Source organism: Diplotaxodon limnothrissa, linkage group LG11 (genome assembly GCF_057381915.1).
Source record: "Diplotaxodon limnothrissa isolate DT_005_m linkage group LG11, D_limnothrissa_male_GT1.1, whole genome shotgun sequence".
Lineage (NCBI taxonomy): Eukaryota > Metazoa > Chordata > Actinopteri > Cichliformes > Cichlidae > Diplotaxodon > Diplotaxodon limnothrissa.
Window position 1 is genome coordinate 39,707,416 of NC_140606.1, and position 61,529 is coordinate 39,768,944.

Genomic DNA, 61,529 nt, shown 5'->3' on the forward strand with positions numbered 1-61,529 from the left:
TTGTTGTTTGTTGGTTTGTTTTTGTTTGGTTAAATGTTAAAAACAAATAAAGACTTCAATGACAAAAAAAAAGAAGAAGATATTTCAGCTCGTTATCAGCAGAAAGTCTGAGACGGGTGATGACAGACAGGTGGGGACGGACAGATGGGGACACCTCCCAGTATGTTCACTGGTTCCCAGAGTAAGCAGCATCACACCTCTGTGATACTTAAACTTTTCACAGAAACAGAGAGTCAGCGTTTCAGTTTCAGCTTTATTTCTTTATTTTCTGTAAAACACGGTGAACCTCCAGCCGCTGCGCTTTAAAAACACCTCTGGGTTCAAAACGTTTTCATATGTACAACACTCAACGTTCCCTGGTTATGACAATAAAAATCTCAATAGAAACAAACTTTATTATTCAAATATGAAGCAACAGACGCAGAGCGCTCAGCTGTTCTCGTTTTGTTTTTTAACTCTGGAGTCTAAAAAAAACATGAAAAAAAACTATAAACATTAATGACAGAAATTAATATCAATAAAAAATATGAAAAATATGAAATATGGCCTTTAACTGATCCCTAATCCACACACAGGTCAGCAGCGCCCTCCACTGGCAGAGACTGGAACTGCAGGCTTACTCTGCACAGTTATTGCATAACAAGAAAACAGTCTCACACGCACGCACACGCGCGCACACACGCGCACACACACGCACACGCACACACACATGAATTCTGGGATTTCTTCCTCAGTTTTGAACTTTTTGACCTACTGAACGTCGTATGAAAGGAAAAAACAAACAAAACATTAAACAGGAAGTAAAACACGATTTTGTTCCAGGATCGCCGCACGAAGCTTCTCCGTCCGTTTGATCGAACGCGTTTTGGTTTTATTCTAACAGAAGAAGAAAAAAGAAACGCTGCTGCTGAACACGAAGGCGTCTCCGATTCCACCAAAGAAACTTTTAATAAAATATTTCATATTTTTATTTGTATTCATGGTGTGAACATGATCAAAGCTTCATCTATAAACACTAAAGTCACCTCTGAGCTTTTCTTTAAAAAAAAATTTCTGCCTCTGTGACGGCTGACATCCTTATATGGTCATCTGCTCCTCTGCAGGCTTCCAAAAGCTGACCAATCAGGCCTTAGCGTTTGGAGTGAGAGTGGAGGTCAGATTATGCAGAACTTTACAGCCTGGAACAGGAAGTGCTTTTCAAAATGAGTCATTTATTATTGTTAAATGAAAACTAGAAGAAGAAATATTTAAGATTTAACCCTGTGAAACGTGTCCGATTATATTTGTAATATTCTCTCAGATTCAAAAAGTAGAAAAAAGCATTTTAATAAAATTACGGCTTTAATCTCAGAAAATATTCGAGCTTTTTAATCTTTCTGTACCTGCGGTGGTCCTGACACAGGCGCCGCCGCGGCCCGAGGGCGCCGCCGCGCCTCCTCCAGGAGGAGGTGCAAAGATCACACGTCCAGACCCGAGTGCAGCACTTTGACTTCTTGGGATTTTCATGACGTGACCTGATTGGCTGACGCCTGTGATGACGCGAAGTGCGGTGCATTTTTATTGGCTGCTCTACGGCAGCCTGTCAGTGTGAACATATTGGTCAGATCAGGTGGCGATCAATGAGCTGATCAGGTATTGATCGACGGAGCGAAAGCTGACCTCTCGCCTCGGGTCACTGAGACTGAAGGACGAGGTCAATCGATCAATGACTGGAGCGGCTGCTGCTCGTGATGGCCGGGCTGAGGTGGGAGGAGCTTGTCTGCAGGTCCTCAGAGATCAGCTTCATTTCGTTTTTCCCGTCCTCGACTGTGACCTTTATCTTGTGAGCGACCTGCAGGGGGCAGCAGATACACCTGAACCTCCAGTCCCACTGCTCTTCCTCACCTTCGTCACCTCCCGACCTCCTGAAACCAGCAAGGCTGCTCTGAAGCTCCTCCCCCAACACGCTTGCTTTGGACTCAAGGTTTCCCAAAACCTTCCAGGCTGAAACAGGAAGGATTTTGATTGCGTTTTAATCGTTCGGGGTGGTTCCTACGGCAGCTGGTCAGGGCCATGATGGAATATCTTATCTTTAAATACAAAAAACATTTATCCTTTCAGGATTATAAATTCTTTTTTCTAATAAACCTCATCAGGCGGCTTTCATTAACGCGGCTCTAATAATCTATGTGTTTATTTTGGTTATGATGTCGAATTTTCAGATTAAAGCAGCAAACGAGGAAACATTTAAAAATAATTTTCCTCGTAAATGTACGACTTTTATATTTGTTTTTCGCTCCTCGTGAAACTTCCGTAAATTTAAATTCATTCAAACATTTTCAGAATAAAATAAAATCTGTTTAAAACAGAAAGAGAGATTTTGTAGTCGTGCAGCTTCCTGTCAGGCTCCGATTGATCACAATCACATGTGTTGATAACGCGCTCTTACATTTGTTTTAAGGCGGGGCTGGGACTCTGCTGGGACCTCGCCATCCTGGGCGAGCGCATCGAGCTTCGACCTTCAAGCGGTCAGGCAGACGTGCGGGCTGATCTCACAAAGGTGGCGGCGAGCTAAACGCTTTCTTCTTAAATATGATTTTTATATCTGAGTTATTTACAAAAATAAAAACTTTATACTTGAGTTCATAAAAACACACGAGGAGGAGGAAGGCTCGCACTCCTCTTTGAAAAGCATCACTTTGGGTTCAAAGGTCAGCTGACCATCTGCAGGCGGCGGGAATGTGGATGTAACAGACAGACGTAAGCTGGTCAAAGGCGCCGTCGATGCTCCGCCTTCAGATCAGCTGACACTCACACAGAGAAGCCAAAGAGCAAGCAGATCGTGTGATGACACGGGACGCGTCGACTCACAGCGCCGAAGCGGGACATGGTGGGTGTGTCCATTCTTCATGTACAGACGCCGTGCAGCCACGGCAGTTCTCCAGCTGAGGGGCGTGTTCTCCTGACGAGCCTCGGCGGGATAAAACTCGGCAATGCTCAGCTGCTGTAGGTCGACGCTCGTGTCCAGTCAGAGGCAACGTAAAGGTGGGCGGGTCGGAGCATGCTCACACGTCAAAATGAGTTCTGCATAAAAGAGCGGAGCAGCCCGAGCAGAAGCAGCACGCACGGTCAGGGGACAGAAGTCAGAGGACAAAGGTCAGGGGTCATGGCTAAGTTCCTGTTAAAGTAGCTGTCAGAGCAGAAAGTGGCTTCCACACCGCTCTCACGCCTCCGCTCCTGTGGCGTGACGCCATCATGACGGCCGGGTGTGGGCGGGGAGTGGTCAGAAAGCTGCAGCAGGTTTCTGACTTCAAGCAAGCGAGAGCGTTTTCAGTTTAAGTGCCATTGACAGTGAGGCTCCGCCTCCTTCAGTTTATCCCTCCCCCAACACAGATGTCAGCTCCTTCATCGATGAAGGCGCATTCTTCCAAAGCTCGCTCGACAGACCGGCTGTGGGGGAGCGACGGAAGGGTGGAGTCCTCTCCAGGTGCGGGCGCCGTTCCCGGAGCGTCGGCGGCGTCACTTGAGCCGGTCCGAGCGGAAGGAGTCCTCCACGGCCGGGTCGGCCAGCATCAGGTTGCCCTCCAGCATGTCCAGGGACAGCGGGTCCATCCGGAGCTGGTCATCCAGCGAGAAGGAGTCCATCTCAAAGCCGGGGACGTTGGACAGCGCGCTGGCGATCTCTTTGGACAGGCCCGTCGGAGAGTCGCCTGCAGACGGAGGGGGAGGGGTTTAGAGGCGTGCAGGAGAAACAAACAGAAAACACGACGCTTGGCTCGCGTCTCGCTGACCTGTGAGGATGATGTTGGGCACGTTATGTCGTCCGTCGCTCCCGCTGAAGTTCTGGTTCTGATTGTTGAGGAGCTGCTGGTCACTGAGGTCCTGCAGGTCTAGCGCCCCCTGGCTGTTGGAGGGGAACTGGTTCTTGTCTGCGCTGCAGCTCAGACCGCTGTGGTTCAGGGACAGCATGTCGGCCTGGGTCTCTGTGGCGAACTGCAACGGGAAGAGAAAGCTGAGGTCACGTGACTCGATAGAGACGCCGCGCAGAACTGAGATGGGCTGTCACGGCGCAGGAGGGTCATCCTCAAAATCATCAAAACCTGAAGAAGCATGAACTTTAACCTCTTTAACCAACCACGTTACAGAATACAGATGAAACTCTACCCTCCACCTGAGCTCCACAGCCAATCATCTGCCTCCATCTCCTTCTGTCCCACCCACCCTCTGCACCTCCTTCTCTTCTCCACCTTCATCCTCCACCCTCCCTCCTCCGCACATGCTCAGACGATCTCAGCCCCTCTTACAAACACCCTGCAGCTATACTGACAACCAATCAGCTCCTTCTATTCAAACATGTGACATCACTCCTTTACCTGCTGCTCAGATCTGCCGGTGAGCTGCAGGCTCAGGTAGGGGTCGTCCAGCAGAGAGCTGAGCAAAGCATCCTGGGAAAAAGACAACAGAAAGACAAAGTGATTAAATCCAGTTTCAGCCGAGGATGTAAAACACGCGCGCAGACACACACTTAAACTAATCTGTTTGGTGTCAGCCTCATGTTGGTCACATGACTCTCAGCGTCCTCACTAGCGTGCTGATGTTTACGCCTTCTGCCTCCTCCAGGACGGCCCGTGTCTGGCGTCTGTCCCGGGAACGCCACTATCTCTCAGCAGTAGGGCTGGGCGATATGGCCTAAAATCCATATCGCGGTATAATTTGAAGCACGTGTGGTAACGATATACATCACGATATATTCTTTTCTTCTGTATAACGTATTTTCCAAACTATAAGGACTTAAAATCCTTTAATTTTCTCAAAAATCGAGAGTGTTCCTTATGTATGAATTCTGGTTGTGCTTACTGACCTCGAACCGATTTTGGCTGTAAAAATCTGTTAAATAATGTTTTAGTGTAACTTTGGTAAGCAGCACTGCTTGATGGATGTCAGAGCATTACGGCTGCCGTAGGGAGGAGCTTCACGGAGTAATCTGGGTCCAAAACTCCGTCTGCTTCAGGTCCCAAAGTCAAACGAACACAGAGTTAAAAACGGTCTAAATTCTTTCATCTTTAATTAAATCATCAGCGTTGCTGCTTTAGCAGGTGTAACAATTAAGTTTAACATCCAGACATCCATTCGCTTCCGCTTATCCTTTTCAGGGTCGCAGGGGGCGCTGGAGCCTATCCCAGCTGTCATAGGGCGAAAGGCGGGGTACACCCTGGACAGGTCGCCAGTCTGTCACAGGGCCAACACACAGGGACAGACAACCATTCACACTCACTCGCACATTCACACCTAGTGGAAAACAGAATTTATTAAATTTAACGGAGTTAGAAGTTAACAGGAAGTTAGCTCGCTAGTTTCCACCTAAACATTTCATACCATGTTCTGACTGAGATTTTTGAAACTAATTCAAACGTACAGCTCTGCTGCCACTTCTAACATAAAGACAGAAAACTAAACAGCAGTGGCGTTTGCAGGGTTACTGAAGTTGGACTACCTGGTATATAATGTTGTGCTACGTGATTGCTAGCGACACAGCTATGTTAGCATAACATTAGCACAGTGAAGCTGGAGGATGAACGCTAACTTTTTTTCCACTCGATAAAAGTTAACGTGCGGGATTCTGGTGGTCAGGGACAAATGCAGTCGCATAGCAGGATGCTGTACACGGGCCAAACTTCAGTCAGGAGCAGTGTTGGGAAGGTTACTTTTAACATGTATTCCACTACAGATTACAGATTACATGCCCCAAAATGTATTCTGTAACATATTCCGTTACATTACTCAATGAGAGTAACGTATTCTGATTACTTTGGATTACTTAATATATTATCATGCTGTTTACAACTACATGAATGTGATTTATTACTATTACTGAAGGTCCGCGGCTCCGAACCATAGTAAAGGGACCTCTGGCTGATACGTCGGGTTCGTGTCGGGCTCGTAGCTGAAAACTAGCTTCACTTTGCTAGCGAGAGACAGAGAGAGGCGTCGAAAGGCTGCTGCAACAGAACTTTATTGTTTCAGAGGAAAACAGGAACACAGCGTACAGTCGAGTCTTAACAGCTTACTCACAGCTGGGCTCGTCAGGCTCTCTGTTTGGCTGCAGTGGTTATTATTATATTTACATGCTTCCAGCTCCCGTTTCTGCTCGGTGACAGCTCCTACTTTTCCTTTCTCTCCCTCCCTCGCTCACAGACACATCACGGGTACGGCAGTCCATTCTCCCTGCAGCACGGACTACACTGCCCATGATGCTTTCGACCAAAACAGGCGCAGCTTGATGACATCATCAACATGCACTATCGTGGTAGAGCGGTATAGTCAAAATCTCTATCGTTGGCCAAATTTATATCGTTTCTATTGTATATCGTTTATATCGCCCACCCCTACTCAGAAGACAAACTTTCAGAGCAGAAATCCTTCGCTGACGCTAAACTACGAGATACGCACTCAGAGCGCCGCTCCTGATTGGCTTATTTGCTTTATAGTAACCACACTCGTGCTGCAGTCACATCCCAGGAGTCACAGCCAGGCGCCTCCGGCATGTTTCACATCCTGGAGGCCGGAGCAGCAACACACTGAGCGAGGAATGGTCTCCTTCACACCCCTTGGCGTTACCTCAAACCAGGTGGAGGTGACTCCTCCCCCTATGACCTGCGCACAGATGAAATTTTGGTGCTTGTTTAACAGCCGTTGCCGTCGAAATACAGACGGAGCGTCCTCCTCCCGGCTGAGAGCCCGCTCCACAGGTCTCCCCAAGTAGAGCGTCATGGGCGTGATGATGGGCGTGGCCTCTAACTGCTCCTCAGAACCAGGAAGTGCAGTTGACCTCGTGAGGTCACAAACTGCTGCAAAAAAATGTCAAGATGGAAACACGTCTGCGTGCTCTGAAAGTGTTCACGGTAACACGTCTTTGATGAAGTCACTGCTGAAGAGTAACCAGCTGATCCAGGTGGGAGGACCTCACCTCTGACCCTGACACAGACGAGTCTCAGGAGTTTATCTGCCGCGTGAACAACGACGACATCATCACGTGGGACACGCCAGCATCCGCCACAAACACGCAGCAAAACCACAACAACTCCGAAATCCACGTCTCAAACAATCAGAACTGCTCGTGCATGGGCGCCGCGACCTGAGCGTCAGCAGAACGAAGCATTACGAAGCATTATGCTGCAGGGACAGCGGCCGGCTCCGCCTACTTTAAGGCGAGTGTATGTGTTTAACTTGAGCGTTGGCGGCAGAGGTCACTCACGTTGTAGATGTCGGTGGGGAGGCTGTGGCCGGCGTGCTGCTGGTGCTGATGGAGGCCGGCTCTCTGCTGCTCCGCTTCCTGTTTGGCGTGGCAGAGTGAGGACGAGGAGGAGGTCTGGACGCACTGCTCCGGCACGCCCTCGCTCTTCACAGGGGGCGCTGCGCTCATCTGCGGTCCCATCAGCCTCTGCTGCTGCGAGGAAACACGGTGGTGAGCGCCAGAGCTAACGGAGGGGAACTTTAGAATCAGGACTGAATTTGGGGACGTACCGCTCCGAAGTGCTGCTGCAGGTGCTGGTTCCGCATGTTCTGCAGGTGGAGCTGCTGCTGGCTGCTGGGCCGTGGCTGCTGGAGGCGGAGCGGCGGCTGGTGGTGGTGCTGAGGCAGCGTCGTTTGCTGCGCGCCGGGCTGGTGCTGGTGGGACTGGCTGAGCGGGTACGGAGGCAGCCGCTGATCCACAGGAAGCCTGCTGGTGTCCAACGGGACGCCCTGCAGAGGGAAGCGGGACGTTAACCCCGGGAAACTCTGTTAAACTGCATCACTTCCTGTTTGTATTGATTTTGAACAGGTGATCGCTTACCTGTGTGATGGAGGACAGGGTGGGTGAGATAGTCGGGGAGAATTGTTTGGAGTGATGCCGCCGTGAGTCGCCGCCCAGCGGCAGGATGAGCGGGGACAGCTGGACGCGGCGGCGCGGCGACGTGCTGAGCTGCGGCGGTGGCTGGCCCTGCCCACTCATCAGTGGCGAGTAGGAGGAGGAGCAGGAGCCAGAGCCGCCCACGCCGCTGCTGTAACCAGGGTTACCGCTGGACGCAGACTGGAGGGAGGAGTTACTGAGAGACGAGTGCAGCGATTGGCTGCTGAGGGAGGATGGCAGCGACGGCGAGGAGCTCAGGGACGACTGCAGCGAGGGGTTGCTGAGCGATGAGTGCAGGGAGGCGGAGCTAAGGGAGTTTGAGAAGGAGTGGCTGCTGAGTGATGACTGGATGTTGGGGTTGCTTAGTGATGACTGCAGGGAGGGGTTACCGAGCGTGCTCTGTAACGATGCCAGGAGTCCTGAAAGACACAAGAACAACAACAACAACGTTAACACCGAGCACTCAGCTGATCGCACCTCGCCATCTACCAGCTCCGTCCCAGGAGGTCGCAGCAGGTGTAAACATTACCTGCAGTTCCTGTCTGACCTCATTTACAATAAACACGCGTTCCCTCGTCCACCTGGTCCGCAGCCTGTCAGAGCACGGGACAACGATGCAGACGGTAACCTGAGGTCGAGCTCTCAGCCACTTCCTGCCTGAGGTTGCCTCACAGACGACTCAACATTTTCCGACGCCGCTTCCTCCCTCAACAAAAATCCTCCTCTCGGGTTAAATTTAGCGCTCGCCCACGGACTTCCTCTGCCGACTCTGACAGTAGAGCTCAAAAGAAGAGCCGCTCGCTGTCAGAAACGCCGCAGCAGGAAGAGTGGCCTCTGCTGCGGCGACTACACCCTCTGGTTCTCCACCCTAAACTCTCATCCTCCTACGGCAGCTTCAGTCTTCCTGATTCTCCCGGACCTTCGCACGTTTCAGCAGCTAACAGCACGACCTGTCCGACTCGCCGTCGCAGACATTACTCTGAAACACGGGACCACGGACTCACTTCCTGTACCGTGTGTGGTCCCGCCGAGTCACCGCTGTCCCAAACAGCCTCTCGAGAAACAAATGGAGACTCAGATCTTGAGGAAACAGCAGCTGTTCAGCAGAAGTTCCTGATAACTTAGTCTGATACTGGCCGACCGCGGCCGTCCTATTACACGTGGAAGCGAACAGGGGTGTGTCTAAAGGAGGGCGTGGGGTGTACGAGACCCTATCAAGGCTTTTGTAACATTTTTCACATTGAAAGTGAAACAATGTTAAATGTTGTTTATTTAAAAGCTTTTTTTCACAAATCAATACAAACGTACACGAGGCGCTGACCTGAGGGTCGTCAGGCTGGACGCTGATTTATTATTTATATTAATAAACATCTGCAGCATCATAACGTTGTTCTCAGCAGCACAAAAACTGTTTGAAAAATGTAATCCTAATATAGCGTGAATACAATCGGGGGTTTAGTTTATGTTGTGTGCAGTAAAACATTGCAGTTTTTAAAACCAACCTTTGTTCTGACAGACCTGTTATTATTGCCCATTAATAAGACAAAAGTATTTCTTATCCGATTACTTAATTAATCGATGGAATAGTCAATAGATTACTCGATTACTAAAATAATCGATAGCTGCAGCCCTTTTCTGCTCTCACCTGCACAGATTTCACACCTGTCAATCATTTCACTGCTAACACGACAGACTGCAGTTCAACACATCGCAAAACGTGTGCGGTTACAAAAAGACATTAAACACCTGTAGCCACGCACAAACTCACAGGTCACAGCTTCACTTACCTGGTGGGTGGTGGAAGCTGCCGTTTCCTCCTTGCGCGTTGGCGGCGTTGATCCCCAGCTGGGTGAGGGTGGAGGCCAGGTTTCCCGTGCTGCTGCCACCACTCAAAGAGGACGACCCTGGGAAACCCGGTTCGTCCTGGTCCAGTGGCGTGGGCAGTGGCGAGGGGAAGTGGAGGCTGGAGAGGTCAGGCAGCGAGCCGCCAGTGTTCAGCGCCGAGGGAACACCATGAGCCGGCGTGGACGGCTGCTCCGGGGAAGTGAAGATACTGACAGGAAACAGAACAAGGTCAGAGAGATTCACATCACAGCTCAAGTTCCTGAAGCTTTACCTGTCTCCAGGTAACGGTTAAACCAGGCCATTCTTAACAAATCAGGCTAAAGCATCACTCAGATTGACAGAGTGTGGCTAACAGGAGCGACAGACTAACAGAGATCGGCTATGGAGATGGGTTTTTGCTACCCCCCCCCACCCAAAAAACCCATCTCCATAGAGACTGTGTCAGCTCCCACACAGACAAAAAACAAACTAAAAACCAGCAACAAACAACTTAAACATAAACAATTACAAAGAAAGAACAATAAAGTATCCACATCTGAACCAAAGAGTAAAACAGTGAAATGTGGATTATTAAATATTAGGTCTCTCTCCTCCAAGTCTCTGTTAGTACATGACTTAATAATTGATCAACAAATTGATTTACTCTGCCTCACAGAAACCTGGTTGCAGCAGGATGATTATGTTAGTTTAAATGAATCAACTCCCCCGAGTCATTCTAACTACCAGAAACCTCGAAGCACAGGCCGGGGGGAGGTGTGGCAGCAAATTTTCACACCAGCCTATTAACTCATTCACTGCCAGCCATTGGCAGTGAATGAGTTAAACCCATTGACTCATTCACTGCCATTGACGGCTATAGACGTCAATGGCAGTGAATGAGTTAATCAACCAAAGACCCAGACAGACTTTTAATTCATTTGAAAGCCTGATGCTTCGCCTCGTCCACCCCAGCTGTGAAACTCAGAAACCAGTCTTACTTGTTATCATCTATCGTCCACCTGGGCCTTACACAGAGTTTCTGTCTGATTTCTCAGACTTCATATCTAATTTAGTTCTGAGCTCAGATAAAATAATTATTGTGGGTGATTTTAACATCCATGTAGATGCTAAGAATGACAGCCTCAACATGGCATTTAATCTGTTATTAGACTCAATTGGTTTCTCTCAAATGTAAAAGAACCCACCCACCACTTTAATCACACTCTAGATCTTGTTTTAACATATGACATAGAAACTGAACATTTAACAGTGTTTCCTGAAAACCCTCTGCTGTCTGATCATTTCCTGATAACATTTACTTTTACAATAATTGATTACACAGCAGTGGAGAGTAGACTTTATCACAGTAGATGTCTTTCTGAAAGCGCTGTAACTAAGTTTAAGAATATAATCCACCCACTGTTATCATCTTCAATGCCCTGTACCAACACAGAGCAGAGCAGCTATCTGAACGCTACCCCAACAGAGGTCGATCATCTTGTTAATAATTTCAGCTCCTCACTACGTACGACTCTGGATACTGTAGCTCCTGTGAAAACTAAGGTCTCTAATCAGAAGTACCTGACTCCGTGGTATAATTCTCAAACACGTAGCCTAAAGCAGATGACTCGTAATCTGGAGAGGAAATGGCGTGTCACAAATTTAGAAGATCATCATTTAGCCTGGAGAAATAGTTTGCTGCTTTATAAGAAAGCCCTCCGCAAAGCCAGAACATCTTACTATTCGTCACTGATTGAAGAAAATAAGAACAACCCCAGGTTTCTCTTCAGCTCTGTAGCCAGGCTGACAAACAGTCAGAGCTCTGTTGAGCCAACCATCCCTTTAACGTTAACTAGTAATGACTTCATGAACTTCTTCACAAATAAAATTTTTATCATTAGAGAAAAAATTACCAATAATCATCCCACAGATGCAATATTATCTACAGCTACTCTTAGTACCATTGATGTTAAGTTAGACTCTTTTTCTCCAACTGATCTTTCTGAGTTAACTTCAATAATTACTTCCTCCAAACCATCAACGTGTCTTTTAGACCCCATTCCTACAAAACTGCTCAAAGAAGTCCTGCCATTAATTAATTCTTCGATCTTAAATATGATCAACCTATCTCTAATGATCGGCTATGTACCACAGGCCTTCAAGCTGGCTGTAGTTAAACCTTTACTCAAAAAGCATCTCTAGACCCAGCAGTCTTAGCTAATTATAGGCCAATCTCCAACCTTCCTTTATATCAAAGAGTAGTTGTCAAACAGCTAACAGATCATCTGCAGAGGTTTATTTGAAGAGTTTCAGTCAGGTTTCAGAGCTCATCACAGCACAGAAACAGCTTTAGTGAAGGTTACAAATGATCTTCTTATGGCCTCTGACAGTGGACTCATCTCTGTGCTTGTCCTGCTAGACCTCAGTGCAGCGTTCGATACTGTCGACCATAATATCCTATTAGAGCGATTAGAACATGCTGTAGGTATTACAGGTACTGCACTGCAGTGGTTTGTATCATATCTATCTAATAGACTCCAGTTTGTGCATGTAAATGGAGAGTCCTCTTCACACACTGAGGTTAATTATGGAGTTCCACAGGGTTCAGTGCTAGGACCAATTCTGTTTACATACATTATGCATTTATTACTTCCAGGCTGGACGACTGTAATTCATTATTATCAGGAAGTCCTAAAAACTCCCTGAAAAGCCTTCAGCTAATCCAAAATGCTGCAGCAAGAGTCCTGACAGGGACTAGAAAGAGAGAGCAGATTTCTCCTGTTTTGGCTTCCTGTTAAATCCAGGATTCAAAATCCTGCTCCTCACATACAAGGTCTTAAATAATCAGGCCCCATCTTATCTTAATGACCTTGTAGGACCATATCACCCTATTAGAGCACTTCGCTCTCGCTCTGCAGGCCTACTTGTTGTTCCTAGAGTATTTAAAAGTAGAATGGGAGGCAGAGCCTTCAGTTTTCAGGCCCCTCTTCTGTGGAACCAGCTTCCAGTTTGGATTCAGGAGACAGACACTATCTCTACTTTCAAGATTAGGCTTCAAACTTTCCTTTTTGCTAAAGCATATAGTTAGGGCTGGACCAGGTGACCCTGAATCCTCCCTTAGTTATGCTGCAATAGATGTAGGCTGCCGGGGATTCCCATGATGCATTGAGTTTTTCCTTTCCAGTCACCTTTCTCACTCACTATGTGTTAACAGACCTCTCTGCATTGAATCATATCTGTTATTAACCTCTGTCTCTCTTCCACAGCATGTCTTTATCCTGTCTTCCTTCTCTCACCCCAACCAATCACAGCAGATGGCCCCGCCCCTCCCTGAGCCTGGTTCTGTCGGAGGTTTCTTCCTGTTAAAAGGGAGTTTTTCCTTCCCACTGTCGCCAAAGTGCTTGCTCATAGGGGGTCATGTGATTGTTGGGTTTTTCTCTGTATCTATAAAGCACCTTGAGGCGACTTTTGTTGTGATTTGGCGCCATATAAATAAAATTGAATTGAATTGAATTAACAGAAGCTTTTTGGGACTTACTTGATGCCGGGAACTTCGCAGGACTTCGGCCGGGATGACAACAACGGCAGCTGGGAAAGAAAAATCCAGAATAACAGAAATGACTCAGAAGCATCAAACACAAAATCACTCAGTAAACTTTAGAACAAGCTAAAAACACAAAACTTAAAATGTCAACATGTTTCTAAAACGGACCCTGCAGCAGCTGTGTCAGGATGATAATGAGATTTTGACTCATTTAACTTCCATAAACTAGTGAGAAATGTCCTTCGCATACTCTCAGGACATTTATGGAGATTGGAGGGAGAAATGAATATAAATGTGAATATTTAATGTAAGGGTGAAACAGGCAGATGGTGTTTCTGTGGGTTTTACCTTCTTGGTGTCCCAGGGTTTCATCAGCTTCCCCTCGTCCAACACGTTCTCCTCGATGGGAGGGACAGGATATGGAAACACTGAGGGACATAAAACACCGTGACTCACACATGGAGAGGAGGGCTGTGACGCTTTAATGTGAAAAGCTCAAGGAGGGAAAAGCTGGCGTCCTTCATGCATTTGTCATTGTTGTACAAACATACAGCACAAGATTATCCTGCTAGCTGCACTCTCCTTTGTAACTATGTTGCATCCTTCTCATGTTTGCCCTGTACAGTCTCTTATTAGTGTGAATGCTTGAAAAGCATTCACAGTATTGTTCTTCTAATCTTTATTAGTGTGAATGCTTGAAAAGCATTCACAGTATTGTTATTCTAATCTTTATTATTATTATTATATTTTATTTTTCCGTACGTTTTTTGAAAGCCTACTCCTTCAAAACCGTTCAACTTAGAAAAACCATTCAAACACCGTTAGATTCCTATTCTTTTGGACAACATTGCTTCTATTTTTCTCATTTTTAACATTTATATTTTTAATTTTATTCAACTTTTTTCAACAAAAATTTATAATGTATTTCAATGGGGAGACCCTTCAAATTCTCATTCAACTTCCTCCTCTTTAAACTGTATCTACTTCCACATACATTGACATAGAGCCACCATTCAAACTTTAAAACGAAGACAAGACATTCAACTATTCAACTTGTATTTATCTTTTCAAAAAAATTAATCTTAAAATGCTTTTCAAGCATTCACACTATTGTTATTCTAATCTTTATTATTATTATTATATTTTATTTTTCCGTACGTTTTTTGAAAGCCTACTCCTTCAAAACCGTTCAACTTAGAAAAACCATTCAAACACCGTTAGATTCCTATTCTTTTGGACAACATTGCTTCTATTTTTCTCATTTTTAACATTTATATTTTTAATTTTATTCAACTTTTTTCAACAAAAATTTATAATGTATTTCAATGGGGAGACCCTTCAAATTCTCATTCAACTTCCTCCTCTTTAAACTGTATCTACTTCCACATACATTGACATAGAGCCACCATTCAAACTTTAAAACGAAGACAAGACATTCAACTATTCAACTTGTATTTATCTTTTCAATATCTATTATACTTTTTCTTCAGTTCCAGTTTAAGTTTCATGATGTTTTTTCACCCGTTTCAGAGTTTATAATGGGTGTGTATGGGACGGAATGTTGGGGCTAGAGTGAGACAGCTCAACTGCTAGAGTGAGAGGAGCAAAAAAATTAATCTTAAAATCTTTTTTAAAACTGCTGCTGTGTCCGCAGCGTTTGCTCTACAGGTATGATTTTACCCTCAAAACGTAGCCATCGCTGTCCTCTTTCATCCAATGTGTTTACTATTGTACTAGGTGTTATGGTTCTTTCGTAAATGTCACCAATGCACAGCCTCCTCCCTCCAACTCTTCCATAGACTCTAATGTTAAAAGGGCTCAGAAGGTTCGTTTGAAAATCAGAACCGCATGGTGTCTTTCCACTGTCACCACGTCCATATAATAAACTCCACAGGCATGAAAACTGAGAATTCAGTAGACTAGAAGCTGCTGTCGCTCACGGTGAAAGAATTTCGTCAATACGACTTGTACTTTTCATATGGGAGCGATTTGTTTCGGCCTGACTTTTCTGTTCATTTTAAGCAGCAAAAGTGAGGCGCATGTCTGTGTACGTGTGTATGGAGCCATTGGGTGCAGTCACTATAGCAACCAGGCTCACACCTGCCTGCTTAACGAGCTCTGCCTGCCACTGTACCAAGATTCATCTTAAGCACTTCTCTTTCAACTGCTGCTGTGTCCACAGTGTTACAGCCATCATTTTACCCTCAAATTGTCGCCATTATTGTTCTCTTTCCAACACCGTGTCTTTCAAAGCTCAGGCATTTAAACTTTTTAAACTGTGTGGATCAAAGTGGAGGGATCACATTTTAGTCATTCAGTGATTCAAAGAATATGACCTTTTAATATTCATTCAGATGTTTTCTGACTCTAAATGTTCTTTTCTCATTTCTTAGGGTTTTCTAATTTACAATTAAAACATTTTCAGTTTTTTTCCAACTTCTTCTTCTGTGTAACGTTCAGCTTTTAGCAGTTCAGCACCTTTGTTTTCAGGTTAAATTCGTTTTGTTTTTTTTTTGTTTTTTTTTATCTCATTCAATATTTTTAACTCAAAATTCAGCAATTAATTCATTTCAGTGCATACATTCAGATTCAAGCATTCACACTGCAGTTTCTTCAGAAAATGCACTTTCTAGTTAGTGTGAATGCTTGAAAAGCATTCACAGTATTGTTCTTCTAATCTTTATTATTCCATTTTATTATTATCTATTCCGTACGTTTTTTGAAAGCCTACTCCTTCAAAACCGTTCAACTTAGAAAAACCATTCAAACACCATTAGATTCCTATTCTTTTGGACATGATTGCTTGTATTTTTCTCATTTTTAACATTTATATTTTTAATTTTATTCAACTTTATTCAACAAAAATTTCCCATGTATTTCAATGGGGAGACCCTTCAAATTCTCATTCAACTTACTCATTTTTAAACTCTTACTACTTCAACATACGTTCACATAGAGCCACCATTCAAACTTTAAAACGAAGACAAGACATTCAACTATTCAACTTGTATTTATCTTTTCAATATCTATTATACTTTTTCTTCAGTTCCAGTTTAAGTTTCATGATGTTTTTTCACCCGTTTCAGAGTTTATAATGGGTGTGTATGGGACGGAATGTTGGGGCTAGAGTGAGGCAGCTCAACTGCTAGAGTGAGAGGAGCAAAAAAAATAATCTTAAAATCTTTTTAAAAACTGCTGCTGTGTCCGCAGCGTTTGCTCTACAGGTATGATTTTACCCTCAAAACGTAGCCATGGCTGTCCTCTTTCATCCAATGTGTTTACTATTGTACTAGGTGTTATGGTTCTTTCATAAATGTCACCAATGCACAGCCTCCTCCCTCCAACTCTTCCATAGACTCTAATGTTAAAATGGCTCAGAAGGTTCGTTTGAAAATCAGAAGAGCATGGTGTCTTTCCACTGTCACCACGTCCATATAATAAGCTCCACAGGCATGAAAACTGAGAATTAGGTAGACTAGACATTGCTGTCGCTCACGGTGAAAGAATTTTGTCAATACGACTTTTACTTTTCATTTGGGAGCGATTTGTTTCGGCCTGACTTTTCTGTTCATTTTAAGCAGCAAAAGTGAGGTGCATGTCTGTGTCCGTGTGTATGGAGCCCTTGGGTGCGGTCACTATAGCAACCAGGCTCACACCTGCCTGCTTAACGAGCTCTCTCTGCCACTCTGCCAAGATTCATCTTAAACACTTCTCTTTCAACTGCTGCTGTGTCCACAGTGTTAAAGCCATCATTTTACCCTCAAAACGTCGCCATCGTTGTTCTTTTTCCAACATCTTGTCTTTCAAAGCTCAGAGATGTAAACTTTTTAAACTGTGTGGGTCCAAGTGGAGGGATCACATTTTAGTCATTCAGTGATTCAAAGAATATGACCTTTTAATATTCTTTCAGATGTTTTCTGACTCTAAATGTTCTTTTCTCATTTCTTAGGTTTTTCTAATTTACAATTAAAACATTTTCAGCTTTTTTCCAACTTCTTCTTCTGTGTAACCTTCAGCTTTTAGCAGTTCAGCACTGTTGTTTTCAGGTTAAATTCAGGTTGTTTTTTTTTTTTTTATCTCATTCAAAATTTTTAACTCAAAATTCAGCAATTAATTCATTTCAGTGCATACATTCAGATTCAAGCATTCACACTGCAGTTTCTTCAGAAAATGCACTTTCTAGTTATTAGTGTGAATGCTTGAAAAGCATTCACAGTATTGTTCTTCTAATCTTTATTATTCTATTTTATTATTATCTATTCCGTACGTTTTTTGAAAGCCTACTCCTTCAAAACCGTTCAACTTAGAAAAACCATTCAAACACCATTAGATTCCTATTCTTTTGGACATGATTGCTTGTATTTTTCTCATTTTTAACATTTATATTTTTAATTTTATTCAACTTTATTCAACAAAAATTTCCCATGTATTTCAATGGGGAGACCCTTCAAATTCTCATTCAACTTCCTCCTCTTTAAACTCTTACTACTTCCACATACATTGACATAGAGCCACCATTCAAACTTTAAAACGAAGACAAGACATTCAACTATTCAACTTGTATTTATCTTTTCAATATCTATTATACTTTTTCTTCAGTTCCAGTTTAAGTTTCATGATGTTTTTTCACCCGTTTCAGAGTTTATAATGGGTGTGTATGGGACGGAATGTTGGGGCTAGAGTGAGGCAGCTCAACTGCTAGAGTGAGAGGAGCAAAAAAATTAATCTTAAAATCTTTTTTAAAACTGCTGCTGTGTCCACAGCGTTTGCTCTACAGGTATGATTTTACCCTCAAAACGTAGCCATGGCTGTCCTCTTTCATCCAATGTGTTTACTATTGTCCTAGGTGTTACGGTTCTTTCATAAATGTCACCAATGCACAGCCTCCTCCCTCCAACTCTTCCATAGACTCTAATGTTAAAACGGCTCAGAAGGTTCGTTTGAAAATCAGAAGAGCATGGTGTTTTTACACTGTCACCACGTCCATATAATAAACTCCACAGGCATGAAAACTGAGAATTAGGTAGAGTGGACATTGCTGCCGCTCACGGTGAAAGAATTTCGTCAATACGACCTATACTTTTCATTTGGGAGCGATTTGTTTCGGCCTGACTTTTCTGTTCATTTTAAGCAGCAAAAGTGAGGCGCATGTCTGTGTACGTGTGTATGGAGCCATTGGGTGCGGTCACTATAGCAACCAGGCTCACACCTGCCTGCTTAACGAGCTCTCTCTCTCTCTCTCTCTCTCTCTCTGCCAAGATTTATCTTAAACACTTCTCTTTCAACTGCTGCTGTGTCCACAGTGTCACAGCCATCATTTTACCCTCAAAACGTCGCCATCGTTGTTCTTTTTCCAACATCTTGTCTTTCAAAGCTCAGAGATGTAAACTTTTTAAACTGTGTGGGTCCAAGTGGAGGGATCACATTTTAGTCATTCAGTGATTCAAAGAATATGACCTTTTAATATTCTTTCAGATGTTTTCTGACTCTAAATGTTCTTTTCTCATTTCTTAGGTTTTTCTAATTTACAATTAAAACATTTTCAGCTTTTTTCCAACTTCTTCTTCTGTGTAACCTTCAGCTTTTAGCAGTTCAGCACTTTTGTTTTCAGGTTAAATTCAGGTTGTTTTTTTGTTTTTTTATCTCATTCAAAATTTTTAACTCAAAATTCAGCAATTAATTCATTTCAGTCCATACATTCAGATTCAAGCATTCACACTGCAGTTTCTTCAGAAAATGCACTTTCTAGTTATATTTTATTATTATTATCTATTCCGTACGTTTTTTGAAAGCCTACTCCTTCAAAACCGTTCAACTTAGAAAAACCATTCAAACATCGTTAGATTCCTATTATTTTGGACATGATTGCTTCTATTTTTCTCATTTTTAACATTTATATTTTTAATTTTATTCAACTTTATTCAACAAAAATTTCCCATGTATTTCAATGGGGAGACCCTTCAAATTCTCATTCAACTTATTCATTTTTAAACTCTTACTACTTCCACATACATTGACATAGAGCCACCATTCAAACTTTAAAACGAAGACAAGACATTCAACTATTCAACTTGTATTTATCTTTTCAATATCTATTATACTTTTTCTTCAGTTCCAGTTTAAGTTTCATGATGTTTTTTCACCCGTTTCAGAGTTTATAATGGGTGTGTATGGGACGGAATGTTGGGGCTAGAGTGAGGCAGCTCAACTGCTAGAGTGAGAGGAGCAAAAAAATTAATCTTAAAATCTTTTTTAAAACTGCTGCTGTGTCCGCAGCGTTTGCTCTACAGGTATGATTTTACCCTCAAAACGTAGCCATCGCTGTCCTCTTTCATCCAATGTGTTTACTATTGTCCTAGGTGTTATGGTTCTTTCGTAAATGTCACCAATGCACAGCCTCCTCCCTCCAACTCTTCCATAGACTCTAATGTTAAAATGGCTCAGAAGGTTCGTTTGAAAATCAGAAGAGCATGGTGTCTTTACACTGTCACCACGTCCATATAATAAACTCCACAGGCATGAAAACTGAGAATTCAGTAGACTAGACATTGCTGTCACTCACGGTGAAAGAATTTTGTCAATACGACTTTTACTTTTCATTTGGGAACGATTTGTTTCGGCCTGACTTTTCTGTTCATTTTAAGCAGCAAAAGTGAGGTGCATGTCTGTGTGCGTGTGTATGGAGCCATTGGGTGCGGTCACTATAGCAACCAGGCTCACACCTGCCTGCTTAACGAGCTCTGCCTGCCACTGTACCAAGATTCATCTTAAGCACTTCTCTTTCAACTGCTGCTGTGTCCACAGTGTTTGCGCTACAGCCATCATTTTACCCTCAAAACGTCGCCATCGTTGTTCTCTTTCCAACATCTTGTCTTTCAAAGCTCAGAGATGTAAACTTTTTAAACTGTGTGGGTCCAAGTGGAGGGATCACATTTTAGTCATTCAGTGATTCAAAGAATATGACCTTTTAATATTCTTTCAGATGTTTTCTGACTCTAAATGTTCTTTTCTCATTTCTTAGGGTTTTCTAATTTACAATTAAAACATTTTCAGCTTTTTTCCAACTTCTTCTTCTGTGTAACCTTCAGCTTTTAGCAGTTCAGCACTGTTGTTTTCAGGTTAAATTCGGTTTTTTTTTTTAATCTCATTCAAGATTTTTAACTTAAATTCAGTAATTAATTCATTTCAGTGCATACATTCAGATTCAAGCATTCACACTGCAGTTTCTTCAGAAAATGCACTTTCTAGTTGGTCTTTACTTTTGTAAAGATGCTCATCTGCCCGACAACAAACAATATTCCTGTTCTATTGACATCCACAGTCATTCATCAGTGAGAGGAAGTTTGACCTTTGGACGTAGGATAAATGTGCGTTACTCACTTCTTCTGCCCTCTCCGTCGCTCTGACCTGCAGCATCACACACACACACACACACACACACACACACACACACACAGTGGTGATTACAAACATACTGAATCACTGAAACGTGTCCGCTCAGGTCGTCGCCGTTACAATCAAAGCTGGATTTAAATGTTTTCCTGTAATTATTAAAAAAGGATAATCCTGCTGAACAGTTTCACTTTAACTTTCCAACATGTTTGAAGCTTCGCGCCCTGAACACGGACCGTCTTCCAAGTCTCTGATAACACACACCTGTGCTGGCGTCTGTTCGGTTCGGTTTCACTCACCGCCGATTCTGGCGTTCTGGAGGGCGAGCGTGGGTCCGCCAGTGCTGAACGGGTCTCCGGAGGGCGGGTTCATCACACTGGTGTGGAGCGCTGAGTCGGAGTTCGTCCTGAAGGGCGAGAGACACCAACAGAGAGTTAAAGGGGGAGAGGAGCAAAGGCTTGGAGGAGGTGAAGGTTAGCGAGGGTGAAACAAAGAGATGAGACGCCAAAGAAACGCTCTTTCGAACTACGGAGAGACAAAAATGCCAAAATGAAAAGAAGCGACTCAAAAATAAATGAATTTGTCTTTAAAAACCAACAAAACATGAAAAAAATAAAACGCAGACATTTACTTTTCTGTTTTATCTGTTTATGTTTTCACTGATGCTCAGCTGTTAGTCATGTCAGAGTGTAAAAACATAGTAATAACAACAATGATTACTTTGGTCTTTTCTCCTGCACAGTGCTGATTAATCATTAACTAATAATCATTAGCATGTATCGCGACTCTCCTCGCGACCCGACGTTTGGATGTTTTCTTTCAGGTTTTAATATTCGTCCTGGACGAGCAGCTAAACTCCGACGCCGTCAGTTTTCTGTGTTTTACTGCTCACTCATCGACCTTTGACCTTTCACTCTGATTTGCTGCCTTGGAGTAAACACCTGACCTTCAGGATCATCTGCAGATCGAGTTCCAGATGTTTCCACGGGGGTGAAGGTCATGTGATCTCTCGTCTTCCTGCATTTGTGCTACTGTATGTAAATGAAGGCGGAGTCATTCTGATCCATTTACTTGGGCCTGATGTTTAACCGACACTCACAGGAAGTAAAAACGTCTAACAGGCAATAAGAGGAAATATTGGAGTGTTTAATGTGATTTTGGCACTTCTGGCTCCCCGCAGGAGGCTCGCTCTGACTGCAAACAGCTGCACAACATGACCTCTGACCTGTGACAGCAGCTGCTGCACCCGAGGTCAGAGGTTTTCACGAGCAGCAGCTCGGGCCGAGCGATGAAGGAAGGAAGAAAGCTTCAAAGTCTGAAGCATCGAAAAGATCTAATTCTTCTAAAAGTCCACTCTGAAGGTTACAGCTGCAGGAAGGAAGAAGAGGAGGAAGTGAAGGTAGGAGGAGGAAGAGGAGGACGAGGAGGGTTCACCTGTTGAGTGCAGTGGTGGGGAGACGAAACAACTGGCTTTTATCTCCGGGGAAGTTTCCAGACCAATTCCTTTATGATCGACAAAAACAAAGTTATTTTGGTCTGACGAGCAGGAAGCAGCGACGAAAAGTCAAAGGGTGACGAAGAGGAGCAGAGGGAGGAGGCTCAGAGACAAACAAGCCAAGCAGAGAGGGAGGCTCCGCGGCCTCGAGCTGCCGGGTCCTGCTGTACGGTGGCCCTGAGCTGCCAAACAAACCCGAGCGGTTGAATTCTGTTCATTTGTTTGTGACGGCAGGATGAAGGTCGAGCTTCTCCCACTTTTCATGTGTCGTGGTTTTCACTCCCTGTGGGGGCGTTCGCGTGGAGGATTTCAGGTCCCGCGGCTCCTTCAGTCCTCGTAACGCTCCGCCTGCGGCGGGGAGGGGTCAGCTCAGCTGGAGGCTTGCTGGACGCGATCTGAGCTGATGTTTCTGCACATCGTGACATTTAACCGCCCCGCCCCCTTCCTGCTTTGTTGTGGTTTTTTCTGAGTGCGTTATCGCCACCGTAGTTTGTGCTCAGACCCCCAACCTGACCACGCCACCGTGCTCCTACAAAGGAGGTGGAGCGAGCGCAGGCAGACCTGAAACCAGTCAGTGGCAGAAACCTGCGGGGGCGGAGCTTCATAGGACACCTGGAGTTCGGAAGCCGGCCTCCCTCTGAAGGAAATGCAGAAAGAAGGCAGGAAGCAGCGGAAGAAGCCAAGAAGAAAGAGCCAAAGATTCCAGAAGAAGAAGAAGAGCAGGAGGAACACAGGCTGGAATCGGCTCCTCTCGGTCAACGCGAGGACCACGGGACCCTCTGAAGCCTCAGAGTCACCTCGCAGTCACTGCAGCGGGGAGGCGAGTCTTCCTCGAGCGCTGCGGGAGCACGGGTTAAACGCCCGTCACAATCACAGAACATCTGTGTACAGATGTTATTCACGGGTCAGACTGCAGCAGAGTGTCTCCTTCACAGCCTGAGGCGGAGCTTCATCTCCTCCGGTTTCTGATCTCAGAGGAGCGTCGAGGTTTTACTGCAGCGACGCTGAGGCTTCAGGAGGGAACAGCAAGCAGGAGCGAAACCAAAGAAACAGACCTGCCGACAGACACACGGACACACACACAGCGGGGAGAGCAGGGGGCGGGGTTAACAGACAGCACCTTCTCCAGCTGGGGTCGGGTGGCGGCGACAGGTAGGCGGGGCTGTACGGGGAGCTGTCCATCTGAGGAAGCAGCAGGTTAAGGAAAGCACAGAGCTTCATCAGTTTCAGTATCAGGAGGAGCTAAACGAGCTTCAGATGGCGCCGACACCACGCTGACCTGTAGAAACTCACTTGTGTCGCTTCTCGGGGGCTAAATCAGCTCATCGGGTTTGAATGACCCCGCCCTGTTAGAACACGTTAACCCCGACAGCCCGATGTCGTTTTTTTCTTTAAACTTATTGTTAACTTTTTTCTGATTCATCATCGGGGTTTCTGCAGGACGCGAGCGGAAGAGGATGAACTCTGAACTCTCGCCCTCACAGGGAAGGGCTGCTTCACCACAACTTCTTACTCAAACCAAGGTCAAAGGTCGCACTTCTGTCAGATGGGAGGAGCTTCAAGTGTGGAGACGAGCGTGCCTGCACGACTTGTTTTTCTGAGCAGCTTTTTCACTGCTGCTGTGACACAAACTCAACGTGATCACTCGGAGTTTCTTAGATAAAAGTTCCTCGCAGTGGCTCTCAGCATCAGCCCCGCCCCCTCGCCCCATCGACGCAGAGGACGACTGAGAAAGAGCGCGACAAAAACGACCCGTCCAATAAAGCATCGACATCTGTGAGCTCGCCGCCCGACGCCTTTCCTGCACTTCCTGTCTCCTTCTGTTATCCTAAAAGCTGAAACACTGGCTTCATGACGCATCACTGCGACCACAGAGGAGAAGGAGTGCACCACCGCTGGATTTTACCGCCACGCCAAAATCTCTAAACGCTCACTGTCAGCTGACACGCCATCCTCTGTCACCACGAACACACACACACTGATTTATTCCACACTCCATCCTGGAGCTGCTGCTGCAGATTTTTGGTCATCCGCTGCTGAAAATAGTTCCCAGCAATCAAAGTGCAGCTGAGAGGTTTCACAGTCTTTACAGGAAGTAAACAGACAGACAGGAAGTCGGGAGCACAGGAACAATCTGGAATAAGACAGGGAGCCTCGCGTAAACTGAAGGATACTTTGCGATATGGTCGGACCGGCGAGACGAAGCGGCGGTCCCGCTGCACTCGCTCCACCAGCCCGTGATGCCGCGTCGCCCGACTGGACTCCAGAGTGGACGGGAAGGAGCCCTGAGGAGAGGGGGGGGGGGGGGGGGGGGAGACAGAGAGGGGAGGAATGAGAGGAGAGGACAGAGTCAGCATCATTTCCACACCTGTAAATACTGAGGAAACAGGAAGCCTCACACACTTCAAAATAAAAGCCCATAATAATGTGACCTGGTCAGGATTACTCTGCTCAGTATTTGTAATCTCAGATATTTACTCAGAGAATTCGTTCACTGACACATGTTGTGGTTATTGAAACAGCATTTTTGTCTGATCTTCAAGTATAATTCAAATAAACTGAACAAAGATGAGGCGGTGAGGTCAGCCTGTAGGGACCAACGGCTGTTTGTAAAGTGAAGCTCGTGTCCCGGGGCAACCGCGGTCCCAGAGTTCCCCGCACGACCCCAGGGGAGAACTGGAGAGCCCCGAGCAGACGAGACCTTCCTAGATCAGAGGATCAGCAGCTGCAGGAGGGCGTTAACAAGCCACACAACAGAGACCCCGTTGGATCAGGGGGTGGAGCTTCTGCAGGCTACCTGTGTGTGTTTGGGTCGCTCTGATGCAGACAGATCCTTTAATGTGGGATCAGCCATCTGCATCAGACCCACAGGAGGAAACTCAAACACCTGAGAGACGTTCTGTCCACGCTCAGCTCCACTGCAGCAGAGTAGGAGGAGCCACGAACAGCGCCATTACAGACCGAGTGTGATGGAAACACTGATGAGTCAGAGATGATGAGCGGGCTCGGCTTTCTAACTCCTGCTGCCCACATCTGATTGGAGCTCACAGCAGAGACCCGGTGCCTGATTGACTCCAGAATAAAGGAGAGAAAACACTGAGCCAATCGTCTTCCTCGTCACAAAAGAATCAGTAAACACTGACGCTGAAGGCAGAGCGCCGTTTCCTCACATTTCTTTTTTCAGGAAGGACAAAAAAGCATTAAAAATATACACGAGGAGAGTAAAGAGATACGATCAGGACCAAAGATTCAAACCAAAAGAGAAACTAAGCGGATGAGAGGCGATGACAGAGACCGTCTGTGGCTTTGATCACATCTGCCGCACGCAAACCACCGAAAGCATCAGACCGCCTTAAATGTTCTGCAGGAGCCCCACAGGGCTCCATCCTCAGCCCACCTTTATTTCCACCTTATTACTCCAATACTCAAACGTAGGCAGTAACGTTTACACAAAACAGGCGTCTTTATCACGTCAGCAGAGATCTAGCGATACTCTGACGCTCGCTGTCCTGCACCTACGACATAAGAAAAGAAACAGGAAGTGACATCAGGGTGAAAGTGCAGTAGCAGTCGATTACCTGGAAGTCCTGAGGGGTCCTGCCGATCTGGTTCACGTTTGGTAATGAGCCGCCATAGTACGGCCCCTGATTCCTGGCAAGGCGGAGCTTCTGGGCCTGGAGCTGTGAAAAAAAAACACCGTCACTCAGATCAAATACATGAGACGACCACAACCTCGGCGAGCCGCAACTCACCGACCGTGCTTCCCCATACAGACTCGTTACCTGAGCAGGTAACCAGGTGATCACTTCACCTGGTTACCTGCTCACTTCAGTGATGTCGTCAAAGGTTGCGTTTAATGCTTTGGTGCTGTGGTGACGCGAGGGCAGCAGGCGGAGGGGTGGATGTGGGAAGAAGAGCAGCGCTGATGGTGTTACAGATAAGAGTGAAAAAAAGCCCTGCTTTCTTCTCATCGTCTACACCACGTTCACCTCCGCCTGACTCCGCCTTCACCTCCGCACAAGTCGCTCAGCCTGCACAGAAAAACGCCGCTTCCTCGCACCGGTCTCCGCCACAGATTTGGGATTATTGATGACATCACTGTTTACGTCATAAAAGCATCCAAATACAAAGATGGTGGCCCCACTGAGGGCGCCATGGTTACCTTACACCCAAGTCTCTGAAGCAGAATTATGAAGAGAACAATCTTTGTAGACCTGCAAATACCAGTGCATAAATGAGAAGCAAGGGGGCGGAGCCAGAGCATGCTCAGGCTCAATCCTCTGCCATACGGAACTCGTTCAACCTTCTGACCACGCCCCTTCAGGCTCCAGGTCCAGCTCTGATTGGATGATCACCAAAGAGGAGCGCAGCGGCAACTTCCTGTTTAATCTTCGCTTTAAACAAACCCGAGGGACGGATCTGTCCGTCAGAGGAACAGATTTAAGTCATTCGCCATCTGCGCGGCTCAAATGCATCAAACCAACGACGAAGCCGCGCCGCGTTAACGTCTGAGCTCTCAGGTTCGCCCCGGCTCCAGGAACCGGGGACCAAGCTGGACGTCAGGTTAAAGCAGCGGAGCGCAGACGCCGTTTCTTCTTTACTTTCTTTATTTATTTATTTGTCACATGTAGTTATAGCTAGTACAACATACAGTGAAATGTTTTTCCTGGCTAAAAAATACTCCCCCCGACTGTGAGAAACATACTAGAAAAACTTTTACCTAAACTAAGAGACAGGAAAAACTATAAAAATATACATATTTACATAAGTACAAATGTATATCATATGATAAGATAAGAGAAGGTTCAGGAAAGAAGAAAGTAAAGTGCGAATTATGTACTATGTGTGAGATTGTCCAGCATATTATCCGGTTTGCGTTTTTGGTTGAGGAGTCTCACTGTTTGTGGGTAGAAACTCCTCCTGAACCTTTCTGTTCTTGTTTTCAGGCTACAGAGGCGTTTCCCTGACCTCAGCAGCCTGAACAGTTTATGGGCGGGATGGCTGGAGTCCCTAGTGATCCTGATGGCCCGGGATCTGCACCTTTCAGCGTAGATGTCCTGCAGTGCTGGTAAAGATGTTCCCATAGTGCGTTCAGCTGTGCGCACAACCCTCTGCAGGGCTTTCTGTTGCTGTACTGTGCAGTTCCCGTACCACACCGTGATGTTGTTGCACAAAATGCTCTCAATGACACCAGTGTAGAATCTCCTCTGTATATTCTTGGAGATCTTAAACCTCTTTAGACGCCTCAGGTGATAGAGGCGCTGTCTGCCTTTACTAATAAGGAATTCCGTATGTGTGCTCCAAGTGAGGTCCTCGTTGATGTGAACACCGAGGTATTTCCTTATCTGAAGTGAAGTGACGGCGCCAGTTTAACTGAAGAGCAGCTTAAGATGTGAGGAGACGGCGCAGAGTTCTGCTCTGACGGTTTCAGGTTGTGTCGGGTTCACGTCACGTCCACGTATTCCTGAAGCGTTCCTGGAAACGGTGAGGAGGAGGAGGAGGCAGACACAGCACCTCCTCCTCTTTAACATCAGCTCCTCCTCCATGACACGTAACATAACCACGCTCAACTTCGTCCACAAACGCCGTTTAATTCAGGCCGAGCGGCGCAAACGAGCGGCCATTACATCCACGCATCAGGCTGCAGTTTATGGTCACGCTCGCCAACACAGGGGTCAGAACAAAGAAACAGGTACACGCGTCTGCATCCCAGAATACTACGGACAATGTGCAGATGTACTGATCAACACATCTGTACAGCGATATAAACATCTGTAGACATAACTGCTGCCACCTTTTATTCGACCTCATCTGTATATAAGCTGCTCTGCACAGTAAAGTCAAATGAAGTCAGAACAGCGGCTCAAACGCTCCATTATCCACATGAAAGATCCAACTTGTGCTAAAAAGCTTATGCCTAATATGATGGCCTCAGGTTTTATTTTGAAAGTTTCTAGCCCGGCCCTTTCCTGTCTGCTGAGTGTAGCGGGTCGCGGTTGGGCTCTGGAGGGTCCCACAGACCAGAGCCAGGACCGCGAGCGGCACAACGTCGAGGAGGAGGAGGCCTCTGCAGAGGAAGCTGATGATGTCATTCCAAAGACCTGCACAGAAACCACCAGCAGCTCGGAGCGCTCGCACGGCGCCATCAGCGCCTGCTGTGACGCCACGAGGCTGTCATCTGTTCCCCACTTCTAAACTTACTCGTCACAACAAACAATTTCCTTTTTTGTCCGTGAAGTTTGGGGAATTCAGAGACATCAGCCACGAACCACACATCTGCCCGCCGCTGCCATCATCTCCATCGTGAGAAGAGGCAGGCCTCTGAAAATAAACTCAGACTTCCTGTGCCGAGCACAGAGCTCAGCTGGAAGAACACAAACTGGACTGAAAAGCTTTCCCTCCATAATAAGATGACCTCCCTCACAAAGACATCGCCCAGCTCTAGCTCCACCCACAGTGTCTCCTCAGGCTGTGAAGGACCTCCTCGCTGCCCGAGACGTCGTCTCTGCCGAGGCTGATGAGGATCACAACCCGTGTCCATCGCTTCAGGCTGCAGGCGCCGTACACGCTGCGGTATACATCAGCGCAGAGACGGCGTGACCAGCGTGAGCTCGTCTGTCTGCCTCTCAGTCAGGACAAAACGTCAGGAGGCCACGCCCACAAAAACGACCTTTAGCAACACCCAAACAAAAGCCCCTGTTCGTGCGACTATTTTCTCGTCATGCTGTCACAGGATGAGAGTTTCATGTTCAGAAATGCAACTTTTTAATGAACTAAAGCCGATTTCCTGTAATTCTGAACCCAAAATTTGGAAAACCGCTAATGTTATAATTAAAGATGGCTCCCCGTCGCTAATGAGGCAGTGTAATCACAGCAAACCGTTAGCTCAGAAATATTCCATCCATGTGTTTGTGGACGCCTGAGCTAACTCCAACATGGACCCGTTTTATTTTGTAAGAATCCTCCTCTATGCCGACAACGCCGTCCTGTGTCCACGTGACGCTCCACCTGCAGTGCGAGGACGTCCCACTCAGACTGCTGATAAGGTTTATGATCTGAAAAACCCACGGGGGTGGGGGTGGGGGGTTTATCCTTACTTCTTCATCTGCACTGCCACAGATCTACATTCATTTGAAGAGTACATCCTGCTCTAATTTTAACGCTTGAAAGCCGACATCCTTCCTGTGAGAGCGTGACGGTGATTTACTGCACATGCGATCACCTCCTCGCAGCCCTGAGTCAGTGACCCGTACACGTTTCCTTACAAACTGACTCATCGCTGAATTCTTTGGGAGTCGTTTGGTTACAGCTTCAAATGGCTGATTTTCAACAAGCCCTGAGTTTGGCCATTTTTCCTACTTCAGATATGGAAGACTTTGCAGAAACAGAGTCATATGGACGGCGATCAAAAAGCAGAGGGGCATGCACCAGTTTATTGTATTTCCAGACTTGCTTTCGGCACAATTTACAGTGCACGCTACTCTGTTTTTTGTCAGACTTGAAATAGCCGAAATACCTTCACACTACAGAACTTCTATGGCTCTTCCGTTCGACAATCTCTCCGGCGTTGGAACCATCATCTGTTTTCTCTTCGGTCACGCTCGGTTGATTTTTCTAGTCGGCACACTCATTTCCTCCATTACCCGCTGGCTGCTTCCCAAACAAACACACGTGTGGCTTGGCACTTGTGCTGCACGTAACAAGTCACGAGACGTGACGCTGCGGCTGTGATTGGTTCGGCTCTGCGCTACTTAATTTGGATTGGCTGACCTTTTTTTTTTTTTTTTTTTTTTTTTTTAAGAGGACAAGAGCGGCGAGGTCTATCGCGATAGCTTAATTTCTCTATCGAGTAAAAGTTATATCGCGATACATATCGTTATCGTTCTATCGCCCAGCTCTATGTTCAGGGTTGGATTATTCTGCATTCATTCATGTCACAGGCAGAAAAACGATTCACAGCACCAGTCTCACTGAAACCCGTCCATCCTTACAGAGGAGCTCAAGAGGAGCAACTAGCTGCTGCCCACTGATTGACTCAGCAGCAGGTGTGAGCACCTGTGTAAAAGCAGAAGTGTTGCAGCACTCAGGTGTGCTAACAGGATGCCACAATCTTCCCAGGAGTGAACATCCCAACACATTCATCCTGAAAAACCCACAGATCTCAGACTCCACAGGCCTCATTTAGAAGGTTAAAGGTCACGACAGCCAGCTGAGGTTTGTAAAGCCGCAGCAGACTTCAGCAACAGACGAGAGTAAAGTGCACAGCAGCAAACTGCTCGCTGTGAGCGCCGTGGAGGAGGGATGACGATCCGAGTGGACCGTGAACTCCCCGTACATCAGAGTATTCCAGAGTCAGAGTGAGGCCATGTGTCCCGCAGCTGAAGCTCGGACCAATCGGCAGGACGCTGAAGCGAGCGCAGACGGAGTTCTGCGGGGCACTGCGAGGCTGACAGCGACGTTCACGTAACATAGTAAACAAGACAAGTTAGCCGCGTTAGCTTCGAGCGCTAACGATGTATCGGAAATGAAGAGCAGTGCGTCCCGGAGAGACAAACACCCAACAAAACCCACACACTGCGTCCCCACGAGGTGATTGCCGCTAAAACAGCGCCAAATCTCAGCAAAGCGCCGCGCAGAGACACCGCACAGCGCTTATCCGGAGCCCGACGAGCCCGGACAAGGCCTCGCTTCCTCCGGCAGCTCTCCTCCTGCCGCCGCCTCTCACTCACCCTGGTCGAAGTGATGTCCATCATGACCTCCTGGAAGGCGGCCGTCTCCTCGGCCTGCCGCTGGGTGTGCAGTGCTATCTTCTCGCTGAACTTTCGCGGGTTGGACGCCCCGGAGCCGGCGCCCGAGGCGGGCCCGGGTCCACAGCCGCCTGAGCCCGTCGCAGACATCTTCACCGAGCGGACGGGACGAGCTGACGTAGTGGAACGATTTCAGAGAGGGGCGGGGTGAAGAGGAATCACTCCCCCGCTTTTTCTGAGCACCAAAACCAGCAGCGAGTCTCGCAGCGGGACCAACCGAAACCCGGCCGAAAACACCCCGCCGGGGAACCGTGTTCACAGCCGCCGGAAGACCGGGACCGGGTTCACAGCCAGGAGCTGACGAGGCAGCAGCTCTGTTGTTGGTTTTTCTTTTAATTATTTTTTCAATCCTGAACAAACAAGAAAGCATGTTCAGTCTTTTTGTGTTCATCTTGCTAAGAATTAAAGATATTTACAAAATCAAAATTAATGTATTAGATTTAAATAATCGAACCTATTTCTGTCGACTTAAACAATTCAAAGTTGTATTAAAAAAGTGTGTGTGTGTGGGGGGGAGGTCACGTGGACAGAGTTCAGCGTTTCTTCGTGGGGAGTGTAACCTCTGGCTCACAGACCAGCTAAGATGGCTCGGCTGAGGTGTGTTGGCGCCCCCTGCCGGCAGAGTTCAGCCGCTGCAGGCTGCTCCTCCATTTCCCTCCAGCTGCAGAGATTAGAGATCAAAGGTCAAGGTGGGGATCCTATTCTTCCTCACTGTGTGAGTATAAAGTTAATCCGAGTCTGTGGAAGACAGAGTGCAGAAGAAGAAACCTTCAGACCACCTGTAGTTCAGTCGCGTCTCCTCGTTTTTGAGTCTTCACTGTGATTTAGGGTCAAAGTTCTTGACCCTGACATCTCTTCATTTGGTCCATTACTTTTATTTTCTTTTTATCGTCAGCAGCGGGTTTCTTGTTTTATTTCTGATGTAACGATGAGGTCAGCCGATCACTTTGGCCTTTTCATTGTTTGCCAATAAAGTTTTGTTGTAAACACGCTCTGTGATTGCTGCTCTCACCTGTGCTCGTCCAGCACCTTCAGGCGCGTCCTGAGCTGTATCCCGAGTCAGGGTCTACAGCCTTAAAGGCCGCATTTTAAGGCCGATTACGTCACAGCGGCGCGACGAAGGCTGTCCCAATTCAAAGGCTGATCCAAATGCAGCCCTCAAATGCGTCCTTCATTTTGAAGACATTTGGACATTTTCTCACCCATTAAAGGAATATTTCATATATCAGTCTACTCTTCATTCTATCAGACACGGTTATCACAGCTCGTACATTTGCTTTTTACACATATATGTAAGCATTGAGACAAATGTAATAATGCCAACATACTGAAGGAACAATATTTGTCTCTTATATGTAATACATCTGTATACACACTGTCAAAGGTACTCGAGTGTCTTTGAGTGAAGATTTAAGGTGATAGGACATATAAATAGCTGCAACTTGAATCTTTACTGAAGCTCAGTGTTTGACAGAGTTCACTCACATGTGCTGCACCAGTGTACCTGCACATGTGATGTGACAATAGAAGTGATTTGATTTGAGAGTTCAAACTCACTGCTGTAATAACTAATAATGATTAGTATAATAACTATAATATTGGCCATCTCATATTTACACTGACTTTAGTCTCATGAACAACATCAGCTAATTGTTATTTACTAGCTAATCTTAAAATGACTGTTTAGCACAGAAATGAAGCCCAACAATCATGTTTACAGTCCCGTGGTCTCAGCCTCAGATACTTAAATCACACAAAGCTCGTGTAGAAACAAACAAACGAACAAAACATGTTCCTTCATTTCTGCCAAACACGCGTTTCCAGCTATTATGGTTAATTGGAGGTGAGCTTCCCTCCCTCCAAGACATCTACAGGAAGCGCTGCCTGAGGAAAGCGGGGAGGATCATCAAGGACTCCAGTCACCCCAGCCATAAACTGTTCAGACTGCTTCCATCAGGAAGGAGGTTCTGCAGCATCCGGTCCCGTACCAGCAGACTGAGAGACAGCTTCTTCCATCAGGCCATCAGACTGCTGAACACGTCATAGACACCTCAGCTTCACTACTGGAACTTTAACATTATGCACTCCACACTGTACAGTAACGCCACTGTTTTGCACATATTCAACTCTGTATATTTTTATATTTTTTATTTATTGTTTACTCTATTTAATTTGTAAAATATGTGTACACACACACACACACACACACACACGTAGAAAAATATTTAGTATACACATCCAGAAATGCATACACTATTATATATTGTACATATATTTATTAGTTTCAGATGTAGCCATTCTTGTATTTTGCTTGTTTACATTATTGTATTTTGCACAACTCTGTTGCGTGTGAGGCTCGCACACAAGAATTTCACTCACATGTGCTGTACCAATGTACCTGCACATGTGATGTGACAATAAAAGTGATCTGATTTGATTTGATTTGCTAGGCAACCCGGGCAGCGCGGCGGAGGCTAGACCACCCATTTCACAAGCCTCGCACTTCTGGCCTCAGCGGTCTTTGAGTACGCGGCCCTTGAGGACCGTTGAGGCTGCAGACCCTGAACTGGGACACAGCCCTGAAATTCAGCTCCTGTCACGTTTGCGGTGATTGTTCAGCTGCGATCGCTCTGCTGCTGTCCTCTCAGGTGCACTGATGAGGTCACACAGGTGTCGCTGTGTTGCTGAACTGTTGTGGCTCATCAGTGAAACTGTGACATGAACGAGGTGATCTCTCACACACACACACACACCGTGTCGGGGCTGCGGTGGGAGAGCTGAAAGCTGCTTGCAGACCGACCGCAGGCGGCTCGGACTGAAGTGAAAGAGGAACGCTCAGCGGCGCTCCGACTGCTTCTTCACCTGAACAAGGACACGCCTCACATCCTGACATCAGCGAGGTCATCGCTGAAGAGCAGCTGCCAAGGAAATGGCCTGTAACCATGGCAACCACAGGTTACTAGGGAAAAATGGGGCGTCTGTCAGCGACCCAGAAACCTGCAGCGACAGCAGAGTTGACATTTCCCCCAGGCGTCACCGTTCAGTCTGCAGGCCCGTGCCACGTGGTCGTCGTCATGGTGATTTATTTTTCGCCGCGATCCGAGGCCACATGGTACAAACTTGTTTCCAGGGCAGCTCTGATTTAGCTTTACAAACAGAAAACGCTTGTTTCCTGTTCCACGGGAACACAGACTGTATGTAAAAGATGGACTAGCACAGTCACTGGCGCCATGTTGGTTTTCCGCCTGCAGTTTGCATAAAAACACTTTTTTGTTTCTCAGATAAAATGAGAATAAAACCGTTTTCCGTCGGCTCAAGCACCCGACGTGTTTGGATACGATGGACGGTCGGCGGCTAAAGCTGAGGACAAAAATCCGTCACGACGCGTCATCGCTGCTCAGACTGTTGTCACGCGTACCGAGGCGGTCATGTGACTGTCGAGCTGTCAGACTTCGTCCTGGATCAGTGCTGCCGATCCACAGATCAGTAATCAGTTTATCTTTGCCGAGTAATCAGATTACAGGAGCTGAGAAAGCGTCACGCAGCAGAGATTTGACCTCACGTCTCTGAAAATACTTGAGTCTTAATGTAATCGAGTACTTTTACTTCAGTACAGATGCGCTTTATGTTTCTGCGTTTCTGCTTCCTGTCGTTTCGGCTCAGTGCTGCGTCCGTCTGACCCGTGGCTGTGCGGCTGCAGGACGCCGTCTCATGAAATAAACATTCAAACACGCGTGTTTATTTTCTGCATGATTTTATACAAACTTGATTACAGTAAATTTACATGTTTAAAAATACTTTTATTACAAAAAACAAGTGTTTGAATCCTGCTGTCAGTTAAAATAGAGCTCTCCACGAAAACATGCTCTCCTCCGGCTCCGACGCCTCCAAACATTCCAGTCAGATTTCTGAAGGTTTTCCTTGTTTAGCAACGCGTTCGTTCTAAAAGCTGAAATCTCGCGCAGCTCTGGGGCGCAGCTCTGGGGCGCTCCTCTGGGACGCTCCTCTGGGACGCTCCTCTGAGGCGAGCACATTGGAGGTTTGTGGTTGGTCGATCACTTCAGGCCTTCCTTGGGACTTTGTTCACGAGGAGGTCGGAGTATCGGTCATGTGATCAGGGTCTTTGCTCCGTCGGTCGTTTCTTCGATGTAACTAAACAGCCAAAGCGTCTCCACCTGGAACCTCCAATAAAAGCTGCCAAACAGGAAGTTCGAACAGCTCGACGACCTGCCGTTACGCCTCTATTAGCCATCAAATATGGCTGCTCTCCCGCTGCACCCTGAACTCTGAGATAGCGCTGCAGCAGGCCAGCCTGCTTCCCATGATGCACTTCTTCCCTCCCTGGGTGTTCGATCGCCTGCTGCGGCTCCTTAGCTTCATCCCGCCTCCCTGAGCCTGCCAGAGGTTTCCTCCTGTTAAAAGGGAGTTTTCGCTCCCCGCTGTCACCAGGTGCGGCTCATGAGGGGGTTTGATTGGTGGGTTTCTGTCAAACCCTGCAGGCGGTCAGAGGAGACCTCGAAGGAGGGCACGAAACTTTAACGGATCAGGTTTGCGGGGTTGTTCTGCTCCTCCCCCTGGCGCTCTCGCGCCGTCTCTCTTTGGCTTAAGTCTTCGTCTCTCGTTAACGTCACAAAAATTAAACACGTGTTCCTAATGAAGCTCTGAACCATGCGACGTCTCTGAAGTCGCACACGGAGCTCGCCCTCTCGCCGTCTGCCTCTACAGTTTGATGAACAGCACGGCGGTCACCATGGCAAAGCCCACCAGCAGCATGGCCACCTTGGTGATGCGGTTCCTGCCGGCGGCGAGCTCGTGCGGTAGGATCTCCATGAAGGTGATGTAGATGAAGGTTCCCGCCGCCAGCCCCTCCAGCGTGCAGCGGGCCAGCTGGTGCCCCGGCGATGTCTTGGTCTCGGTGAGGCCGACGCCCAGGCCGACGCCCAGCGGCGACATGACGGCGAACAGCAGCAGGCAGCCGACCACCACGGAGCGACGCAGCCGGGCCTGACACAGCTTCACGGTTAGGCTGAAGGAGATGATGCTCTTGTGGATCATCAGGGCGAGGCAGATCTCCAGCACCTCCTGCCCCTCCTCCAGCAGCCCCACCGCCAGCCCCTCGAACACCGAGTGCAGCGACAGCGAGAAGACCAGGATGAAGGCGCGCAGGGCGGACTGAGAACCAAAGTCCACGTGGAAGTGACCGTCCGAGTCCGCTGAGCCCCGGCGGCGGTGATCGTTGGATTGAATGCTGGAGTCCACCAGCAGAGAGCGCCGTTCCTCCGGGGACGGCGACGTCTGGTCCTTGAAGGCCAGGATGATTTGCTCCAGGACCAGGACCAGGAAGAAGCCCATAGCCACGATGAACTCGGGCAGGGGGAACTGCAGCTGAGGGAGGAAGAGGAGGAGGAGAAGAAGAGTCAGCTTGAGATACCTACATCTGGATTTATCTCCAGGGTCCAAAACTAAGACCTAAATGTTCACAGATCTGAATGTCCGAATAAATCATCGAAAAAACGTCAATATTTAATAAAACGTTAAGAGTAGAAACTCCAGAACGTTCTCATCGCCATGGACACGATCAATAACACATGACATACATGATCAGAGATGCAGCTTCAACCGGATTACATTTAAATCTCCAAATATGATTTTTATATGCCAGATTTATTTATGACATTAAACCATAAGAATTCATTAAAATGTCCAAATTTGTAGAGGTTTTTTTAAATCCTCCAAGTTTAAATAAATACATAAAAATAAAACTACAAATATGTCCCAAAAATGTGAATATTCTAAAAACAAAAAACCAACATCGTCAATAAAATGTCAAAAAAACTCAAATTTGTTACGTTTGTCCTCAAAATTAAAAGCATCTGTCGGACTTTATTAGCTCCAAACATTCAGAAAACAAATGTTAATGTTGAATAATTAAGACAGCAGAGGAGTGACGGACGGCTCAGCGTCTGTGTCTCTTCCTCTCTGAGTTTGAACGTTTTCACTTCCCTCTCGCTCAGTTTCCTGTGAGCGCTGTGGCGAACTCTGAGGACAGGAAATAAACCAGCTGCTGCTTCAAAATAAAAGCATTTCAACGCTGACAAACTGAATTTCCAGCAACGAGCTCTACGGAGGCCCGACATGACCAAATCTATAAATAAACTTCATTCAACAATTGTGAGAAATAATATTAAATATTTATTATTTATTTAAAAGTACTTATTTTTGTGCTTATTGCAGATTTCCTTTTTTTCCAGAGGGTTTTCCTGCAGACGTGCTAATGGATGTTTGTGGTGCGACACGCGTGCAGTAAACTGTTTGTGGTGGGGAAACAAAAACACTCGCCAACATCTGCGTGGCCGCTGACTGCAGGCTCGGTGCAGCCGGCCTGAACAGCTGGAGTGTCGGAGGTTGTGCTTTACAAACACCAACATTGTCTGTTCGAGTGCAGCGAGTCAAACAGTCACTTCCTGCCACAGACAGGCCTCGCTCTAACATCAGCTCATTGTTGCAGCATTGAAGCTTTTACTCAGAGTTATCGATCCTGTCACGAGTTAGCTAACAACCAACCACATGACGTCACAGTCGTGCGGACATAAGATGGCGCTAAACAGGATTTTGAAACTTTGACTTTAAGCTGTTTTTTATTAAATCCAGAGTTACATCACTGTCTGAGAGCAGGATCGGTGGGCTCAGCCAGCTCAGACGTTAAAGCATCTCTGAGCGTGACGGTGAGGCTTTACCTGCGGTTTCTCTTCAGGCCTCTTTAACGTGTGCTCAGGTGAGCGTGTGCGCTCTCCTACCTTAATCCCGGCGCTGCTGAAGGCCTCGTTGATGCTCTGCAGGTAGTCGGGCAGCAGGTCCAGCAGGCAGGTGGCGAAGAACACGCCTCCAGCAAAACAGCTGATCAAGCTCAGCAGCAGGCGCCTTAAATCTGCAACACGGACAGCACAGGTCAATCACACGGATCAATCGCACGGATCAATCACACGGATCAATCACACGGGTCAATCACACAGGTCAATCACACGGATCAATCACACAGATCAATCGCACGGATCAATCGCACAGGTCAATCACACGGATCAATCACACAGATCAATCACACAGGTCAATCGCACGGATCAATCGCACGGATCAATCACACAGATCAATCACACAGGTCAATCGCACGGATCAATCGCACGGATCAATCACACAGGTCAATCGCACGGATCAATCGCATGGATCAATCACACAGATCAATCGCACGGATCAATCGCACAGGTCAATCACACGGATCAATCACACAGATCAATCACACAGGTCAATCGCACGGATCAATCGCACGGATCAATCACACAGGTCAATCGCACGGATCAATCGCACGGATCAATCACACAGATCAATCACACAGGTCAATCGCACGGATCAATCGCACGGATCAATCGCACGGATCAATCACACAGGTCAATCGCACGGATCAATCGCACGGATCAATCACACGGATCAATCACACGGATCAATCACACGGATCAATCACACTGCTGCAGAGCCAGAGGTTGAAACTGAAAGCAAACAGAAAGTCAGACTCCTGAAAGGCGTCGTGTAACAGCCCTGCAGAGCAGCGCTCATGGATTCATGTTCTCCTGCTGCAGCTGATCGAGTGACTGCACAGAGATCACACGACGTCACATCTAATCAGCTGGTTAGGAGAAAACAGGAAGTCGAGCTGTGAGATGAAAACACTGCAGACTAATCCTGGAGCTCCGAGCGTGGCTTCGGGCTCAGCGGGATCTAAACCTAAACCCGTTATCCTGCGTCTCCCCACTTCCTCTCATGTATTTTACTACCAGAGCATGTGAAGCCCCACCCACCTGCCTTTAGGAGGCATGGCCAATTGGAAAACCGTTGGCTGAAAGTGGGAGGAGCGTGTTTCTGACCTGCAGAACACCATGCTCAAAAGAAGAATTGTCCATGCAAAGCCAGCATGAGCACGGCTGATTTCAGCCACCCAGTCCAAATATTTTCTTTCTGACGTTCTGACCTCCTCACACAGAAACCGATGTTGGAAACGTTTATCTGCTCAGTTTACCTGGCTGCACGCTGAAGCGCCCCGCCCCTCGGACGATGCAGAGCGGGGCAAATCCGAACAGCAGCGTGACTGACAGCAGGACCGCCAGCGCTCCTAGTTTGATCTCCAGGGCAGGGACGTCAGCCGGGTTCACCTTCAGCGCCGCCGTTTCCTTTGCTGAAGACACGAGGACAGAGGAGGATGCTCCGCCTGCGACAGCCATGTCAGCTCTCTGGACCGGACCGCAACCGTGGACTCGCTCTGAGGACGAGAGTCTGTCAGACAGAGGAAGAACAACACAGTGAGACACATGTTTCATTTGAATGATGGTTTCCTGCAGGTACGGGCGAACTGCGGCGCTGCGCCTGGATCACACCTGTGAGTCTGCAAAGACTAACGCATTACGTACTCCTAGCAGCTGACGATGAAACCTGACGTATGCGATGTTCACAGGCTGCTCTGAGCCAGACACACACACACAATCAGTCAGCATGAGGACGGTGCTCTTAAAGTTTAACCTAGTGATGTGACGTTCTGTATCGAGGCTTCGGAGCGTGTGTCGAGTAATGGAGGGGGCGTTTCCGCGAAGCGCGTATCGAGGCTTGCTTCATTTATGGGAGGAGCTGAAAATGATGACGTCCGAAGCCTCGCTGCCCGGCTGTACCACGTGACTGGTTCATGAAGTGGTTCGAACTTTGCCGCGAGATATGACAGCGATATAAACCCCTCAGACTTCATTCAAAAATGTGGGTGTTTGATGGAGAGTTGCGGTTAGAGAGAGTTTGGAGACCGTTTGGAGGTTTATGAGAGTGAGGAGAGAAAGTCAGGAGAGAATGGAGCCAGCTAAGAAGAGGAGGATGTCCTCCCCTGTGTGGGAACATTTTGAGCTTATATCTCCCAACAAGGTATGTAAATTTCCACAGAAGATGTATTTTCATAATACTGATGGTGCAATAAAACTTATGTTAAGCTGTCGTTACTTTTGTACAAGGTGAAGTGTTTGCTATGTGCCAGGGAGCTGGGATATAACAACAACACCTCATCCATGCTTAGGCACTACAGAGCTTTGCATGAGAATAAGAGGAACACCAATTGTGGAGCAAGGCCAGGTGAGCCATCAAATGCCATGATAATATAGCATGCAGTAATGTTACTAAATGATATAACAATATCATACAACTGTTATAAGTTACGTGTGTGATATTTATATTTGTGCTTTGTTTTATTGTCTTTACATTCTGCCAGTATAAATATACACAGTATACTGCCATCACTACAATATACATGTTTTACACACTCCTTTTGTTGTTGACATTTACAGGCTGTGTGCAAAATGCCACACTCTTCAAATTCATGCCAGCTATTATTTTTACGTCCAGTAGGTGTCCTGCTAGAGCAAATGAAGCTTCATGAAGCTTCGCGTTGGGGTGAACCAATTGGATGAAAAGCTTCAGTGCTTCATGGGGCTTCATCTGCCCATCACTAGTTTAACCCTCGCCTGCAGGTCGCTCGGTGAGGTCACAGTTTCGCCGCCCTCCTGTGGGCTAGGGCATAGGCGGGGTGATGAACTTCCTGTGTGATGTTTAGCTCATGCAGCAAACAGAGATGTTTGTGATGTGCAGAGCGCCATGAGTCATGTGACCCCAGGAATCGATAAGAGCAGCAAACAGAGGCAGCGGCGCGCTGACAGGAAGTGCGGTGAAGAAGGCGGATTAACTGAAAGCAGGTGTGAGTGGCTCAGACGGAGGGGCGGGTCTGATCTGATTGGGGGGGATTTCCACGTTATTTCAGGACGTGTCTGAAATCGGAGTGGGCGGTCCCCCTGCAGTTCCTCTGCTGTGCCGCAGGGGCAGCAGCGAGTCAGGCAGAAACAAACATGTTTACAGACTGAGGCACGGGGTCAGAGGTCAGATCAGTTTGTATCCGACTGCTGGTGAGTCGAATAACCGAATATTAAGCAGCTGCGCAGATTTACCACAGCTGTAACATCTGCTACGTCATAAAGATGTGCACCGACTCTTCCTCGCGCAACTAATCAGACGTTAAAGGGGTTTTAGTTAGTGCGCACGCGCAGTCTGTGAGTCATGGAGGCGTAACCGTGGTAACCATCGTGTGTTTCCCGCTGATGATCCCGAGGTAACGGAATATTTTTACTCCGGAGCAGATCACGGTCCCGCGCACAGACTCCGCTCAGGTGTCCAAACACCCTTACCTGTTCAGCCGCGGGCTCGCGCTCAGGTGAGGCTCTCGGTATCAGAGCTGATCGGCGGCGTGAGCTTCTCTCGGTGCTGCTCTCCGGGAAGTGGTGACTCAGTTCCCACCAGCTGATCCCGCCTCGTGAGGGAGCTGCTGTGAAGCGCTCCGCAATAAAACACCGCATTTCCTCTTTACAAAATAAAAGCCCGTCAGTGTTTGGTTTCCGGTTCGGTCCTGGGTCCAGCAGGAGGAGACCCCGGACCATCAAACGCTTCCTGTCCCTCATGTATGTGACGTCATAACGCTAAAGTTTTCATTTATGTTGAAAAATCACAGATTTTCTTCATGTTTACCCTCGATGATCAGTCATCAATAACAGTCAATCAGGTAAGTCAATCAGAAAAGGGTAATTGAGTTCATCTCAGCCTTTTACGAGCCACGTCTTACGTTTTTAATCATTGATCTGTAATATTTATGGATCTGTGCGTGGGTTCGCAGCACAGGTGCTCTGTCACACCTGATCCTATTGATCCAAACGTTTGACTGCTGATTGGTGGGGGAGCAGAGCCTGCCTCTCCTCTGAAGTGAACGTTCGTCTTCAGCTTTATTTTCCTGATGCGCTTTAATTTATTCAATTAATAAATTGTTGTTTAAAAAAAGTTGCTGTGTTTTTATTTTGCTGCAGTGAAAACTGTCAGAAGCTCATGTTCATCTTTATTTTTAATTCTCAGCCTACACAAAGGCATTTACTGATTCTTTTCTCAAAAACTAAACGTGAGGCTTTTATTTTGAAGGCCGAAATCCCCTGTCGTTTTCTGACTTCACTCAGCTGGAGCGGGAGGCGGATCCTTCCAGCTGCTGACTTTGTAGCTTAACAGGAATCCCAAGAGTCCATGTTAGTGTCACTTTCCATCACTCATTAATCACAGGAGGTCAGAGGTCAAACGCCACTGCCTGTTAGTGACTGTGTGCGTGACACTGTGGAAGCTTCACTGGTACATAAATCACACAATGCTGCAGTCAGCACTCTGGCAGCAGTAAAACGTCTGTTAAGCTGTTTGTGGTTAGAGCAGCTGTGAAAACTTCGGGCTCAAAGGTCACAGTAAGCACAAACAAAAGTCGTCCTGGCCTTTGGAAGCAACGCCTCATGATCCAAAATCATTACTGAGACACAGATACCAGAAACCACACCACAAAACTTCAAAATGACTAAAAATCTACTTCATTTACATGAAAAACCATAAAAAACAAAGCAGATGACCTCAAATTTAGGACCAATCACAGTGAAAAAATTAAATTATACACAAGGATAGACAGATACTATGAAAAAATCCAGACGTCCAACTATCAACTTCATTTAGATGCAGAAACACAGAAAGAGCCTGAAACACACAAAATAGCCAAAGTACTAAACCACAGACTGTAAACAAAGATGGACAGAGCTCCTTAAACCTGCATTGCCTCTTCTGTCCATCAGGGGGCGACTCCTCTGTGATCTCTAATGAGTGGCAGGTGTGGCTGATTACAACATGATGCTTTTCTGGACTTTTCTACTCGGTCAGAACCCAAACAGGAACCTTCACAACACCGAGTAAACTCCACAGTGGACACCAGGGAAACACAAAAACACACACCACAATCCAAGAAGCACAAAGAAGCCCACACTCAAAGTTCACCACCTTTAAAGCTCTCCGATAACGCTGTAGAAATCCAACACAGCGTCTGAAAGGTTTTTATAATGTGGGAAAGAACAGTGTGATTCTGGGAATCTGAAGGTTTGTCGTTTCCGTCCAGTCCGAGCCGTCTTTGGCTCCCTGCAGGAACATCGAGACTCAATCGACAAACATTTAGCTTTTAGTTCACCTTGTAAAGTGTGCATGTGTAAAAAGTGGCTGGAGGACAGAAACAGAAATATCTTCTCACTTCACTTGGACGATTCCAGAAACTGACCTTTGCCCCCAGAGGCGAGGTCAGCTGATGGGTTTCCCGCCTGATTCGGTGGATTTACAGGGCGAGGCACTCAGAAAGACCACAGAGCCAGATCAAGATTCAAATATCTGATTTTATTTATATTCAAGCAGCAACAACCTGGTGATTACATATCGACAGTCAGAATTTTAAGAACGTTTCATGCGTGGGTCAGCAGGTGAACATAAAGGTGTGTGTCAGGTAAAGGTGCATCACATGAGATCATAAACAAACCTTATCTTCCACACAAAGACAAGCCTGTCAACACTGCTGCGTCTGTCACACGCAGACAGTAAAAACCACTTTATGTCCGTCAGACGGTGTCTTAGATTTAAACACGAAGCTTTGTTTAGCAGAGAAAACTCTTCTCGTAGGTACGCGTCAGTGCGAGGAGCCATTTGAGGCACCGCTGTTAACCGTTCAAGGATGAAGACAGTCCTCACAAAGCCAATTCAATCCTCCAAGAACAGAGAAACCTTCCCAATTGTCACACGTGACTTATGAACGTTTGGAAGAATGGAAAATATCTGAAATGTGCTGAAACTCCACAACAACCTCTAGCAGCTGACCTAGAACCGAGGTTCTCTCAGCTGCTAGCGGTTACCTCTGAGTGACGATGATGATTTCCTATTGAATTGTTAAAACTCACACTAGTGCTTCTAAACAAACTTATAACATTTAATTAAACCTGCATGTGGAACCTCACGGGATCCTGGGAATCCAGGACAAAAGGTTTGGAAGTGTTTGAAGGAATCCTGGCAGAGGTCAAAATATCCGCCAGCATTCAAGCTGTCACGCCGAGGCCAGTCAGAGGTCTGTCTCCAGTATGACTTCCTCCCAGTAGTCCTTAAAAAATGACACGTTTGCATCGTTCTGACAGAACTGACGTAAGCCCGCCCACAGCCCAGGATCCACGTAGGTGTGGCAGACCAGGTAACCTTTAAGACTCGGCAGGAAAGCTTCCAGTTGTGCCAGAAACACGGCGCACACCGATGTCAGACTGCGGCCAAAGATGTTGATGTTGAGGCGCATGGCATTGTGGCGGTAGGGTACGGCATACGGTGGCGTGCCCAGACTGAGGGCAGCAGGCTCGAACTCACGGTCTACGATCCACGTTAGGCCTCTGCGCTGCAGCACCTCTAGGTTGGCCTCCACCGGCTTCAAGGGCTCCCAGTCGTTGATGATGGTTTTGCCGGGCAGCAGGTTGGAAACCACGTGGTCGGACAGGACCAGCGTCTCAGCCTGCCGCCAGCTCAGCGTGACCAGACCACAGGAGGAGTCGGCGTGGAGCGGATGTTTGGATCGAAGCTCAGTGATGAAGGAGCCCAGGTTGACCGCCTCACAGCACAAAGACAAGATGGCCTGCAGGGGGCGACAGAGAGGACGGGGTGAGTCTGTGGTTTACTTACCTGTTCTGGTTCGACTCATCGCAGTCGCTCGGGAAACAAGTCCAAGTTCAGGCTTGGTCACAACATGCAACCGGACTATTCATGCTGTGATCCAGTCCATCATCCAATCACGTGGCATGTGTGCTCTTCACCCCCGTCACGAGTCTGAGGCCAAACTAAGAACCGCACATCTGTAGTTTCCATTCAGTGGACACGGAGGGATCGTTTACAGTCCAGGCTGAAAAACCAGGCGGACTCTTCAACTGTAAGTGCTCAGAGCACGCTCAGTCTTAGGATGTGTCTGCAGCATCACGGTAACCACGACAACAAAGGCCACCTTGCAATAACTAGAAGCCAGCGGTGATCTCTGACCAAACGTCAGTGTGATGACACTGTGCCGGTCCTGCAGTCCTAACAGGAGAGTAATTATAAATTAATTCAAGTCGTTATTTATTTTTAAAAACCCTTTGATTCATTTCCTATGAATATCGACACATTAGCTTTACTTCTCAACCACGACGTTCATGAACTGAAAGTCTACGTGCTTCAGGAGGACGCGGCATTTCTGCACAGCACGGTCAGAATAAAGGGAACGGCGCCGCTCGAACAGACGCATCAGCTTCTGCAAACAGCTGCGCGACGTCGCTGTGATGAAGAATTATCACCAACTTTGGTCACAATCACAAACCGGTGGACTGTGACACACCTCCTTTGCGATGAGCCTGTACTTGGCGAGCGTCTTCACTGAAGGATTGTCTCCTCGGCTCAGCCTCACAGCAGAGATTTCTGGGTAGTAGCGGCGGACGTAGTTGGTCACATGCGTCTGGAGGGCGCTGGCGATGCCGCTGCCCCTCAGATCGGACACCACCCTGCGCCCCTGAAGTACTGCCGTCTGACCGCCATCCACCAGGAGCGCAGACTCCAGCGCCACCTGCAGGGAGATGGAGAATGCAGCTCAGTGTAGAAAAACAGAGCCGTGAAATGAAAACTGCGGTCTGCTTCCTCAGGGCTCGCCTTCACGCCTCACCACTCTGCCGTCGATCCGGGCGATGAAGACGACGCGTCCAGGCTCCTGCAGCCAGCGGTGAAAGAAGGCGGCCATGTAATCGAGCCCGTTGTAGTCATCAGGCGTGCAGATGTTCAGGACCTGCGGGACAACACGGGCTCTGTTAGGAACGACGCTCTGAGGACACCTGGGCGTTCCTGACTCCGCCTCAAACAGACGTCAGAATACAGACAACTTCTAATTGGCGCAGAGCAAACGACGACACACGGGTCCGTGACGCTCAGCACTGATTTTAAGTTTGGCTGTTAAAGCCTTCCATCAATCACCTCCACGACATCTCCCAGGTTAACCACAGGTCAAAGGTCATCGCTGCTCCCAGCAACCTCCCTCGCCTGAAACTAAAGGGTCCACGCCTCTGTCTGTCCCCACGGAGACCCCTTTAGACCTTTAAATCAGCTCTGAACGCGTCGTCTGTCTGAGGTGCTCAGAGTTTATCACTGTGATTTTATTTGACTGCTCAGATTTTCTTCAGGTATCGATTCTAACTTGTGACTCCTGCAATTCATGTGTGTCCTTTGTCCCTGTGAGAAATGACAAAGCGCCGAAGCAAACAGGAAATGAGGCCATGAGGTTTTTTTAGTTAGTCACAGCAGTAAATTATGTGATGTTCAAAGTTTTTTAAAGCTGTTCAGCGGCGTGCTGCAGCGGTGTGCACTCCTTCACCTCATATGTTTTATGGAGCAAACGCCATAAAGGCGAAGAGAACCGCTCGAGCAGCCGCGGTCAGTCGTCCTATCAGTGGCTTCAGCCTGTGCATTCAGCCTGAGTTCACATCTCGCACTCTGACCTGTGATCTTTAGAGAGTCATGTGACTATTAATGGAAAAATGTTGGGACCTGCTGGAAGTCCTGCTCCTGGGCCAGGCAGTACACCACATCAGCTGCTTCCCCTCCTGCAGACATCCTGGTCCTGTTTCAGCCCCTGAGGTGTTTCCTGCACGCTTCGGTCTCCAGAACCTCTGAAGCACTTTGCACCTGCAGAGAGCGGTCGACGGTTCCTCTGCGAAGCTTCTGGAGAGTCCAGAGGTCAGAAAGCTGTCTGCTCAGCCAACGCTCAGGGCTGCGTTCAGCATCCACACCTCTGCAGCTGGGGCTGGAGTGCTGACAGCGTTCGCCTCTCACAGCGATAGTTTCATCTGTCAGATTATCATCGTTTGTGTCTCTGAGTGCTTTAGTGGTAAAACTGATTCAGATTTTCAGAATAAAAGCTTTGTTTCAGCATTAAAAACATGTAAAATTCTTTCTGCAGGTGCGTAAAGTTCAAACTGTTCAAACTCCACTTCTGCAGAACTTCGGGTGACTGTGAATGCAGCTTCTGAAGCCACGCCCTCTGCCGAGGATTTCACCAGCAGAGGATCCATCAGCATCCAATCAGATGGTGGAGGTGTGAGATTTAAAGAGTTACCTGTAAGAGGAAACCTTCAGAGACCAAACAGTCACACCTGGTGGTGAAGTGCCAGCGCTGCAGTCACGGTGACGGGGCAGGTGTTTAGGAGCAGGGCTCTGGTTGGGTTTGCTGGTTTAGACTTGTAAATACTAATAAAAATGAACAGAAAAACAAAGGGGAGGAGCCTCATGTTGGAGAAGCAAACATGTCGGCACAGGTGCTGACCAACTCGCAGAGAACAGTGTGCTCGTAATTACAGATGTTCAGGTTTTCTGCTGCTTCAGCCTGAGGCACACATCACACTCGTGCTTCTACATCCTCTGCTGAGCAACCTCTGACCTCTGACCTGCTGCTCAGGTTCAACAGGTAGTGGTCAGAGTGAATTGAGCTGCTGTGAGATTAACTTTGAGAAAATGCTTCTCGTGGCCGTCAGGATGGGCATGTGGGTGAAGTGTGGGGTCAGGCCTCTTAGGTCCAAATCAGTCGGTTCTCCTCTCAGCATCTCTACAGAGGAACACCTTAGCCCCCCCACCCCCATATGACACAGAGTCATATGATGGCTGATAACACGGGAACCGTCAGAGGAGCCGTCTTCAGCAGAGCCTCAAACCTCCAGAGCCCAGAGGCAGGAGAGCAGGTCCAGGGACACGTGGAACATCTGCATGCTGCAGATGGAAGCGATCCCTCCATCTTTGTCCAGGGTGGGCTCCTGCACCGGATGCACGGTCATTGGATATTCCATGACGCTGTAAATCACGTCAGACCGGAGTCATTTTTATCAACTCTTAACCTTTAACAACCTGCTGCAGATTTGAACTCACTGTTCAAACTGGCTAATTCGCTTTAGTGCTGATTTTATCTGTTGTCAAGTTTTGTTTGCAATTCTAACTTATTTTATATAGTTTTAAAACTATTTTCCTTTTCATTTTTTCTTTTGTAGGTGATCTTCGGTTTCTGAAAGGCGCCCTCAAATAAAATTTATTATTATTATTATTATTATTATTATTACTATGATAATGACATTAATAATAATATTATTAACATTCCTGTTGGTGGCCCACAGACAGCAGAGGGCTCTGTTTAGTCTGCCTGATTATAGGAAGAGAAGAAGAAGTCGGGCATGCGCAGAGGCGGAGGAGGCTGTGAGCTGCCAGCTGGACTCCGTGTTCCACCGTGAAGCGACACGAAGGTCCGTGTGTGTGTGTGTGAGAGAGAGAGAGAGAGGAGGAGGAGCACCGCTGATGAAGATCCGGAGCGTTTGTACCGGAAACGACAACAGCAGAGCTCCGTGTGTCAGCTGTGAGTATCCTCTGCTGCTCCTCCGGTCCGACCGGGACCGCGCCTGGAGAGTGCTGGAAAGTTTTTGAATGGCACACAAAGAGGAAGAGTGAGAAAAGTACTGAGTTTAGAAGTACTCTGTTACAGTAAAAGTACAGGAGTGTGCTGTGCGGTTATGAGAAGTCATAAGTGTCACTGCAGGTGTGACCAGTGGGAGTCTGCACATGCTCAGTTCGACCCTCTCCTGGGTAGACAGTAGGAGCTTGGACCATTTGTTTTGGAGGTAAGGTGAGTTTACCTTCATCTCTGACTGAGTAATCTAAAGTAATCCCATTCTGGGTGTCTCGCCTCAACCGGGGACCTCATTAGTGAATGAGCCCGGTTGGATGAGCTCTGCTCCACCCTGGCTGTGGCGAGCGTGCTCTGGGTTGGAGCGTTTCACCTGGTGTGTTGTTGTGATGTCGTTCGTCTCAAGCTGAGACTTTGCAAAGGCTGTATATCAAAGATGGACACGGCTGCTGTGACACTGACCGCTGGTTGAAGTCCCGCGTTGATTGTTGATGTCATCGGTTGTTTGCAGCCACCCAACGACCAATGAACCAATGGCCCTCAGTCTGCAGGAGAAACGTCCTTGTGGTTTCTTTGGGCGCTCGCAGGCTGCCGTAGCGGGCTGTAAACACGTTGTAAAGTTTTAACCTGAGGGTCTGAGAGATCACCTCACTGCTGGACTGCAGCTTGTGTCCATCTTTTACGTACAGTCTAACAGGAAGACCTTTGCTAGACCATAATTGGGACAACAGGTGATGATATAGGTGTGGCGGGTACAGCTGAGGCTGGCTCGGTGGAGTGTTTCCCTCTGAAGCACGACTTGGATTCACCCGTGAGGCTGTTTTATTGATCAGCTCATGTGACTTCAGGTAAATCGGAGGCGGTCTCAGTCTGCAGGTTCCTCGCTGTCGTGTTTGGAAGCTAAGAGACGTGGGACAGGTCGGGCTTGTTTGCGGAGAAACACGTTTGGCAGCCTATCAGGTCTCAGCTCAGGTGTGTGCGTTTGGGTGTGTGCCTACCAGGATGTCCTCCTCAGAGCTGCTTTACCTGCTCTCCACACACACACACACACACACACACCTGCTTTGTCAGTTTGTCAGCTGCTGCTAGGTCATGTGACCCACACAGATGCCTTTTGCACACTGCTGCAGCTTCTCAGGCTTTCAGAACAGCGAAGGTGTCGTATTCAGGAACTCGAGCTGAAGAGCTTCAGCTGTGACCTCTGCTCTGCTTTCCCATACAGTGTCCGCCTCTAGCTCCTCCTCCTCCCCCCACTCTGTCTGGTACTGATCCAGGTGTGAACCTGTGTCTGCAGGTGATGGATGCAGAGAGCGGGGAGCTGTTTCTCGGCGTCATGGCATCCGGGAGCTGGCAGCTCGACGGTCCGTTCTCCTCCTCAGAGCTCATCCCGGCCGGCTCAGAGAAACCCCTGCAGGACTGGGCGGTGGACCCCGAGTGTGTGAGTGTCTGTGATCACATGACCACTCAGAGAGGAAGTGTTTATTTGAAACTTTGAAGTGGCGGCGAGTTTTTCCATGTCTGATGTGGCCTTGCTGTTCGTGACTGTGTAAAATGTGACCTTCATCAGATTCTCAATGACAGCGACTCCGAGGACGTCCTCCACGCCGTCAATCCAAACGAGGTGTTTCCCAGCGGGCCACCGGCTGACCCGTCATCAGAGAGCGACAGCGGGATCTCCGAGGACCCCGCCATCGAGAGTCCTGTCACCACGGTGACTGCAGCGGGCACCCAGCTGGCGCCAACGACAGTTTACCAGCTGGTTTATGACATCAGCGGGCTGGGCGGTGCTAAGACTGGAGCTGGACAGGAGAACATCATCTCCATCGAGCTCGGTGAGGCCACGCTTTGTTTCTGCCGTTCAGGATTCGACGAACCAGGCGACATTCAGCGGCGGCAGCTAGCTTCATGCTCGTGTCGACTGAGCTTAAAGAAGTTTGTTTCATTAAAGCATCAGCAGATGATTCATGCTGAGAATCAGCTGAAGTCCAACTTTAGTGTAGTACCGGTGTCTCCACCAGGGGGCGTGTGAGTATTAACAGAAGCTATAGCATACATTTTCATTGCTATGCAGATGATGCCCAGCTCAGTGGTCCCTCAGATGGTCCCGCCCCTCCCGAGCCTGGCTCTGCTGGAGGTTACTTCCTGTTAAAGGGGAGTTTTTCCTTCCCACTGTCGCCAAAGTGCTTGAGTGTTTGTCTCTATGTTTGGAGGGTCTTTACAATATAAAGCGATTGATTTGGCGCTACATGAACAAAGTTAATTGAATTTAATTACGAACTCGTTCTGATGTGAAACTGCGAGCTGGTTTTGCACATGGATGAAACACTGCCCCCTGCTGGTGACGTCATGGTTAGTTTGGAACGATGATGATTTTAAATCATTGTTTAATATTATTAGGTGGCGTTCACGGCACGAGACTGAAGCTTTCAGCTTCCTGTTAAACGACCTGGTGTGAAGCCAAAAACTATGACTCCACCCATTTAAAGAAAAAATCGACAGTGTGATGTAAGCGCGGCAGAAACAGGAAGGAGTGGCGTCGTTAACGGTGGTGCGCTCTCTCTGCAGATCAGTGGAGCTCTCAGCTGCTGCTGTCGGACTCGTGCGTCGTGAGCGAACTACCTGTGGTTTCGGCGCCGCGGCTCGCCATCCCTCCTCCCAGCCTTGACGACGACCTGGTGAGCCTCTGTTTCCTTTTTTTTTTTTTTTCCTTGTCCTTCGTCAGGCTCCGCCCTAACGACTCATTCTTCTTCTTGTGTTGCAGCTGTGCCTGGATCTTCAGCTGACCGAGGAGGAGCAGAAGATGCTGACCCAGGAGGGCGTGTCGCTGCCCAGCAACCTCCCCCTCACCAAGGTCGGGTGCACAGATGCTCTCAGGCCGCCGCGTTTCTGTGTCAGGTGCACGCTGCTGACTTTGAACCGAACTTTATTCACAGGCCGAGGAGCGAATTCTGAAGAAGGTCCGGAGGAAGATCCGCAACAAGCAGTCGGCTCAGGACAGCCGGCGGCGGAGGAAGGAGTACATCGACGGGCTGGAGAGCAGGTAACCGGCCAGCTGACCGCCGCCGCGTCGCTGACAGAGACTCCATTTCCAGACGTGTTGTGAGGTTTTTTCAGCGAGTCGATAGTTCGCCCCCCCGCCTTCATTTATCTGCTCTCACTTTCAATTTGAACTTCCTTCCATCCTCCAGGGGTCGTGACCCCGCTGAACTTCAGCCGTCTCCAGTGTCGCAGTCCGCGTCACGAGGGTTAACGCTGGATGAGGGCGGCGTTGTCACACGTTCACCTGCAGATTGGCTGCTATGAGCAGGAGAAGGAGGGGCTCGCTCTGTGTCAGCCAGAGCGGCTCAGATGTGTTTTTGTTGTGGGTTCAGAGTAATGAGGGAGTCACAGCTGTGTGTTAAATCGATGCTATAGGTCCGTCGTGACCACAAACCCCGCCCCATATTGTGTTTCCTCCTGCGACTTCTTCAGCTTAGAGAAACCTCAGCGCCACCTGTTGTATTGGTGATGAAACCGCAGAGCGACAGAAAGTTACGCCTTGACACCGAGCGGCGTCGCCGGGTTACTGGCGTTAAACTGTCATTAACGAAGACGGCGCTAAACGTGTTTTTAAAGCTCTCAGCCTCACAGGCAGAGTTACGTCTGTGTGAGCGGTGATGTAAATAACCTTTACATGTACGGCTTCATGTCCTGTTCAAGTCTGCACAGAGGTCCCCATGGTAACACCTGTGTGTGTGTGCGTGTGTGTGTGTGTGTGTGTGTGCGTGTGTGTGCGTGTGTGTGTGTGTGCGTGTGTGTGTGTGTGTGTGTGCGTGTGTGTGTGTGTGTGTGTGTGTGTGCGTGTGTGTGCGTGTGTGCGTGTGTGTGCGTGTGTGTGCGTGTGTGTGTGTGTGTGTGTGCGTGTGTGTGTGTGTGTGTGTGTGTGCGTGTGTGTGTGTGTGTGTGTGCGTGTGTGTGTGCGTGTGTGTGTGTGCGCTGACAGGGCGGCGGCGTGCTCGATGCAGAACAAAGAGCTGCAGCGGACGGTGGAGCAGCTGGAGAAACGTAACAAGTATGAACACGCTTTGCTGATTATTGAGGTCACAGAGAGGTCACTTCCTGTGACATAAACACAGGGAACGATGTCGAGCTCACACTCTGTAGGTTTTATTGTAATCTCACACAGTTTGGTGACATGAATACCACAGACATGTTATTCCAGACACTTCTGTCACAAACAGGATCAGAAACATCCACATCAGGGAGACCTCCCTGTGGTTCTGACTCCCACCAGCAGGGGGCACTGTGCTCTCACTTTAAATGTGAACCTCGGACAGCTCAGTCACGAGGACCTGAGTCTGTCTGAAACAGTCAGATTTACTTTTTAGTTTCTTCTTGAACTTCCTGCTGAGTTTGCTGCTTGCTGATTGGTTCACCTGCTCAGGTAAGCCCTAACCAGCCCCTGTGTTCCTGCTCCTCAGCTCTCTGCTGGCTCAGCTGCAGCAGCTTCAGTCTCTCATCAAGCAGACGGTCAGTAAAGGAGCCCAGACCAGCACCTGCCTACTGGTACGACCACCTTAAACCCGTTAAGGTGGAATGAAGTCTGTTTTGTTTTTGTTTGTTTGTTTTAGTTCTGCTCCTACACACACACACACACACACACACACACACACACACACAAGCCCGTTCAGCTATCTTAGTGAGGACCTTCATTGACCTTAATAACCCTAACCATGAATGAATGCTGACCCTAAACCTAACCATAACCGAATTGTAACCCTGACACTGAAACCACATTTTGAGCTTCAAAAATGTCTTCAGACTTGTGAGGACCGGGTTGTGTGTCCTCACAAGTGACTGTTCTCACAAGTATAGTAGAATGCAGATTTCGGTCCTCACAATGACAGCTAGACAGGAACACAGACACACACACTCTGACCCTGCTCCTCGTGTGTCTTCAGATCATCCTCGTCTCTCTCGGTCTGATCATCCTGCCGAGCTTCAGCCCGTTCAGCCGCCACCGTGCAGACGACGACTACAGACCCACAGGAGGTTGGTCCCTGATGACATCACTTCCTGTTTGAGCATCTGTGATGGCAGCACAGGGTTTAGATGGAGGCTTTTGGGGAAGCTGAGAGTTTGTAGGATTGAACATTTTAAATAAAAATAGTTCTTCAGGCGCTCGAGCGCTTCCTGACGCTCGCTGTGTAAATATGGCGACGCAGGTAAACGCGGTAAATCCTGGTCTCATGTTGTCGGTGTGGCAGGAATGTTGCCTCAGAGACTGGAAAATGAATCCTAGGAATAACTTCGGTCGCGTTTTCTCCTCGGCACGTCAAACCGCTGGACTCATGATTTATTTTTTCATCTTTCCAGTGATTTCCAGAAACATCCTGACGGATCCGTCGTCCTCTCAGCCGACCTCAGACGACGCCTACGGTGCGACGTCCCTGCAGTCTGAGTCCCCCGCTCTCAGCCAATCAAAACCTCCTGAGGGAACGTCGAATCTCCCAGAACCAACAGAAAACCACGAACACGCAGCCGCAGACGGTACGGAGGGGAGCCGGTCGGGAAACGGCTCGGTGGTTGCTGCCGAGCAGACGGAACCCGGCGCCCTCGGCCAGAAGTCGACGGTCCGAGGAGGACGGCGCGATCAGGCCAAACCGGGACACGCCGATGAGATGTAGAAACCGGACTTCCTGTTTTGAAGGAAAAAAACCCGACCTGCCCAATCGATCAGCTGATCGGTGCTGATTTATGGTGGTGGATTTCAAATTATCAAAAACACCAGACGGTATTATTCACGCCGAAACAAACCCTGTTAGCATCTACGGACATCCAGCACGAAGGTGAAGGTTCAAACTCGCCGTGGCTTTTCACCGTCGCCTGTTAGCATGCTAAGTCACGAGTACGCCAAAAGTCTTTGTTTGTTTAATAAATAAAAGGTTTTCTTCACAAATACGTGAGCAAACGTTACTTGTTTGAGTTGCAGCGTTGCTCACACGCCACGTAAACGTGTGGATGTTAGCAGCGCGGTGCTAAATCATCTACAAACTGCTGCGAGGAGCTCGTGCACCTTTGTGACACGTGGTGACCTCATCATTTCAGACTTTGGCCACGCTGAATGTGCAGAGCGCCCCCTGAAGTGAAACGTGTGTAAATGTCTTTCTGGGTGAATTAAACTGTTTTTGCTGATCTCAGTTTCTTGGATTGATTCGTTTGTTTTGCTGCGTCTGAACTTTGACCTTTAAACGCTGTCAGACTTCACGGATCCGCCGGTCCCTGCAGGCCGAGCAGAGGAACCTGTTTCAGTTTCAGTTTCACCTCCGTACCTCCCAGCTTCGTTTCAGGATCTGCTTCATTAAAGGGAAACCGAGCGTGTGCAGCAGCACGGCGAGGCCGACTGGTCTGACTGGAGCTGCCAGCTGTTATTTTTTTTTTGTAATGAATAAAAAATAACATGACGTTTCTGTGCTGATGTTTGTGATCGTTCAGACACTGCTGCACTTCACCCAGAAACCATCAGAGGGCGTCACAGACCAAAGGCAGTGAGTCTCAGCTTCGATCTGATTGGGCGTCTCATGAAACACTAAAAATAAATCGTTTATAAAATCAGGTTTTACTTTCGTAAAACTTGCAGGTCACTTGTCACAAAACTTTGATACGTTTTTATTTTTGGATTTATGTCATGAAAGCATTTTTAGATTAATATTTATATTTTATTATTATTATTATTATATGTTTTGATATCTTTTCCAGTTGTCTTCATAATTATTACTTTAACAATTGGTGTTTTTATTTGTTACGATTTTTATGATTTGAATTGATTTTTGTCAGTTCCTTATTTTAATATTTTTCTATTTAATTTAACAATTTCTGAGTTTTCAGAGTTTCCTTTTTAATCATTTATTTATTTTTTGAAGTAATTTTTTCATTGTTACTGTTTATTATTATTTATAGGTGAGCAGTGCTGTTGGCCGTGGGTGTCGGCTGCTGGTGAGTCCGAGCTGATCGGGTTGAACCTGCGGCTCTAATCTGCTGCTGTTGTTTTGGGCGGATTGTCCCTTTAATGATGGGGTCGGGGATAATCTGCAGATGAGCCGCCACCTCTCGCTGTGACCCAGTTTGTGATCTACACTGGGACTGAAACTGACTCCAGATCAGAGCCGAACCTGGAAACATCTGTCAGATCAACCCGATGCAGATCTAGAGACGAGGACGGCAGAGCAGCTGCAGACTCATGAGGACGCGGCGTCTGCAGATGGCGTCTGCAGTTTGCGGACACCATCTGCAAACCAAAACTGCAGTCTGCAGTTCATGGCATGATTTCAGAGTTGATGAGGATGTTGGGGCAGCCTGATGCGCGTTTCATCACAGTTTTGGTCAATGCTAACAGTGCAAGCACGAGCTGCAGTTCATGCGACGGCCACAGGAGGGCACTAATTAAAGATCCTGTAATGGAGCACAGTAAAGACGGGCGGTCGTGTTGGTTCGGTGAGCAGGGTCGGAGAAAGCGTTTTATCGTCATTCTGATTAAAGTTAGTTTCTCTACATTTGAGTCGTTTGGTTTCTTGACCAATGACGCGCTCGCTGTGAGCTGATGGTGCTCACCTCCATCCATAAATCACCAGCAGTTATTTCATTTTTTGGAGTTTGAGGCTTTCAGATATTTGTCAGTACTTTAGAGATCACCTCCCTCCTCCTCTCTCCCCCGCTTGTGTCCACAGGCTGAGGTCAGTTTCCTTCGCCAGGCGCAGGCGGCGTCTGTGTGACACATTTCACCCTCGTGGATTATCTCTGTGAACACGCCATAATCTACATCATGCTGTGGATTAGCACAGATGTCTGTGGGATTACAGAGAGTGCCGCGTGTTTCCTGAAGCTGAAGCTGGAACCAGGCTCAGCTTCAGGTCTCGGGTCTGTTCAGTAGTGATGGGATTTCCGGCTCTTTTTAGAGATCCGGCTCTTTCGGTTCGGCTCACTAAAAAGAGCCGGCTCTTTCGGCTCCGAACCGGCTCTTCAGGTTGTTTTGTTGCTTTAATTAATTTATTATTAACAATAATATAAAATTATGCACAAAAGGAATTACTAACGTAAAAACAAGTGGTTTTATTTATATATGTTTATATATAAATATATGCGGTGGCCCCTAGAGACAAAACACGTACAAACTCCAAAACACATTTCTAGCATGAACTGAACTTCCAAAGCAGAGCTACTAGATCACTTAAATTACACAATTGAAAGCATGTGTGTATTGTTTGTGTATTTATACACAGGCACTCATATATATATTCAAATAATTTAAAAAAAAGTTCATTTACCTGTTATTACCACACACCAAATCCGGTCGTTGGTACTTGCTGGCTTGTGTAGCCACAAGATAACAAAGGCTCAACACTGCGCCCAGCATCCTGGAGCACTTCTGTTGTCTTTTGTACGTGTTTTGAGTTTTTATATGCTTCTGAGTTTTTACGTGCTTCGGAGTTTGTACGTGTTTTTACGTGTTTTGGAGTTTTTACGTGTTTTGGAGTTTGTACGTGTTTTTACGTGTTTTGGAGTTTGTACATGCTTCAGAGTTAGTACGTGATTTGAAGTTTGTATGTGCTTTGTCTCTAGGGGCCACCGTAAATATACTTTTATTTATTCACTCCACATAAAATGTAATAAATAAATCATATAATACAAAAATCAACTATTCACATTTCAAGTTTTAACTATTTAAATTTTCAGCTTTTTCCTTTCACAAATTTAAAGTGAAAAGAACACAAAACACTGCAAACCACAACACAATTAAATATAAATTATAATATGAAAACTAAAAGAACATGCATATTCTCTGTCATATGGACCTGCATGAATAAACTTTCTCAATCCTTTATCATCTGCAACCGAAAATAGTTGTGGATGATTACTATACCTTTCTAATGTTGTTGTCCCTGCCTCTCTTTCTCTCTCTCTGGCTCTGTTCCTGTGCTACTGAGTGTAACTACCGCCCCTCCCCCCTCTGCCCAGCGTAAAGCACAAGGCTCGCGTGCAGAGTGAAGCGGAAAAAAAGTGCGAGAGAGAGGCTGAGAGAAAGGAAAAAAAAAAAAACACGTGACGGCTCGCGATAAGGAGCCGGCTCGCGTCGTTCACGTCAAAGAGCCGGCTCCAAGAGCCATTTCGTTCGCGAACGACCCATCACTACTGTTCAGCCCAAAAGGAGGAGACTGTCCTCCCAGTCGGAGGCAGCGGAGCCTCTGCTGGACACCAGAGGAACTGCAGGCTCGAGCGTTACTGCCCACCCTGTGACGTCAGCGCTTTCAGTAGCTCTCATTCTCGGCCACTCCCGCTGTCCGCCGGAGAGGGGCGCTTCCGGGCTGCCGATGAGCCGCTGAGCCAGCGGGCAGGCGGGGAGGGGGGACAGGGAGGAGGAGTAACCGGACACCCAAGCACGGAGCGGCTGCTGGCCGGTCAGAGTGCGGCGGAGCCCGGCGGCAGCCACAGCAGCGAGTCGCTCAGCACAGTGACACCGAGCAACAGAGCCGTGGAGCGGCGGAGCTGAGGCGGAGGCTCCGGTCTCCCCTGCAGGAGTTTGACTGCTTTAACGGCTCTCCGAGTCTCCATCGAGCGGATAACGGAGTTCCCGTGAAAGTGGGAGAAGTGTCGCGATCAGCCGCCGGACACCGGCAGCATGAAGAGGAGCAGCTCCGGGAAACGGGTGAGTGATACCGGGACAGAGGGCGACCCCCGGGGCTCTCTCCGTTAAAGCAGAACTCGAAGAACAAAAGCCCGAGGATTAGTTTTATTCTGAAGGCTGAGAGCTGCAGGCTTCTCAAGAACCCACGTCCGGTTTTCATAATAAAGGCCTCACTCTGCTGATGCTTAAAAAGTGCCAAAAGGCCAACAAACAGACGGAGAAGTGATGTTTTTAACAGTGACCCGGTCTGTGAGGGTCTGTGAGGTCCAGGCCGTTCCTGGAGGCTTTAAAGTGACCTGAATGTGGTGTGATGGTTAATCTGCTCAGCAGCTCCAGTTTCAGTTACAGCCTTTAATGGACTTGCATAACAACCATCTGACCCCAAACCGGCTGAACTCAGAATGAAAGCAGTTAGAGGCGGGCTCTGTCGGTGCTACACACACCTGTCTGTCCACACAGGTGAGGATGAAGAAACAGAGTAATAGAAATCAGCGTCTCCCAGTCTGTACACAACAGAAAACAGAGTAGAAACAGCAATAGAAGCATGAATAGAAACACAAGTAGAGTATTATAAACAAAGACTAAAAATACAAACTGAGGAGATGAGGTTGATTTAGGCTGAGCTTCTGGAGCCGTGTTGACAGGTTTCCCTGCTCCTCACCTGCTCTGTCGGCTTCCTGTTTCTTGTCTCAGGGCGCGTCCGAGTCGGCGCCGCAGAACGCGCCGCCTGATAAAGTGGGCTGGATCAGGAAGTTCTGCGGCAAAGGGATCTTCAGAGAGATCTGGAAGAACCGCTTTGTCTTTCTGAGAGGAGACCAGCTGTTCATCTGTGAGAAGGAGGTGAGTCAGAGAGGGCGGGGCCTACAGGTGACCAACCCCTGACACTCACTCACTCAATTAGTCAATCAATCAATCGATCAGTGGACATGATCAGAGGTAGAAGGTCTCTGATCCTCACAGCGTGATCACCTGTAACCAGCAGGCAGGTGACACCTGTGATGTCATTAAGAAGGTTAACGAGGAACAGATTTAAAGGGAGTGCGCAGCTTTTTTATGAAACTGTTACAGAACTTTACAGGAGAACTCTTGCAGAGAACATCTGACATGTTGAACTTGGTAAGCACTGAAGTACCTCAGAGTACTCCAAAGTACCTCTATGTACATGCATTGAGAGTATTGTGTGTAGTATTTTTAGCCTTCCTCCAAATTCTGCAGTTCAGTTTGCAAACAGAAAGATTCTCCTCGGGTTTCATCAGCCGACGTTCTGCAGGAGTCGAGTTTCAGTCCGAGCTACAGATACACAGAGTGCTCCGGTTTCACTGCTGCAGCACAGGAAAAGTGTCCTTACAGAACCCTTATCACACAGGGAACGTCGTCATAGAACCCTTATCACACAGGGAATGTCGTCATAGAACCCTTATCACACAGGGAACGTCGTCATAGAACCGTTATCACTCAGGGAACGTCGTCATAGAACCGTTATCACTCAGGGAACGTCGCCATAGAACCCTTATCACACAGGGAACGTCGTCATAGAACCGTTATCACTCAGGGAACGTCGTCATAGAACCGTTATCACTCAGGGAACGTCATCATAGAACCCTTATCACACAGGGAACGTCGTCATAGAACCGTTATCACTCAGGGAACGTCGTCATAGAACCCTTATCACACAGGGAACGTCGTCATAGAACCCTTATCACACAGGGAACGTCATCATAGAACCCTTATCACACAGGGAACGTCGTCATAGAACCCTTATCACACAGGGAACGTCGTCATAGAACCCTTATCACACAGGGAATGTCGTCATAGAACCGTTATCACTCAGGGAACGTCGTCATAGAACCGTTATCACACAGGGAACGCCGTCATAGAACCCTTATCACACAGGGAACGTCGTCATAGAACCCTTATCACACAGGGAACGTCGTCATAGAACCCTTATCACACAGGGAATGTCGTCATAGAACCGTTATCACTCAGGGAACGTCGTCATAGAACCCTTATCACACAGGGAACGTCGTCATAGAACCCTTATCACACAGGGAACGTCGTCATAGAACCCTTATCACACAGGGAACGTCGTCATAGAACCCTTATCACACAGGGAACGTCGTCATAGAACCCTTATCACACAGGGAACGTCGTCATAGAACCCTTATCACACAGGGAACGTCGTCATAGAACCCTTATCACACAGGGAACGTCGTCATAGAACCCTTATCACACAGGGAACGTCGTCATAGAACCCTTATCACACAGGGAACGTCGTCATAGAACCGTTATCACTCAGGGAACGTCATCATAGAACCCTTATCACACAGGGAACGTCGTCATAGAACCCTTATCACACAGGGAACGTCGTCATAGAACCCTTATCACACAGGGAATGTCGTCATAGAACCCTTATCACACAGGGAATGTCGTCATAGAACCGTTATCACTCAGGGAACGTCGTCATAGAACCGTTATCACTCAGGGAACGTCGTCATAGAACCCTTATCACACAGGGAACGTCGTCATAGAACCCTTATCACACAGGGAACGTCGTCATAGAACCGTTATCACTCAGGGAACGTCATCATAGAACCCTTATCACACAGGGAACGTCGTCATAGAACCCTTATCACACAGGGAACGTCGTCATAGAACCCTTATCACACAGGGAATGTCGTCATAGAACCGTTATCACTCAGGGAACGTCGTCATAGAACCCTTATCACACAGGGAACGTCGTCATAGAACCCTTATCACACAGAGCCTAGTTTCCCTCCTAACACAACCTCTGTGTGAAAAGGTTTTCTAACATGTTCTCGGGTTCTGGGTGTGGTACCTGTGTGCAGCGGTGCAGTATTGATCACTGTGGTTAGCTCGTTAGGTGGCCACTGAGTTAATAGCTTTGTTCCAACACATGAAGCGGCGCTGCTTTGCAGCGTGTTCACAGAATTACACTTCCTGACCCTTTTTCAGATTCAAAGATTTTAGCTGGTTGTAAAATCTGTTTCGTGTTGCTCAGTGTTCCACTTTGTGTGAGATGGGGCTGGAAATATGTTTTTGCTCCGTTTGCTAATGTGTGTGTGTGTGTGTGTCAGGGACATTGTGAAACGAGGCGGCCTCTGGTTTGTGTTTGTGCGTTCACATCAGTCTCCGTGGTGCATTCAGGTTCCTCGGCTTCCTTTCTTCAGTTCCTCTTTTCACCCGTCGTTTGGCAGCGTCAGTGTGAAGTTACACATCGAAGCTTCCTGAAAACTGTCTCACCACCAAATTAGGATGTGTCTGTGTGCGCGGCGTCTCTGCTGTTGGTCGACAGACTCTCTTCTGCTTCTGTGGCTCTAAGTTAGGCATGTGTGAAGCTTCAACATGTCAGCAGCTCGACTTCCTGTCCTACCAGGAATAGAAACCCAGTGTGACACCAGGGAAACCACACACACTGAAATACACTCTGAAACCACACACACAGAGGTTTGTAGTCCTGTCTCTGTGGGGACTGAACCACGTGTGGGCACATCGCTCTGCTCGTCGGTTTCATCTCTGA

The 61,529-nt window shown here is 47.5% G+C and overlaps 5 protein-coding genes across 5 annotated transcripts in view; 2 read left to right on the plus strand and 3 right to left on the minus strand.

The window, feature by feature from the left end:
* Nucleotides 1-254: 254 nt before the first annotated feature.
* Nucleotides 255-31,058, minus strand: LOC146623619 (CREB-regulated transcription coactivator 2). The gene is made up of 16 exons (XM_085366749.1): nucleotides 30,855-31,058; nucleotides 25,704-25,805; nucleotides 24,300-24,410; nucleotides 23,246-23,307; nucleotides 22,065-22,133; nucleotides 20,930-21,036; nucleotides 20,619-20,645; nucleotides 13,587-13,666; nucleotides 13,233-13,282; nucleotides 9,658-9,923; nucleotides 7,814-8,289; nucleotides 7,504-7,722; nucleotides 7,235-7,423; nucleotides 4,353-4,424; nucleotides 3,771-3,972; nucleotides 255-3,689 (listed from the first exon to the last, which is right to left on the minus strand). Exons 1-16 carry the CDS (start codon nucleotides 31,020-31,022, stop codon nucleotides 3,499-3,501), a joined length of 2,391 nt encoding a protein of 796 aa, XP_085222875.1. The 5' UTR covers nucleotides 31,023-31,058; the 3' UTR covers nucleotides 255-3,498.
* A 4,526-nt stretch (nucleotides 31,059-35,584) lies between these two features.
* slc39a3 (solute carrier family 39 member 3) lies at nucleotides 35,585-41,287 on the minus strand. Its single transcript, XM_085366036.1, has 4 exons — nucleotides 41,192-41,287; nucleotides 39,001-39,254; nucleotides 37,730-37,860; nucleotides 35,585-36,317 (listed from the first exon to the last, which is right to left on the minus strand). The coding sequence occupies exons 2-4, from the start codon at nucleotides 39,200-39,202 to the stop codon at nucleotides 35,652-35,654; spliced, it is 999 nt and encodes a 332-aa protein (XP_085222162.1). The 5' UTR covers nucleotides 39,203-39,254; nucleotides 41,192-41,287; the 3' UTR covers nucleotides 35,585-35,651.
* Nucleotides 41,288-43,244: 1,957 nt separating this feature from the next.
* Nucleotides 43,245-46,605, minus strand: LOC146623621 (histidine N-acetyltransferase-like). The gene is made up of 4 exons (XM_085366037.1): nucleotides 46,434-46,605; nucleotides 45,559-45,678; nucleotides 45,238-45,462; nucleotides 43,245-44,505 (listed from the first exon to the last, which is right to left on the minus strand). The coding sequence occupies exons 1-4, from the start codon at nucleotides 46,497-46,499 to the stop codon at nucleotides 43,951-43,953; spliced, it is 966 nt and encodes a 321-aa protein (XP_085222163.1). The 5' UTR covers nucleotides 46,500-46,605; the 3' UTR covers nucleotides 43,245-43,950.
* A 1,520-nt stretch (nucleotides 46,606-48,125) lies between these two features.
* creb3l4 (cAMP responsive element binding protein 3-like 4) lies at nucleotides 48,126-54,498 on the plus strand. The gene is made up of 10 exons (XM_085366038.1): nucleotides 48,126-48,549; nucleotides 49,625-49,768; nucleotides 49,898-50,162; nucleotides 50,896-51,005; nucleotides 51,092-51,181; nucleotides 51,264-51,370; nucleotides 52,313-52,381; nucleotides 52,791-52,875; nucleotides 53,271-53,361; nucleotides 53,686-54,498. The coding sequence occupies exons 2-10, from the start codon at nucleotides 49,628-49,630 to the stop codon at nucleotides 53,994-53,996; spliced, it is 1,269 nt and encodes a 422-aa protein (XP_085222164.1). The 5' UTR covers nucleotides 48,126-48,549; nucleotides 49,625-49,627; the 3' UTR covers nucleotides 53,997-54,498.
* A 3,283-nt stretch (nucleotides 54,499-57,781) lies between these two features.
* The window catches only part of LOC146623623 (pleckstrin homology domain-containing family O member 1-like), a 16,923-nt gene continuing 13,175 nt past the window's right edge, over nucleotides 57,782-61,529 (plus strand). The window contains exons 1-2 of the mRNA XM_085366039.1: nucleotides 57,782-58,012; nucleotides 58,685-58,831. Coding sequence (XP_085222165.1) covers nucleotides 57,986-58,012; nucleotides 58,685-58,831 — 174 coding nt within the window. The 5' untranslated portion in view covers nucleotides 57,782-57,985. The remainder of the gene's footprint in view (nucleotides 58,013-58,684; nucleotides 58,832-61,529) is intronic.

Coding starts and splice junctions, on each gene's coding strand:
- LOC146623619 (XM_085366749.1), bottom strand. CDS start 31,022: ATGTCTGCGACGGGCTCAGGCGGCTGTGGACCCGGGCCCGCCTCGGGC. Junction 24,411..25,703: donor GGACCCCTCAGGACTTCCAG/GTAATCGACTGC, acceptor CCCTCTCCTCAG/GGCTCCTTCCCGTCCACTCT. Junction 4,425..7,234: donor TCCCCACCGACATCTACAAC/GTGAGTGACCTC, acceptor TCTTTTTCCCAG/GATGCTTTGCTCAGCTCTCT.
- slc39a3 (XM_085366036.1), bottom strand. CDS start 39,202: ATGGCTGTCGCAGGCGGAGCATCCTCCTCTGTCCTCGTGTCTTCAGCA. Junction 37,861..39,000: donor GCGCTTCAGCGTGCAGCCAG/GTAAACTGAGCA, acceptor TCCGTGTTGCAG/ATTTAAGGCGCCTGCTGCTG. Junction 36,318..37,729: donor TCAGCAGCGCCGGGATTAAG/GTAGGAGAGCGC, acceptor TTCCTCCCTCAG/CTGCAGTTCCCCCTGCCCGA.
- LOC146623621 (XM_085366037.1), bottom strand. CDS start 46,499: ATGTCTGCAGGAGGGGAAGCAGCTGATGTGGTGTACTGCCTGGCCCAG. Junction 45,463..45,558: donor CCCGGATCGACGGCAGAGTG/GTGAGGCGTGAA, acceptor ATCTCCCTGCAG/GTGGCGCTGGAGTCTGCGCT. Junction 44,506..45,237: donor ACAGGCTCATCGCAAAGGAG/GTGTGTCACAGT, acceptor CGCCCCCTGCAG/GCCATCTTGTCTTTGTGCTG.
- creb3l4 (XM_085366038.1), top strand. CDS start 49,628: ATGGATGCAGAGAGCGGGGAGCTGTTTCTCGGCGTCATGGCATCCGGG. Junction 49,769..49,897: donor GGGCGGTGGACCCCGAGTGT/GTGAGTGTCTGT, acceptor GACCTTCATCAG/ATTCTCAATGACAGCGACTC. Junction 52,382..52,790: donor CAGCTGGAGAAACGTAACAA/GTATGAACACGC, acceptor CCTGCTCCTCAG/CTCTCTGCTGGCTCAGCTGC.